The 72,089-nt window shown below is 45.6% G+C and overlaps 1 protein-coding gene across 1 annotated transcript; it reads left to right on the top strand.

Moving 5' to 3' along the window:
• The first annotated feature begins 17,578 nt into the window (after positions 1 to 17,578).
• Positions 17,579 to 67,121, top strand: LOC119949882. The gene is made up of 5 exons (XM_038771721.1): positions 17,579 to 17,668; positions 19,565 to 19,737; positions 23,800 to 23,918; positions 59,441 to 59,628; positions 66,840 to 67,121. Exons 1-5 carry the CDS (start codon positions 17,579 to 17,581, stop codon positions 66,942 to 66,944), a joined length of 675 nt encoding a protein of 224 aa, XP_038627649.1. The 3' UTR covers positions 66,945 to 67,121.
• The last annotated feature ends 4,968 nt before the right edge of the window (positions 67,122 to 72,089 follow it).

Here is a 72,089-nt window from a genome sequence, read left to right as displayed (position 1 = left end):
TCCATCCAAACTGCTATCACTGTGATTCAAGCACTTATGATTTCCTGCCTCCTTGCTGACCTCCCTGCCTCTTGTTTCTTCCCTCTCCAATCCATACTTCACTCTGTGGCCCAGATGACTTTTCTGAAAAACTGTTCAGTCCATATCTCCAATGATCACCCACCCACCACCACATCAAACAGAAACTCCTTACCACAGGTTTTAAGGCAATCAATCAGTTCTCCCCCTCCTATCTTACCTCACTCATCTCCTTCTACAACACAGCCAGCACACACTGCTCCTCTGATGCCAACCTACTCTCTGAATCTTGATCTCGTCTGTCTCACTGCTGACCCCTTGCCCACATCTTCCTTCTGAGAGAAAGGTGGCAGAGCCAGGATTAGAACCCATGGCCTCTGACTCACAAATCCATGCTCTTGCCAGTAGGGCATGTAGCTTCTCTAAATATCATTATTATTTTGATGTGGTTTTATACAAGTTATTGCCGCAGCTCTTCAGGGAGAAGATGGTTCCAGCTAGGTCCCAGATCAAGCATCCATCCAACAAGATGGCAGCAACACTTTGGCAATTTGTTGAACACACCCATTACAAAACGAAGATGAGATTCTATGTAGCACAGAGGAGCTCCAAACATGTGAAACATGGCACTCATCACAACTAATGAAAAGTCACAACCGAAATCCTCAGAGCCATGAAATAGGGCCAAGCACCTAGACCCACTGACGTACCTGCCGACATCTGCAAGCATGGAGGGGACATCCTGCTTCAGCACTTACACTAGCTCTTCCTTAACACATGTAACACCGAGGAGATGTCATGGGATCTCAGAGATGCCACCATCATCACCACCTTGAAGAAGAAAGGTGAAAGATCAAATGGCAACAATGACCAAGGCATCTTATTACTCTCTACTGCCTGCAAGAGCCAAGCCAGAGTAAGATCATGTGGCAGGACCATGGTATCAAGCTTCAGAACCAATTGAAGGTCAGTAGAAGTATTGTCCAACCTTTTCTACAACAGTGAGACTTGCACTGTCCCTGAGAAACGGCATGGACTAATTGAAAGATCCCAGGCCTGAGAGTCGACCTTCGCAACATCGCTAAACTCTGCCCTTTCCTCTCCATCCATACTGCTCCTACACTAATCCAAGCCCTTATTCTTTCCTGCCTTGACTACTGCACCTGCCTCCTTGCTGGCCTCCCTGTTTCCTGTTTCTCCCCACTCCAGTCCATATTTCACTCCTCTGCCCAGATCGTTTTTCTACAAAACTGTTTGGTTCTTGTTTCCCCATTCCTCAAGAACCTCTAGTGGTTGCCCACCCACATTGATGGCATTTATTAAGCGCTTACTATGTGCAAAGCACTGTTCTAAGCACTGGGGAAGTTACAAGGTGATCAGGTTGTCCCACAGGGGACTCACAGTCTTAATCCCCATTTTACAGATGAGGTAACTGAGGCCCAGAGAAGTTAAGTGACTTGCCCAAAGTTACACAGCTGACAGTTGGCAGAGCAGGGATTTGAACCCATGACCTCTGATTCCAAAGCCCGGGCTTTTTCCACTGAGCTACGCTGCTTCTCCGCATCTACATCAAACAGAAACTCCTTAGCCTTGGCTTGAAAGCACTCAATCAACTATCCTGCTCCTATCTTACCTAACTGATCTCCCACTACTGCCCATCCCACACACTTCACTCCTTTACCACCAACTTGCTCCCTATGCCCTGATTCCATCTATCTCACAGCTGACCAATTTCCTATGTCCTCCCTCTAGCCTGGAACTCTCTCCCGCTCCATATATGCCAGACCACCACTCCCTGCACCTTATTAAGATTACATCTCCTCCAGGAGGCCTTCCCTGATTAAGCCCTCTTTTCCCCACTCCATTTCCTTTCTGCTTCATCTCTGCACTTGGATTTGTGACCTTCAAGCATTTGGTATTTGCTCCACCCTCAACCCCATGGCACTTATGTACATATCTATCAATTATATATAATAAATGATTTATTTATATTAATGTCTGTCTCCCCCTCTAGACTGCATGCTCATTGTGGGCAGGGAATGTGTCTACCAACTCTGCTGTATTGTACTCTCCCAAGCACTTAGGACAGTGTCTGCACATGGTAAGCGCTCAATAAATACCATTGATAAGATGATGAGGGAGTCAGAGGACCTGGGTTCTAATCTCAGATCCACCACTTGCCTGCTGTGGGACCTTGGGCATGTCACCTAACTTCTCTGTGCCTCAGTTCCCTCATCTGTAAAATGGGGATTCAATACCTGTTCTCCCTACCTCCTCGGACTGTGAGGTTCCATGTGGGACTGTGACTGTGTCCTTTTTGATTATCTTGTATCTACCTCAGCGCTTAATATAGTGCTTGACATAAAGTACGTGCTTGACAAATACACAGTAATTATTATTATAAAAGCCATGACCAGCTTCTTGAGCAGTTCTGTTAGCATCCTGTGAACTTGCATTTGAATCTGTGACCTTTGAGCATTTCATATTCACTCCACAGCACTTATGTACACAGCTATAATTTATATATAATTTATGTAATTACATAAATTATTTATACTCTTAACAGGCAGGGAACATGCCTGTTAATTGTTATATTGTACTCTCCCAAGTGCTTAGTACAGTACTCTGCACAACGCCTGTCTTGCCCTCTAGACTGTAGGCTCATTGTGAGCAATCAATCAATCAACCGTATTTATTGAGCGCTTACTGTGTGCAGAGCACTGTACTAAGCACTTGGGAAGTACAAGTTGGCAACATATAGAGACAGTCCCTACCCAACAGTGGGCTCACAGTCTAGAAGGGGGAGACAGAGAACAAAACCAAACATATTAACAAAATAAAATAGAATAGATATGTACAAGTAAAATAAATAAATAAATAGAGTAATAAATATGTACAAACATATATACAGGTGCTGTGGGGAAGGGAAGGAGGTAAGACGGGGGGATGGAGAGAGGGACGAGGGGGAGAGGAAGGAGGGGGCTCAGTCTGGGAAGGCCTCCTGGAGGAGATGAGCTCTCAGTAGGGCCTTGAAGGGAGGAAGAGAGCTAGCTTGGCAGATGTTGGGAGGGAGGGCATTCCAGGCCAGGGGGATGACGTGGGCCGGGGGTCGATGGCAGGACAGGCGAGAACGAGGCATGGTGAGGAGATTAGCGGCAGAAGAGCGGAGGGTGCGGGCTGGGCTGTAGAAGGAGAGAAAGGAGGTGAGGTAGGAGGGGGCGAGGTGATGGTCAGCATTGAAACCGAGGGTGAGGAGTTTCTGCCTGATGCGCAGATTGACTGGTAGCCACTGGAGATTTTTGAGGAGGGGAGTAACATGCCCAGAGCGTTTCTGGACAAAGACAATCTGGGCAGCGGCGTGAAGTATGGATTGAAGTGGGGAGAGACACGAGGATGGGAGTTCAGAGAGGAGGCTGATGCAGTAGTCCAGACGGGATAGGATGAGAGCTTGAATGAGCAGGGTAGCGGTTTGGATGGAGAGGAAAGGGCGGATCTTGGCAATGTTGTGGAGCTGAGACCAGCAGGTTTTGGTGATGGCTTGGATGTGAGGGGTGAATGAGAGAGCGGAGTCGAGGATGACACCAAGGTTGCGGGCTTGAGAGATGGGAAGGATGGTAGTGCCGTCCACAGTGATGAGCAGGGAATATGTCTCCCAACATTGTTGAATTGTACTCTCCGAGATCTTAGTACAGTGCTCTTGCACACAATAAGCACTCAATATATACCACTGATGGTGATGATGATGATAATAATAGTATTAATAATCATATTTATTGAGTGTTTATTGTGTGCAAAGCACTATACTAAGCACTTGACATAGAGCATGATACTCCATGTTAGACAATTACTCTCCTGCCTTCAAAGCCTTATTGAAGGCATATCTCCTCCAAGAGGTCTTTCCTGACTAAACCTTTTCTCTTCTCCAACTCCTTTTGTGTCACCCCCGCCCAACCCCAAAGCACTTATGTACATATCTGTAATTTATTTACTTATATTAATGTCTGTTTCCCCATCTAGAATGTACTGTGTATTGTGGAGCATCCCCTTCTTTAAATATTATCCAACCTTGGCTTCACTGACTCTGTCCTCTCCTGGTTCTCCTCATCTCTCTGGCCATTCATTCTCAGTCTCCTTTGCGGGCTCCTCCTCTGTCTCCCACCCCTTAACTGTGGGGGTCCCTCAAGGTTCAGCTCTGGGTCCCCTTCTATTCTCCATCTACATCCACTCCCTTGGACAACTCATTTGCTCCCATGGCTTCAATTACCACCTCTGTGTGGATGATACCCAAATCTACGTCTCCTCCCCTGATCTCTCTCCCTCTCTCCAGGCTCGCATTTCCTCCTGCCTTCAAGACATCTCTACTTGGATGTCCTCCCATTACCTCAAACTTAACATGTCCACAACAGAGCTCCTTATCCCAGCCCTGTCCTCCCTGTGACTTTCCCTTCCCTGTAAATGGCATCACCATCCTTCCTGTCTCACAAGCCCATAACCTTAGCATTATGACTCCTCTCTCTCACACATGTTCAATCCATCATTAAATCCTGCCAGTCTCACCTTCACAACATTGCTAAAATCCACCCTTTCCTCTCCATCCAAACTGTTAGAATATTAATCCAATCACTCATCCTATCCCGCCTGGGTTACTGCATCAGCCTCCTTGCTGACCTCCCAGCCTCCCATCTCTTCCCGCTCCAGTCCATACTTCACCCTGCTGCCTGGATCACTTTTCTACAAAAACATTCAGGACATGTCACCCCACTCCTCAAAAAACTGCAGTGATTGCCCATCTGTTTACAAGTCAAAATAAAACTACTTACCATTGGCTTTAAAGCACTCCACCACCTTGCCCCCCTCCTACCTCACATCACTTCTATCCTTCTACAACACACTTTATTCCTCTAGTGCTAGCCCTCTCACTGTGCCTAGATCTCACCTATCTCACCACCGACCCCTAGCCCACATCCTGCCTCTGGCCTGGAATACCCTCCCTCCTCAACCCTAACAAACAATTACTCTCCCCCACCTTCAAAGCCTTATTGAAGGCATATCTCCTCCAAGAGGCTTTCTTAGACTTAGCCCCCCCACCAATTTTCTCATCTCCCACTCCCTTCTGCCTCACCCTGATTTGCTCCCTTTACTCTCCCCCCTACAGACCCACAGCCCTTATGTACATATCTGTAATTTATTTATTTGAATTGATGTCTGTCTCCCCCCTCTAGACTGTAAGGTTACTGTGGACAGGGAATGTGTCTATTGTTTTATGGTACTCTCCCAAGTGCTTAGTACAGTGCTCTGCACACAGTAAGTGTTCAATAAACACGACTGATTATGTCAAGAAGCAAGACAGGATAAAGACAAAGTCCTGGTGCAAGGTCAGACTCCTAGTACTGAAGTTATATAAGTAACAGTGGAGAGCATGGAGGGCAGTAGGTTATATAAACAGCCAGTATATGGGGAGTGCTCAATAAATGTGATGGATTGATTGATTGCCTCACAGCTGAAAGCACAGAGACAGCTGAGGCCAACCGGCCAGCCTGGTGGGACAAAATCGAGGAAAGAGAGCTCTTTTCTTTGCAGAAGCTTTGAGGGAATTGTCAAATTGAAGCAAAACCGAAGCAATGTCAGGCACAGCAAACAACAAAATACATCAGCACAACAGGGGACTGCCTTGGAATATGAAGAACCAGTCCAGAGTTTTCCGTTGTTAACTCCAGTAGCAGTGTTCTCCAATTTTCTCCTGATTCCCTCATGATCTTTTCCCTTAACTGTGGCCTTAAAGCAAAAAGTGGCAAGGGGGCAATTTGTGAACAGGGACAGGAAAGTGAACTTATTTATTAGTCCATTTTACATTCACCTCCCCCATTCATTCAGTCAATCATATTTATTGAGTGCTTACTGTGTGCAGAGCATTGTACTAAGCGCTTGGGAAGTACAAATAGGCAACATATAGAGACGGTCCCTACCCAACAACAGGCTCACAGTCTAGAAATGGGAGACAGACAACAAAACAAAACAACTAGATGGTTGACAAAACAAGTAGTCTCCCACTTTTAGCTCCATCTCCCCTACTCAGCCCCAGCCACGAGGGACAGGGACAGCCTAGGGAAGGATGGGAGCAACAGCCAGGGCCGCTCCCCTTCTTGGTGTTGGATCTGGGGCAGAGAGGTGGGGCTAGAAGAGAGGGGCATTTGTGATTGTGTAGAACAGCCACAATATGGTAACAGCTGCTGCTATGATTGAAGGTCAGACAAAGAAAAAAGATACTGGGGCATAATACTAATTATGGTATTTGTTAAGCGCTTACTACATGCCAGGCACTGTTCAAAGGCTGGGGTGGATACAGACACAATCCCTGTCCCACGTCGGGCTCACAGTCTCAATCCCCATTTTACAGATGAGGTAATTGAGGCACAGAGAACTGAAGTATCTTGTCCAAGGTCACACAGTAGACCAGTGGTGGAGCAGAGAGTAGAACCCATGACCTTCTGACTCCCGTGCCCGTGCCCAATCCGCTATGCCATGCTGCTTCTTATGGGGCATGGGGATTGGTGGGGGATTGGAGAGGCAGGGAAGGAGGGAGCCAAGTTTGGGATTTGGTGAACAGGAAAGCAGCCAGGAATAGTGGAAGTGAGAGAGAGGAAGAGGGCAGGGAAGGGTTTACAGTGTAATTTTCAGTTACTGTACAGCTGCATTGTTGAGGTTGGCTCTGGAGCAGGAACTAGTTAACTGCATGTAGAGTTATGAGCCATGATAGAGCCACCTTTCTGAGGAACATAACCCAACTGAATCATGGGGCATGAAAGTACATTGCATGTTCCTATATCATTCATATTCATTCAATCGTATTTATTGAGCACTTACTGTATGCAGAGCACTGTACTAAGCGCTTGGGAGGTACAAATCAGCAACATATAGAGACGGTCCTTACCCAACAACGGGCTCACAGTCTATTTACCATATTTATTTACCAGCTTTAGTGCAGATTTAAAATGCTTAGTTTTAACAATCACATACCTCCTGGACAGTCAAAAAGTCACCAGTGTACCTGAAGCCATGGATTCTTTTTTTGATGATATTTGTTAAGTGCTTACTATGTGCCAAGTGCTGAGATGGGTACTAGCTAATCAGAGTGTACACAGTCACTGCCCCACAAGGGGCTCACACCCTTAATCCCCATTTTACAGATGAGGTAACTGAGGCTCAGGGAAGTTAAGTGACCTGCCTGAAGTCACACAGCAGACAAATGGCAAAGGAAGGATTAGAACCCATGTCCTTCTGACTCCTAGGCCCAAGCTATTCCCTAACAACATTTGCCCCATAAATCTTGAGTCTTGCCAACCATGATTATATCAAACACAGAGACCTTGAAGGAAAACTGTACATTCAAAATGGCAGAAAAATACATAGAAAAATACACTCCACAAATGATTTAGTTTTTCTTTACCATGTGGGCCATATTCTGGACAAACTCCGAGTTGAGGAAAACTTACATCTTGACTGATGTCGCACAACCATTTCTTCCAACATCACAATTGCTCTCTATCCAGATAAATGTGTGTTGTCGGAAAAAAATGTTCTTTAATCCCCCTACGGCATCCTATCCAAATCCCATAGTGAAAACATCCATTATGGAAGACCTGGGGATATCCATTTTGTATTGTCAACAGGAGCAACATTCATTGAATGTGCACAGAGCTTTTTACTAAGTGTTTGGGGAGTATACCTCAAAAGGGATACTCCCCTTCCTGCCCTTCAGGAGTTTACAATCTTCCTCTTAGCCTGTGAGCCCCATGTGGGACAGGAGCTGCAATAATAACTATGGCATTTCTTAAGCATTTACTCTGTGCTAAGCACCAGGGTAGATACAAGATAATCAGGTTGGACACGGTCCCTATCCCACATGGGGCTCACAGTGTAAATAGGAGGGAGGACATGTATTTCATCCCTGTTTTACAGATGAGGAAACTGAGGCACCGAGCAGTGAAGTGACTTTCCTAAGATGACACTGTAGGGCAGATGATGGAGCTGAAATGAGAACCCACGTACTCTGACTCCAAGTCCGGGCTCTTTCCACTAGGTGATGCTACTTTTCTAAGTCTGATCTAATTACATTGTATCTTTCCCAGGGCTTAGCACAGTGTGTGGCATAGAGTAAACATTTATAACACTGTTATTATTACAGTCTACTGTGAGGGGGGAACAGAGGGACATAAATTGACAAATATACAATACTTAGAGTAAGAACAAGATACAATTAAAAGGTAACCAAATATATAAACTCAAAGAGCTAGTGTGAGGGATGTAGTGGGAAGATGGGAAATTAGTCTTGTTGGAGAGATATTCACAAATGTGGAGGGTTACCTCTTTCGTCATTTCTGCAGATAATGCTTCAGTAGTTGAATATCACAGCGACTGATTCCATTGATGATGGATGAGACAGGGTAGGGTCAAGCCTGCCAAACTATTGGCTTGTGATAAATATCAATGGATGCATTAATGAGGTTTGTCTTCTCACAGCCGACCCATCTCCCTAATCCCCAGATGGGTGAATGGAAGAAAACAATCTTCATTCCTGTAAAATATGATGAAGGGATAAGGATTTGTCTCTGCTGCATCTTTCTAGCTGTGTGGCCTAGAGGAAAGAGCACAGGCCTGGGAGTCAAAGAACCAGGTTCTAACTCCGGCTTCATTATTTATCAATCAATGATATTTACTGAATGCTTACTATGTGCAGAGCACTGTACTACACCCTTGGGAGAGTACCATACAACAGAATTAGCAGACACATTCCCTGCCCATAATGAGGTTACACTCATCTGGTCTGTGACCTTGCACAAGTCATTTAACTTCTCTGTGCCTCAGTTACCTCATCTGTAAAATGGGGATTAAGATGGTGAGCCCTTTGTGGGCCGGAGACAGTGTTCAACCTGATTATCTGTATCTACCATAGTGTTTAGTACAGTGCCGGGCACATAGTAAGTGCTTGACAAATACCATTTTTTTTAAAGTCTGGAATTCCAAAATGTAACCAAAGGAATACTTTTTAATCTCAACCAAAGAGATGAGAATGTGGATGCTAACAGCAACAGCCTGAACAATACCAGTTGCTAGGGTAACAAGCCTCTGAGTAGGATCTGATTGACAGGGGTGCCCTGATTTCTGGGGTGCCCCCACCTCCTAGATTGTGAGTTCCCTAGTTTGATCTGTTTATCTGAATCTACACCAGTGCTTTGGAACACTGGAAGAGATTAATAAATTAATAATTTGTTAATAAATTAATAAATATCATGACAGTTCCCCATTTTTGTGTTGCATTTTAACTTTTTTGTACTAACTATGATTTTTATGCTAGAATGTATTTTTCTTTGTTGGGTTTCCTTTAATTGTTTGAAAACATTTTCTTGAAAAAGTCAACTTCAATAAGCATTGTTAGAAAACCTAAATGTAAAAATGCTTAATCTAAAAAAATGGCATTCTTAAATGGCCCCTGTTTCTTCCTAATGATAATAATTGTGGTATTTGTTAAGTGCTTACTAAGGGCCAGGCAAATTGGGGCCAGAGTCCCTGTCCCATGCGGGGCTCACAGTCTCAGTCCCCATTTTACAGATGAGGTAACTGAGGCACAGAGAAGGGAAGTGACTTGCCCAAGGGCACACAGCAGACAAGTGGTGGACCTGGGATTAGAACCCATGACCTTCTGAATCCCAGGCTTGTGTTCTATCCACTACACTATACTGTTTCCTAGCTGAGAGTCCCCCAGAGTTTCAATCTGGTCCTGCATCTAAGAAATGGATGCTCCAGGGAGGTTCTGGGAATGTCCAGGGAGATTTCATCAAGGAATTAATTTCTGTCCTGGAACCAAAGACTTGGATTTTCCGTCTGCCCCAGCCATTTCCCAACTGGCTCCATGGAAATCCGAGAATGAATAGAACCAAGATATCCACATACCTTAATTGGGATGACAGCGGGTGTCCAGGGAGTCAGGGCCAGAGAGAGGAAGAGGTGTAGAGGGAAAGCAGAGAGCAAGGAGAAATTAGAGGGGGGAAAGGGACAAAGGCAGAAAGGAGAGGATGAAAGGAGAGGGAAGAGGGTATGAGGGAAAAAGGACTAGAGAGGGATGACATTGGAAAAGATGGTGGGGAACTTACCTCCTCTTCTTCTGCTGCCATTGGTACTGTGGCCACCAGCCACTATCCGCCACCAGCTGTGGCTACTCAACCCCTGGGCTGGAGGGCTGCATGGCTGCTGTTGCTGTCACTGTCACCACCCAAGATGATTGGCTGCAAGGAGAAATAGGTGGCAATAAAAGGTGGTAGTGGGTAGCAGGGGGCAGCCAGACTTGCAAGCTGACTCTGCAGGGCTGTGGACTGGCTTCTTGCAACTGTACCAGAAACTTCCATCCATCCATGGACTAGAAGAACCACTTAGTGTCATTTGATGCTGAAGCAGCAGCTGCCCCACTGTACTGCTGTGTGACTTTGGACAAGTCCCTCAACTTCTTGGTGCCTCAGTTTCCTCATCTGCAAAATAAGGATTTAATATCTGTTCTTGTTCCCCCTTAGATCGTGTACCCCATCTGGGACAAAGACCATGTCCGACCTGATCAACTTTTACCTACCCCAGCACTTAGGATAATGCCTGGCACATAGTAAGTGATTAACAAATACCATTATTTTATTTACTATTATTATAATTAATAAAAACATCTAAAATGACTGGAATTCAATTCTGGTATATGAATCAGCGCTTAGAACAGTGCTTTGCACATAGTAAGCACTTAATAAATGCCATCATTAATTGAGAAGCAGCGTAGCCTATTGGATAGAGCACGGGCCTGCGAATCAGAAGGACCTGGGTTCTAAAACTGGCTCTGCCACTTGGCTGCTGTGTGACCTTGGGCAAGTCACTTCACTTCTCTGGCCTCAGTTACCTCATCAGTAAAATGGGGATTAAGACCATGAGCCCTATGTGGGACAGGGACTGTGTCCAACCTGATTAACTTGTATCGACTCCAGTGCTTAGTACAGTGTCTGGCGCACAGTAAGCACTTAACAAATACCATGAAAAATAAAAAAGAATTGGGATAGGAGGGGTAAGTGGATGGTGTCCCCACCCTTGAAGTCTGGTCCTACCCTAGCTCTTGCAGTCTACAGTCTCTGCTCAGTGAAACATAAAATCATAGAATCCCAGGGCTTCTCTCAAGAGGTCATTAAGTCCAGCCTCTTGCCTCCAACTAGGTAATAATAATAATAATGGCATTTATTAAGCACTTACTATGTGCAAAGCACTCTTCTAAGGTAAAGCCTAAACCCTCTAACTGAAAAGGTTTCAAACCACTCAGGGGGAAAGAACCACAACTGCAATCATACTACCTTAGCTCTCTGCTGAGAAGAGCGCAAAGCATTTTCAATCAATCAATGGTATTGAGCATTTACTGTGTGCAGAACATTGTACTAAGCACTTGGGAGAGTATAACATATAATAGAGCTGGTAGATGTGTTCCCTGCCCACAAGGAGCTCACAGTCTATTTTTCCGTTTTTTGGGGGGAAGAGAGGAGGTTTATTGTATTTTTTTTGGAGCGGCAGGACTAATGTGGACTCCTTCAGAGAAGATTTGCTTACCACAAAGAGGTGTTCAGATACTCACAGGCATCTTCTATGTTTTTTTCCCAATCTCCAAAAGCTTGGAACTTTTGTGATGTTCTCAGCCAAACTGCTGTCAGAGATTAGCTTTTCCCTGCCTTTTGTCTTGATAAAAATAATGTGTTTCATCAGCTCCCCAGGCTTCCTCATTTTATGCAACTCCAAGACCCTGGGCCTCGTCTTCAACAGCTGGTTGCTGGGCTAGTCTCCCCCGACAATCCCTGGAAAGCTGGTTCGCGCATCACCGTGGCCATTGCTCCCCAAAAGTCTACTCCCCTCCAGGGTGGCTGGGGCAGTGGGGCCCACTGGAATCCCGGTTGGAAATTTTTTTACTGTCAGCACTGACCATAGTGATGATGGTGATGTTTGCAGCAGCTCCACCTCCTCCTCCTCCTCCTCTTTCAACTCTTCTCCTTCAGGTGTGGCAGCAGGATCCACCATTTTAAGCTGGAGTGGAGTGACCTGATCCCCCAAGTATGATGGCCTCACCTAAAGTGAGCCATCTGATCATTTTACTCAAACTCAAGCAGTTCCAGGAGGATGATACCTTAGGTTTGGGTTTCCCAAAATGACAGTCTCAGTCCTGAATAGCTAGGAAAAGGGTGGACAGGAAGTCTGGATCTTTGACTCCATGGGAAGCAGAGAGTAAATAGAAACCTAGGTCAGAGAACAGGCAAAACTGGCCAGGCATATTGTGGCTCAGTGGAAAGAGCAGGGGCTTTGGAGTCAGAAGTCATAGGTTCAAATCCCGGCTCTGCCAACTGTCAGCTGTGTGACTTTGGGCAAGTCACAACTTCTCTGTGCCTCAGTTACCTCATCTGTAAAATGGGGATTAAAACTGTGAGCCCCCCGTGGGACATCCTGATCACCTTGTAACCTCCCCAGTGCTTTGCACATAGTAAGCACTTAACAAATATTATTATTATGAGAAGCAGCGTGGCTGAGTGGAAAGAGCATGGGCTTTGGAGTCAGAGATCATGGGTTCAAATCCCGGCTCCGCCAATTGTCAGCTGTGTGACTTTGGGCAAGTCACTTAACTTTTCTGGGCCTCAGTTACATCATCTGCAAAAATGGGGATTAAGACTGTGACCCCACTGTGGGACAACCTAATCACCTTGTAACCTCCCCAGTGCTTAGAACAGTGCTTGGCACATAGTATGTGCTTAATAAATGCCATTATTATTATTATACATTGAATTGGAATGTGTTGAGTACCTTTCCGGGAATTCTAAGACAATTTAATATTTGTTAGGATTGGATTCATTGTATTCTACTCTTCTAAGCACTTAGCACAGTGCTCCTCACATAGTAAGCACTCAATAAATACCATTGATTGATTGCTTGAATAAAAAGGAAGAGATTGCTTATCTTACCGGATTTCATTCTGTGTTTTTGTTCTTCGATCAATCATATTCATTGAGCACTTACTATGTGCAGAGCACCGTACTAAGTGCTTGGGAGAGTACAATCTAGTAGAATTGGTAGACACATCTCTTGCCCACAACAAACTTAGATTCTTGAGCTAATGTTGAGTGGAATGGCATGTAAGCCAAATTTGTTCAATGTCAGATTCTTTCTATGATTCCTCCCACTGTCTCACTCTTTCCACGCTCTCAGCCACCTCAGCACCCAGACTGTGTTCATTGACCTTACACAAGCAATTGACACCATCGACAGGCCAGGGCTCTGGAAAGTGCTAAGTAAATTCAGCTGTCCCAAAAAATTCACCAAGCTCCTCAGGCTGCTGCATGACAGAAAGATTGATTGAGTCAGAGTTGAAGGTGCCCTGCCTGACCTTTTCCTCATCACTGTCGGAGTGCAGCAGTGCTTGGGGGTAGGTCCGGTCCTATTCTGTGCTGCCAGATTTGAAGATACAATGAGGGATCTGCAAGCTGGGGTCCGAAGATTGATCCCCTGACCTGGAACTCCTGTCCCCACAACACACACCAAATCCACTGGACCGCAGCATTTTCCATCTGCAAAAACCTCCTTAAAAATAAAAACCATCTCCAGGAAGCCTTCCCTGATTAATTCACAACACTCTAATTACATCAACAGCCACTTAATACATTTCTTCCTATTCTCCACATTTATGCACATATGCATCCTCTAGATCGTAAACTCCCTCTAGACTGTAAGCTGTCTGTGGGCAGGGAATGTGTCCGTTTATTGTTATATTGTAGTCTCCCAAGTTCTTAGTACAGAGCCCTGCATGGAGTAAGTGCTCAATAAATACAATTGAATGAATAGGTATATTTATTGGTATATCCATTAATTCAATTTTTTCATCCTGGTATGTTTGTACAACTACCTGCTTTATACTTGTTCTTCCTCCTGCTTCCACTACTTATCAGTACTTTCTGTCTCCCTGGAAATGGATGTCTTCCTTCTGTTGTATTTTCTCAAGCACTTAGTACATTGCTCTGTACTCAGTAGGGGCTTAATAAATGTCACTGATTGACTGATTTAGCTTTCAAACCACAGTTTGGCCACTAAAGCCTATTTAAGAAGGAAGTTTCAATCTCCCTGCTCTGACTTACTTGGAGAGCTAAATACCTGAGAAATATGAGCATTTTAATCAGTCCTTCCCTAACCATCTTCCTCAGGTTCCCTGTTTCTCTCAAAGGAGTATTTTTGACTCACCTTCCATTGTTGAAAATTTCTGAGATTCAACATCTGGCACCATAAGGCCACTGAAAATAATCACAGGGCTCTCTACCTTAGGATATATTCTGTCTGTTCTTTCTCTTCCTCCCTCAATCAATCAATTAATCAATCATTTATTGAGTGCATACTGTCTGTACAGAGCACTGTACTAAGCACTTGGGAGAGTACGATGTATCAGAGTTAGTAGACATGTTCCCTGCCCACAAGGAGCTTAGAGGCTAGAAGAGGAGACAGACATTGAAATAAATTAAGGATATGTATATAAGTGTTGTGGGGTTGAAGGTGGGATGAATTTCTAGTGCTTAGAGATAGTAGAGGGTAAAGATCCAAGTACATAGATGATGCAGAATAGAGAGGGAGAAGGGGAAAGGGGGTCCTAGTTTGGGAAGGCCTCTTGGAGGAAATGTGATTTTAATAAGGCTTTGAAGGTGGGGAGAGAGGTGGTCTTTTGGATATGAAGGGGGAAGGAGTTCCAAGCCAGAGGCAGGAGGTGGGTGAGGGTCAGTGGCTGAATAGACTGAATCAAGGAATGGTGAATAGGTTGGCATTAGAGGACAGAAGTGAGCGTGCTAGGTTGTCGTAAGAAACCAGGGAGGTAAAATAGGAGCAGCAAGGTGATTGAGTGCTTTGAAGCTGATGGTAAGGAGTTCCTGTTTGATGTGAAGGTGGATGGGAAACCACTGGAGATTCTTGAAGAGTGGGGAAACATAGACTGAATGTTTTTTAGAAAAATGATCTGGGCAGCAGAGTGAAGTATGTACTGGAGCTGGGAGAGACAGGAGGCAAGGAGGTCAACTGCAATAATCAAGGTGGGCTAGGATAAGTGCTCGGAGTAACATGGTAGCAGTTTGAATGAAGAGGAAATGGTGGATTTTAGCAATGTTGTGAGGGTAGAACCAACAGAATTTGGTGACACTGAATATAATAATGATGGTATTTGTTAAGTGCTTACTATGTGCCAAGCACTGTTCTAAGCGTTGAGATAGATACAAGGTTATCAGGTTGTCCCCCTTGGGGCTCACAGTCTTGATCCCCATTTTACATATGAGGTAACTGAGGCACAGAGAAGTTAAGTGACTTGCCCAAAGTCACACAGCTGACAAGTGGCTGAGTTGGGATTAGAACCCACAACCTCTGAGTCCCAAGACCATGCTCTTTCCACTAAGCCATGCTGTGTGGGTCGAATGAGAGATATGAGCTGAGGACAGTGCCGAGACTGTGGGCTTGCGAAACAGGGAGGATGGTGGGTTTTTCTACAGTGATGGGAAAAAAAGCTAAGCTCCTCCTTAGCTTTTCCCCTCATTGTCCCTTCGGGGAGGGCTAGTAGCATTGCATTATGAGGAATTTTCCATCCATGTGAGACGAGTACATGTCACATCACAACAGCCAACTTTAGGAGATTGGAAAAGTAGCTATACTGAAGAAACAAATCATCATGTCCTAGGCTGATCCATCATTCAAACCACCATGGCCGGTTCCATTTGAGAGGCACAGCTGTCCAGTGGTTAGAGTGCAATTTATATATGCTCTTGGGAACTGCAGCAAAGAGTGTCCAACTGGTCCAGCATGAGAAAGGCATAGACTCTGTAAACAAGTGATTTATTTCTCCTCTGCTTGCTTTTCCTTTCTTATTATTTCATAAATCTTAATATCTAAAGCGAGGCCTGGTGTGTGGGTAAGGGTGACTCTGCTGCCTATGCCGCTGGGCCATTAATACGTTGTGTGTTCTTTGGCTAGGAAAGAATTCCCTGTTGTATGTTTAATATTCAGCTTGTGTCGGTTTAGCCCATTGAAAGTTCTATTGTTTAGTTTTGTTGGATTCTCCTGTCGCAAGGAAATGCCTGGCTAATAACCTGCTTCCCTACTGCCACCCATTTCAGTGGTTTTCTATCAACAGTATTGATTGGGCAGAGCACTATACTGGGCACTTGGGGGAGAGAGAAGTAGAACATACAATCTCTCTCATTTCCTGCACCGCCCCTCTCTTCATCAGACGACTGAGCAAATCTTCCAGGAAACTGCCACCCCCTCATTGTGGTTTCCAGGGTCCTGTTCCCGGCATGCCCTGTCCACCACAGGCCACAAGGACTTAAGCTGCTACAGATGGCTCCCTGGGCCTTTCTCTCTACCAGACAGCCAAGAGTATCCTTTGGGTCTACCACCTTTCCACAGTGACATCCAGGGCCCTCAGTGCCCTCCTCTTCTTGACCACCACGTTGCCTCCCTGGAAATCCAGATCGGGTCTCTGCTGCATCACTAAGGAACCACCATCCCCACTAGCCGTCCACCACCTCTCTGGGATGGAGGAAAGCAGCTGCAGTCTGGCACCACCTACACAAATTCTTGGGAAGACTATGGAGGCAGTGTGACCTTGGGTAAGTCACTTCACTTCTCTGTGCCTCAGTTACCTCATCTGTAAAATGGGGATTAGGACTGAGCCCCATGTGGGACAGGGACTGTGTCCAACCTGATCACTTTGTACCTACACCAGTGCTTAGAACAGTGCTTGGCACATAGTAAGAACCTAACAAATACCATAATTATCATTATTATTCGTCACTGTGGCCGCAGTTGTAACTGTGGACACTGAGCTGCAGAAACCTGAAATTCTGCTCCCCTGGCCACAGTACCCTACCGAGCTTTCTTTTTGTCTTTCAGTGCTTTGTTTCAACTCTCCTTATGTGGCTGTCACTAGTCCCCTCTCCCTAACTTTGAGAAGCTCCTCGAGCATTGCTTAATGGTTAGAGCATGGGCCTGGGGATCAAAAGGACCTGGGTTCTAACCCTAGCTCCACCACTTGTCTGCTGTGTGATCTTGGGCAAGTCACTTAACTTCTTTGGGCCTCAGTTACCTCATCTGTAAAATGGGAATTAAGATTGTGAGCCCCACCTGGGACATGGACTGTGTCCAACCTGATTATCTGTATCTATCCCAGGGCTTAGAACAGTGCCTGGAACTTAGCGCTTACCAAATACCATAAAAACCCTTTTAATTTTAGATTGTGAGCCCCCTGAGAGCCAGAGACTGTGTCCAATTCCCACACAAGTATTCTTTCCCAGCATTTAGTACAGTGCTCTGTAGAGAGGAAGCGATTAATAATCGGAATTATTACTACTACTACTATTACCATCTCATCTCAGACTCCAGGTTTCTGAACACTAGTTCTAGTCTTGCCCATCTGGACAGGAGCTGGAGTCACGACCTAGAGCCACTGCAGAAGTGCCATCAGTTTGTCATCTCAACTAGAATGAGGATGGCCTTAAAGTGGCTTTTCAGCTCCTTTAAGACTTTCCTCACTCTAGTTGCCTTGACCATAGGCTGGAACATAGGGGTTATGGTACAGAATGATGATGATGGTATTTGTTGAGCACTTACTATGTGCCAAACACTGTTCTAAGGGCTGAATGTGTGGGGGTTCCATCACTCTGGGGAGATATGGTTTTCACTCTTCCCACCCCTCAGCACAGAGGCCTAGTCAGATCACCACAGGGTTTGTGGGCAGAGATGGGATTCCACTCAGAGTGTAGTGTGGAGCTGGGGTCCTTTGAGTGCCCATGGAGCTGCCTTGAAGCAGCAAAACATCTCTATTGTGCCTCTATTCCTGAGCCTCAAGAATTCTCAGCCTATGCTGAGAAGAAGAGAGAAGCAGTGTGGTGCAGTGGAAAGAGCATGGGCTTTGGAGTCAGAGATCATGGGTTCAAATCCTGGCTCTGCCAATTGTCAGCTGTGTGACTCTGGGCAAGTCACTTAACTTCTCTGTGCCTGTTACCTCATCTGTAAAATGGGGATTAAGACTGTGAGCCCCCGTGGGACAACCTGATCACCTTGTAACCTCCCCAGCTTTTAGAACAGTGCTTTGCACATAGAAAGCGCTTAATAAATGCCATTATTATTATTATTATTATTATTATTATTATGCTAAAGTGCATATCTAGAATGAGATAATATTGGAAGACTCAAGAGGATCCTAACATCACACAGGACCTACAGTTGGTCCCCCCACTTAGGGTCTTCTAGGCCTTCAGGGCCATCCCAATCTACATAAGACATCCCAGCCAGCCATAGCGTGGAATAACTCCAAAGGCGATTGTCCAGGGTGTTTGAGGGTGTGTGGACTGGTGGGGGGAGGTGAGGTGAAGGGGGCGGCTCTCACCTTGTGATGACATATGGAGTGGGTCCTGGAGGGATTCTTTGTGCCCTACTGGGCTCTAGCTTTCCTGTTCCCCACTAGGCCTTAGGGAAAACTGAAAGATCTTGGAGTACTCACTGGAGGCCAGAGGGTGGGTGCTGGACCTGGAAGCCGCACCCTCTCTAAATTCCACCCAAGTTCACTCCTGGGGACAAAATAATAATAATAATAGTGGTATTTGTTAAGCGCTTACTATGTGCCAAGCACTGTTCTAAGTGCTGGGGTGGATACAGGGTAATCAGCTTGTCCCACGTGGGGCTCACACTTTTAATCCCCATTTTACAGATGAAGGAACTGGGGCACGGAGAAGTGAAGTGACTTGCCCGAGGTCACACAGCAGACAAGTGTCAGAGGCGGGATTAGAAACACGACCTCTGACTCCCACACCCGGGCTCTTGCCACTAAGCCACGCTAAGAATGGGCACCGCTGTCCTTGGCTCAGCTGAAATATCTGGCGGAGAGACAGGTGCAATGTTGAAAATGGGAAAGAGGTGCCGGGGCAGGGATAAAGTGCATTTGGCAATAGATTTCCAGCTAGAGACGTGTCTGTATAAATGTATCAATCTGCTCTGGGAATGACGGAAGGAGAGAATGGTGGCAGGGAGCAGGTTTCCCCACCTCTAGACTTTAAGTTCGTTGTCGACAGGGAATGTATTTGTTCATTGTTGTACTGCAATTTCCCAAGTGCTTAGTACAGTGCTCTGCAAACAGCAAGTGCTCAATAAATCCCATTGAATGAATGAATGAATGAACGAAGGCCTGAGAGAAGTTGTGAGTGTCAAGAGAGTTGCTTCTCTGGGACTAAGGGGGCGGTAGGAGGGGTGGTGGTGAGGTAATGCAACCAGATGGCTTGCATTAAGTGGGGTTAGTCATGAATATTTTGCCCTTTTATACTGCCACCTGAAAAACCTGGGCCACAGTGACAAGAGGAGATCTACAGCTATAGTAGCAGCTGTGCGGCAGCAGGAACAACAGGGAAGTGGAGGAGTGGAGGTAGAGGCTGCTTCCAATGCCAGTATCATGGCTAAAATGGTTGCTTTCTAGCTGTCAAATGGAAGCTTCTGGGATAGCTACCGTGATTTGGCAGGGCAGACCACAAACCTTCAGGAGGAATCTGGAGGTGACAGATGCAGCAGGAGCCCTATTGCTGCACTCCAGGGGGTAATACCAATTGGCCTGTTGCAGTGGTCCAGGCAGCAGTGGCCAGAGAGGTGGAGGTGAGTAGAGTCTGTACTTGTCCATCTGTGGATGGGGTCCTGAATATCTCTACATATGCCTGTGTGCATATGTGTTTTGTGTGTGCGTGTATGTGAGTGACTGCATGTATCTGGTTGTGCTTGAGTATGAATGTTTATGCATGGGTCTGTGCCTCTCCTGTCCACCATTCCTCTCTTTGTCCCATCCCCTTCTTGTCCCCATCCTCTTTTGTCTCTTTCTTTCTCTGCTTCTTTGATCCTCCCTTTCTCTGTCCCCACTCTCTCAGTCCCTTTGTTTCTTCCTTCTCTGCATTCTCTATATGCGGCTGCCTCTCTGTGGCTTCTCTGGTTTTCTCATTCCTGCCTTCACCCCCTGGGTGGGGTGAACGATAAGGATGAAGCTACAGATGAAGGTTGGGGGTGGGGGTATGCAAATCTCACAAGCCACCAAAAGTGTTTGCAAGTCTATAGCTGAATCAATCTGTCCTTTTGGGAACCTGAATACCCAACTCTCCCAGGCAGAGGTCAATCCTGACCTGGATCAGAACCACCAGAGTCCTTGCTTTATTAATAACAAACATAATAATAATTGTATTCATTAAACACATACTATGTGCCAAGCACTGTGCCAAGTCCTGGGAGAAATACTCTAGCCCCATCTCCATAGAGGATTAAACCAGCCAACTGGGCAGGCACCACAACCTGTGTCGGGATAGGTGGAGCTTAGGGAAAGGAAGGAAGAATTCTTCGTCAGCACTCATGTACATAGCTCACCTCCCTAGGGAAGCAGTGTTGCCTCGTGGAAAGAGCATGAGCCAGGGAATCAGAGGACCTGTTTTCTAATCCCGGCTCTGCCACTTGCCCGCTGTGTGACCTGGGCAAGTCACTTCACTTGTCTGTTCCTCAGTTTCCTCAGCTGTAAAATGGGGATTAAATATCTGTTCTCCTTCCCCTTAGACTGTGAGCCCCACTGAGGACAGGAACTGTCTAACTTGATTAACTTCTATGTACCCCAGTGCTTAGTACAGTGCGTGGCACATAAAAAGAGTGAAATACCATAATTATTACCCTATGATTTAAGCCCTAAAACTCATGTACCTAGTTTTGTGGGGTTTTTCTAATGGTATTTGTTAAGCACTATGTACCAGACTATGTACAAGCTAATCAGGTTGGAAGCAGTCCATGTCCCACGTGGGGTTTACAGTATTAATCCCCATTTTACAGATGAGTAACTGAGGCACAGAGAAGTGACTTGACCAGGTCCTTCTGAAATTTCTGCAAAAGATTTCAATTCTTCGACTCTGGACAGAAGGGATTGCTTGAACATGAGAAAACAAAAGAGGAGAGAGAAAGGCAAGGAAATAACTCCCCAGCAAGGTGTGAGCTGTTGAAAGACACCCATGAAATGAAACCACTTGGGTGTTAATTGTATTCTCTTTGCCAGGATTCAGTTTTAGCCTCTCCATCCTGATTCTGGATCAATGGAGGAGGCTGGTGAGCAGGATTAAGGAAGGCAACCTTTGATTACAGACAATCTGAGGGGTAAAATGGTATTGAACAGAGACCTCGTTGACTTGTCACTGGATATAACAATTAGAAGGTGAAAGTTTCTCTCTCTCCCTCCTTTCCTCCCTCTTTTTAAATTAAAGAAAGGACTTTTCATTTTATGGAGTTTGTCCTGAAGCACAATCTTATATGGCTTGATTCGTTTCCCCTATCTGTTCTTCACCCACTGCGACCCTAGCTCATGCTTTTCACTCCTCCCACGCAAACATTCTAACTGTTCTTTGCTAGTGATAATTGTGGTATTTGTTAAGTGCTTAATATGTGCCAAACACTGTATTAATAATAGTAATAATGATGGTATTTGTTAAGCGCTTACTATGTGCAAAGCAAAAGTGCTAGGCGCTGGGGGGATACAAGGTGATCAGGTTGTCCCACGTGGGGCTCACAGTCTTAATCCCCACTTTTACAGATGAGGGAACTGAGGCACAGAGAAGTTAAGTGACTTTCCCAAAGCCACACAGCTGATAAGCGGATTTGAACCAATGACTTCTGACTCCAAAACCCGGGCTCTTTCCACTGAGCCATGCTACTAAGTAAGCATTGAGGTAGATACAAAATAATCAGATTAAACAATCTGATTGACAATCCTTGACCCACATGGGGCTCACAGTATAATTAGGAGGAAAAGCAGAGACTGAATCCCCATTTTACTGATGAGAAAACTGAGGCACAGTGAAGTTAAGTGACTTACCCATGGTCACACAGCAATCAAGTGGCAGAGTTGAAATTAGAATCCCGATCTGTGGATTCCCAGGCCTGTGCTTGTTCCACTAAACCACTCTCACTCTCAATTCTCTGGCCTCTGATCCATGGCTCTCACTCCCCCACCCCCAAACTGGCTTGTCCCTGCCACCCCCAACTCTATTAAAACATGTTCATCCCTTCTAAGCCCTTTTCCAAAATTACCTTTCCTGGAGACCTTCCCTGACAATTCCTCCACCATCTTGCTCATGCTACCCCCATCAGGCAAATTAGTACTCAGATGTGTAGTTCTGTTTATTTCTGTGCCTATTTCATTCTGTAAGGCTCTAATTGCTTATTTGTGTTACTTGTTTTTTTTCCCCATCAACTCTCTTCTCCAACTATACCTCAGTCTGTGTTCTTCAATCTCTCCAAGCAAAACACCTAATCATTCCTCACTCTCAACTCTCCTACATCCTACCCATTGCTCACATCTTTCCGCTGCTTGGAAATTCTCTTCCCAACAGTTTTTTTTTTTAATGGTATTTGTTAAGCGCTTACTATGTGCCATGCACTATACTAAGCACTGGGGTAGATACAAGCTAATCAGTTTGGACACAATCCATGTCCCACGTGTACTCACAGTCTTAATCCCCGTTTTACAGATGAGGGAACTGAGGCGCAGAAAATTTAAGTCACTCACCGAAGAAGACAAGTGGCAGAACTGGGATTGGAACTCAGGTCCTTCAGACACCCAGGTCTGTGCTCTATTCACTAGACCATGCTGAAGCAAGGGTTAATCAGGGAATGTCTTCTGGTGGTCAGGGGGGAGGTTGAGGTGACATTTTAGGAGAGTGGTCGAGGAATAGTCAGGGAAGGTCTCTTCTCCTGCTACCCCACCGTAGCTCACACTCTCAAGCAAACTTCACTCTCAACTCATTGTGGGTAGGGAAAATGTCTATTGCCTGGTATAATGGATAGAGCCCGGGCCTGGGAGTCAGAAGGTCATGGGTTCAAATCCCAGCTCTGTCACTTGTCTACTGTGTGACCTTGGGCAAGTTACTTTATTCATTCATTCAATCGTATTTATCGAGCGCTTACTGTGTGCAGAGCACTGTACTAAGTGCTTGGGGAGTACAAGTTGGCAATATATAGAGATGGTCCCTACCCAACAATGGGCTCACAGTCTTCACTTCTCTGGGCCTCAGTTGCCTCATCTGTAAAATGGGGATTAAGATTGGGAGACCCATGTGGGACATGGACTCTGACCTGATTAGCTTGTAACCCCAGTGCTTAGTACAGTGCCTGGCACATAGTAAGCTCTTAAATACCATCACCTTCATCATCATCAACTCCATTATATTGTACTCTCCCAAGTATTTAATACAGTGCTCTGTGCACAGTAAGTGCTCAATAAATACAATTGATTGATTGACTCTGAGTGCACAGTGCCTGAACCCAAGAGGAACTCAAAAAACACAATGGATGATGATGATGACGACAATGATGTAATTTTGCCCCATGAATCAACTCTGAATTGTACAGTAAGTATAGTAAGGCATGTAGTTGTGGGTCTAGGATCAGTACATGGCGTTTGTCAAAAAGTCAGAACGCAGCCTGTTTTTCCATAACATGCACAAATAACTCAATCTGTAGACCTGGTTTTTTAAATTAAAATAGAACCTTCCCAGTAGGATTCATCACTACTGTGAAGTGAGATAAGAGAGACAAAGTTGATTGGGTGTGAAAAAAGCCAGTTCAGTTTTGCTATCCCAAGGTAAAGTCCAAAGTCTAAACCCACAGTTCCAACAGTGAAAACAATGAATTTTGTGCCAGGCTTCAAACAAGGGAGCAGAAGAGCAATTTTTCAAAAAGAAAAGAAGCTGAGCTGATCCCCACCAACCTGCGGCTTAACCATCACTGTGGCTCCATCTTCTGCCTTGAACCAGGAAAAGGTGGGTTGGTCAGTGGTCCTACTTTCTCTCTGGAAGACCACATCAAAATGGCAGACAAGTGCCAGTTTTAGGCGATAGGCAGTGCAGAGTTTTTAAGAAGGTAGAGCAGTACACAGAAATTGTTTCTTTCTGTGAGATTGCACTGTTTTATTTAGGTAATCTACTGTAGTGTACTCATATTGTTAAATGTGCTATTGTTGGCTTGGCACTAAGGAAGCCAATTACCTGTGATTGGCCATTCACTGAGGCACTGGCACCCCAGAGTGCAGCAGGACGTGTCTTCACCCTGTGTCTTGCTGGAATTATCTACTGGCTTCCCGATGTGCTAGCTCTGTCTTGGTTCTGTCTGACGACATAGGTGGGAGTAGTAATTGTATTTATTAAATGCTTACTGTGCATAGAGCACTACACTAAGTGCTGGGAATGCAGGTGGGAATTAGTCACAGACCCTGTCCCTCAAGGGGCTCACAAGGGACACCCAGGCAGAGGCCCAACCCCTCCAAGGGAGGCCTGACAGCAGGAGAGACAAAGCAAGCAAATAGAGGCAAGTACTTCAGTAGCTTTCATAATAATAATAGTGATAATCCCCTGTCCTCCCAGCAGGACTGCATTGCTGCCTCCCATTTCTACATCATCCTCAGCAATAGCACCAACTGAACTCTTCCCACATTCAGAGAACTCTATTAAGACCCCTGGGGGCTACAGAGAAGAAGTAAAAAAATGCTTGATCCCCATTCTGTTGCAAATTGCCTGATGCAGCCTGATGCAAATTGCTATAACAATAAATTATAATGTGAAAGTAGGTATAAGTAATAAGCATAGGAGGGTGAATAAATCAATAACAAACAAACCGATAAGGGTGCTGAGATGGCTGAGGGGGATGGTTTGACAGAGAAGTCTCACACATCCCCCAAGAGGCCTTCTCTGATTAACCCCTCAATTCCCCTCACTATTCTCCCTCCCCTCTGCCTCACCTATGCACTTGAGTCTGTATCCCGGAGTCAGAGAGTCACGGGTTCTAATTCCGACTTCATCACATGTCGGCTGTATGACCTTGGGCAAGTCACTTCACTTCTCAATGCCTCAGTTACCTCATTTGTAAAATGGGGATTGAGACTGTGAGCCCCACATGGAACTTGGACTCTGTCCAACCTGATTTGCTTGTATACACCCCAGTGCTTAGTACAGTGCCTGACACATAGTAATCACTTAACAAATACCATCATTATTATGATGATTAATAAACACTTTGATACTCACTCCAACCCAACTGCACTTATTTAGTTATCTTTATACTCTGCTGTTTCCCTTACCTGTAATTTTTTTCTACTGTCAGTCTTCCCCACTAGTCTGTGAGCTCCTTGAGGGCAGGGATTGTGTTTACCAATTCTATTGTATTGTACTCTCCCAAGCATTCAGTACATCATTCTGCACAAAGGACGTGCTTAAAAATTACCAATGATTGACCAAGTAGGTGGGAAAAGGTGGGCAGAAATTGAGACTTATGAGGCCTGTCACCCCTAAGAAATTGGGCATCTCAAGATTTCAGAGTCCCCCGGGCCTCCTGATGCTAGACCAGAAACCCTGTCAATGCTGCCCTCGGAACTGTTAGAACACTGGGAGGCTACAGTGATTTATAATCAAGAACCATTGCCTGAAGGGGTGAGGAGCCTAAGGACCGGCCCCTCAGAGTACTGTTATAGCTATTCATTTTAATATTGTGGTTTTGGATGGTTTCATTGGCAATTTATCGTTGTCTGTAATTCACTCATTGTTCTATGTATCTCACTCCCCCAACTTAGATTGTGAGGCCCTTGGGTCAGGGACTGCATCGGAACTATTCATTTTGTGCTTAGTCCAGTGCCTGGCACATAATAAACCCTTGATAAATACCACAACAACCATTAGAAGGGTTTTACCTCAGTTTCAACCCTCTTATTTTCTCACACGTTTCTCGCTTCTCCCAGCCACTTTTTTTCTCAATCTTCCCACCTCTCTCTCTTAGATTCCCCTTTACCATTGCTCAGTTTTCCTCCTTGGTGAAATGAGAGGGCTTTCGCTTATTTATTTCAATTTTATTACAGCACCTAGCACAGGATTCAGGCTCTGGGGGTACTTAATAAATACTATTTGATGATAGATTGATATAGTATAAGAGATTTACACAGTATCTTTCCTCCACAGACCTCCAGGGGCTGTACATTTCAAATGGGACTATGCCCATCGTAGATCAGAGCTCTCCATGGCAGATGCTGTAAAAGCTGTTTCAGGAACGAATAGATTTTACATTTTCCGGGATTAACTATGTGTACAGCTTTCCAAAGGACACATTTTTAAACATATGAGGAACTCTATTGGATTGGGATGGTCATGGAATGGGGTTGAGTAACAACTGTAAAAACTGTGGACAATTTGGAGATTTCTCCCCCAAAAAGCTCTGGGAACTAGAAGCTGCATAACCTAGTGGAAAGAGTACAGGACTGGAAGTCAGAGGCCCGGGATTCTAATCCCGGCTCCACCACTTGACTGCTGTGTGACCTTGGACAAGTCACTTAACATCTCGGGGCCTTGGTGATTTTATCTGTAAAATAGGGATTAAGAGTGTGGCCTCTATGTGGGACAACCCAATTATTTTGTATCTACCATAGCGCTTAGTACAGTGCCTGGCACATAGTAAGTGCTTAAATACTTTCTGACAGAATTCATACAATTTGCCTTAAGGCAAACTGAGTCTCTAGCAAGGCTTCAAAAGCCATGCCAATCTCAATAGCTTTCCTGGTGGTGATGGGATGATCTATTCTTTGTTGTAGTCCCATTGTCCATTCTCCAAGGGGTTGGTAACTGCCATGATCCCATCCTCCTTTTGTGTTCTATTTACTATTCCTATTCCCTGCCTTTTGTGTTCCTGCCAGGAACTGCCTTCTCCATTCTCCTGATCCTTCCAGTAATAGTAATAATAATAATAATAATAATAATTTTATTTGTTAAGCGCTATGTATCAAGCACTGTACTAAGTGCTGGGGTGGATACAAGCAAATCGAGTTGGACACAGTCCCTGTCCCATGTGGGGATTCACAGTCTCAACCCTCATTTTACAGATGAGATAACTGAGGCACAGAGAAGTGAAGTGACTTGCCCAAGGTCACACAGAAGACAAGTGGCAGAGCCAGGATGTAGTTTGGCTACCCCAACATCAGCCAGAGTACCCCTCAACCTCAATGCCTAGCCTCTGTAACATTAACAGTAGCTGTCTTTGAGTTTTGGAGGGCAGGATGGGTAGGATGCTGACAAGCTGTCCTCCATGTTTACTAAGGCCTGAACAAAAAGACAGATTTCACTTGGCCACAAGGAAAGACATCTTGACCGTCGTTGTGATAGTGCATTGGAATAGACTATCAAGAGAGGACCTTTGAGTCTCTATCCTGGGAGATCTTGAGGGAATCAGAAGACCAATTAGCTGTGACAGTTTAGTTTTTCCACTTCATGGAGAGAGGGGGTGCACCAGAATCAATCCATCAGTGATACTTATTAGGTGCTCATTGAACTAAGCGTTTGGAGAGTAAATAGCGATGCAAGATTTGAAGTTTGCCCTCAAGGAGTTTTCAACATAGCCTGGGAGACAGAAAAAAAATAATTTACAGTTAGGAGAAAAGGAAAATGGGAAGGGGGATAGGTGAAGAAAGACGTGCTTAAATAGTACAGTATGGCAATCAATACATTCAAAATTGTTACAAGTAGCTGTAAGGGCCTGAGTGCTGAGGTGGAACCAGGAGGGATGGATGCTGATAATAATAATGATGGCATTTATTAAGCGCTTACTATGTGTAAAGCACTGTTCTAAGTGCTGGGGAGGTTACAAGGTGATCCGGTTGCCCCACGGGGGGCTCACAGTCTTAATCCCCATTTTACAGATGAGGGAACTGAGGCCCAGAGAAATGAAGTGACTTGCCCAAAGTCACACAGCTGACAAGTGGCAGAGCCAGGATTTGAACCTCTGACTCCAAAGCCCACTCTTTCCACTGAGCCACACTGCTTCAATGATGATGACCACCACTGGCTTGCTGAGGGAACAGATTGATGGCCACAGAGAACGTGTGCCAGCATTACAGTCTGGAGGAATTATGGGAATGAACAAAAGTGATTAAAGGCCAGTTTTGTAGGCAACACATGCTCAGCACCTGGACCCATGGACTAGTGCTGGGATTTCCTGGGAAGGAGTGGGAATAAAGGCGCTTGGACTGAAACGAGCTGCTATTCAGGTGCTTTCTGCTCAACTCTTCCCAGGAGCAGGAGCAGCAGACAGGAACATGTAGGCAAGGGGCTAGAGGTAGGAGAGTCAAGAACAAGGCACAGCGAATAGGTTAGCTAGAGAGAAATGAAGCAGGTAAACTGGGGTGCAGTGGGAGAAGAGAACACACAAAGTAAATGATCAATAAATAATATTAATTGGAAAGAGCTGACAGAGTAAGGGAGCTGATGGATCTTAAAGCAGGTAGGTGGTCAGGAGATTCTGCTTGACACTGAGAAGAAGGGGTAACTGTTGAAGATTTTGGGGGAGAGGAGAGTAGCAAGATGGGTTGGAGGGGGTCATACGCTCAAGAGAGGGATTTTTCAGTAAGGAAATACGTGAGTGTGCTTGAAGTCAAGAGTATTGGAGCCGTCACTGTCTGAGAGGTTGGAGATAGCAGTAAGGGAGGAAAGGAGAGTGGGAGCAAATGCTTTTAGGAGGTGAGAGGGGATAGGGTCAGACACCCAGGTGAAGGGAATGGAGTTAGAGAGCAGACAGGGGAGCAGGCAAGAGACGCATTTCAGCGTTGGTGAAGAGAAGCGGTGATTGGGTCAGGATCAGATCTAGGATGAAAGGGGAGTTTTCCCATGATAGAGCAGGGATTCCACGGTCTACAGTAAAATGGTAATTCAGAATGGAGGGGAGGATGGTGGGAGAATGGTGAATAGGGATACAAGGGACAAGGGTGAGGTGCCAGGTGGTGTTTTGGTTGGGAGGGAAATACAGGGATGTTTGAGGAGGCAGGGGAAGGAGGGAGAGAACATGAGGGAAGGGACCAGATTGACTGATATGATAGTTCATCCGCTAACTGCCGTAGCCTCCCCTACATTCTCAAATGAGGTTAGGCAGCTCTTTATTTCCTCCGTTCCTTTACAGGACAGTGCGATTACCACTCAGTAGGTGCTCAGTAAGTAACATGGATGGATTGAGTGTGAGTTAAAAGAAAGTGAGGTGTCTAAGTATACTACTAAGATTGCAGGCTTTGGACACAAGAAGGGTGGTGCTGGTATCAACAGTGATGGAGAAGATGTGGAGAGGAGAGACTTTGGGAGGGAAGATGAGGAGTTCAGTTTTGGACATATTAATCTTGAAGGGAAGGCAGGAAATCCCAGGAGAGTTATCCTGGAGGCAGCAGGAAATGCGAGATTGCGGAGAAGGAAAGAGGTCAGGGCTGGAGAGGTAGATTTGGTAATCATCCACATAGAAATAGCACTCGTGAAGCCACAAGAGTGGGTGAGCTCCCCAAAGGAGTTGGAGAAAAGAAGGGAACCCAGAACTGAGTCTTGAGGGGACCCCACAGTGAGGGGGTTGGAGGCAGAAGAAGAGCCAGCAAAACTAGATGTACTGGCTGAAGAAGTGAGTTGTAGGGGAGGAAGTGGAAGCAAAAGGTATAACCATCCTGTTTGAGGACCCCGAACAGGAACAGGAGCAGAGAAAAGGGACAATAACTAAAGTGTGCAGTGGGATCCTGAAATTAATTTTGTGAGTTGAGTGGAAACTTGAGCGGGGGAAGCAGCATGGCCTAGTGAAAAGAGCACAGGCCTGGGAATCAGAGGATCTGGGTTCTAGTCCCGGCTCTGCCACTTGTCTGCTGGCTGAGCTTGGGCAAGTCATTTAAATTCTCTGTGCAACAGTTTCCTCAATTGTTTTTCCTCCTACTTAGACTGTGAGTCCCATGTGGGACAGACCTGATTGATTTCTATCTTCCCCAGAGCTTAGAACAGTGTTTGACACATACTAAGTGCCTAACAAATACTATTAAAAAAAAGGCAGAGAGGAAGGAGCCACGAGAGAGTGAGTGCTCCAACAGATGTAGAAGACACAGACCCCACTTTTGAGGAGCTTACTGGGCCAGATGACCTTCCAGATTCAGGATTTTAAGATTCTTTAAACTTCTTCCTGCCTGTCTTCTCCATTTCTCTGGATCTAGACCTTCTCATTTCCCCTTCATTTATTAGCCCATTTGCTCTTCAGATGGAGAACCAAACCTTTCCTGGAACTTTTGAGACTTTTCTCCCACATATTTAGATTTGATAAACTGCATTGTTTTGTCTATAGAAAAGTATTAACTGCTTACATCTATTCTCTTGGACTGTGCATGAATATGAAAAAAGATTTATCCCCACTATGGCCCAAGGCATCGGAGTAATCCAGCATCGGAGTAATCCATTATTTGCTGTCACATCGCACTCTGGTAATGTGAAATGCTGGGAGTTCCTTTGATAATATTTATTGGCAAGACAGGGATACTTCCACTTTAAATAGTAATTTGGGTCTGGCACTGGATAGGCCACAGGCTCACCAATGCCTTCTAGCACCTGAGCACTGTGCTAAATACCGGGAAATATACAAAGGAGAAATTCAGAGACAGTCCCAGTCTCACAAGGGACTCACAGTGTTCCCCTCCACCACTTGGTAGTGATTCCCTTTCTTCCCCTCTGCCACTGCCTTCCATTCTGCTCCCAGATGAAGGTGGTGGTCTTGATGGGACTGGATGGGAAAGGGTAGCTCTGTTCCCCCTCTCACTTTTCTTCACTGTTGCTTACCAACTGGGTTGTGAGCGGGGCAACCAGAGAGCAGGACTACTGGTGTTAGGGTGTGTTGTGCTTACCCACCTTTGGCCAAGGAGTGGGGATGATTGGGAGCAAACCATCACTACTACTGGGAAGGAAAAAAAAGCCCTCAAGTGCATGTCTTGCTGATGAAAACCCCCTTTACTTTGCCTAAGCAAACTTCGGTATAAGTAGTAGCTCAGAATATTGGTTGTTTTATTTCTGAAGAAGCAGCGGTGTCACTCTGTGACAGTGAGGTATCTACCCACCCTACTTAAGGACAGATGTGCCATTCATTCCAAACAAGGAAGGGGTGAGAAATAGTGCTCTAAGCATTGCCTGTTTCACCAAACTCAAAACTGGTTCACCAGAGGGTCATGCTTGGCGAACTTAATTTTTTAAGCACAATAACAAATAGAAAACCGAAGAATAGACAGAAAATAACCATCACATCTTGGAATGTAAGGATGCTACTGGATAATAATAACAGTGAGTAAACCAAGAACAGTATTTTTTTTTAACTGGCCTTATAAAGAGTTGATAACAAGTCTAAGAGTATAACCAATATATCGAAAGCAGAATCTAAACCATCAAGAAAACCAAATATCAGGCTCTGGGAAAATTAAAAAACACACAAAGTGCTTGATGACAACATCCTGCACTTCAGTTGGTACAAGCCAGCTACAAGTAGCAACATGAATAGCAAATGGGCTCTTCTAAGAGACACCATCTAAGGAGCAGTTTTGAAGACTGTGGGTGTGGTGAGAAACCTCCCCTAAGGGCTGGCTTCAAACATTGGGCCACCCTGCTGCAAGCAGCCCTGCCACCCTCCCTGTGACCCGGTGACATTAGTATGACATGACATGCAATGTCATCACATGGATCTATCCACGTGGCTAGCAAGAAGCAGTCTCTGGGGCTCCTGATAGTAAACCCAGGCCACTTGCTCTGTCCTGGGCAGCACCTGAGCAGACTCTAGACCCTGAGGGGATGGTGAAGGTGCCTTATCTGTGGAGACAGGGAGCTGGGTCGGTGCCCTCTCCCCACAACCCAGTGCAACCCAGTTCCTGGCTCAGCAGCCACTACACGCCCAGAAAACATCCATGGTGGGGGGCCAGTTTTCAAGCCTCCCTGTTCCCCCTCAGTGTCATTGAATACACCCACTCTTGGAGGCTCTGTATCCTACAGACCCTTCCCCAACTTCCCCGCCACCATCTCGACTCTGGGAACCACACATTAGCAGTGTATTCCGTGCCATGTCATGTTCTTCTCCCAGCCACATTGCTCTGTATCCTCCTCAGCCCGGGCCCAAGCTTCACTCCAGGGAGGTGGGCAGTTACAGGTTCCTGGGCTGCAGGGCTGAGTCACCTTGGCTGCCGGCTCCCCTCAGGAACGTTCCCTGGCCCCCGGCGCAGGGTGGCAGCTGCAGACACTCAGGAATCAGACTCTGGGGGCCTCCAGATGGGCCTCCATTGTGTCCCGCTCCATGAGCGGCTCCCAAGGCTGAAGCCCAAGCCAGGCTCTTGCTCTTCAACACCCTCCCACTTCACCCTGCCCAACCCAGGTCTTTCCTCCAGATTGCCTGCCCCTGTAGCTCCTTGTCCTCCCCGTCCAGCCTGGGGCACCTAGTCCTCTGCCCCCTGCCCAAGCCAGGTTGTCTAAACAACCAAAAAAAAATCAATACAGATCAAAATTATGGCATTTCAGGAAATGTGGGGAGGGAGAAATATGAAGTAAATATGGCCACCATGAATGTATAATACCAGAGAGGGGGTGGCAGGGATTCTGTGTAGGAGCAACAGCCACCTTGAGTGGGCCAGGAGTCATGCCACTGCCCTTGCCACACGTTGCCCTAAAGGCCCTGATTTGGTCTGGTACTATCCAAACCCAGGCATGCTTCCCTCCAACCCCCACTACACCTCCCTTGGTGGGAATGACTGCTCCTTCCCCGATGGAATGTCTCGCTCCCCACGACCACCCAGGGGCACCAATCCTGGCTAGGCAGGATCAAGGCAGTGCTTTAAAGGAACATTTGTAAGGTTAGGAAAGTTGTGCCTCATAAGGAGCTTGATGAGGAACTCCCTAGCAGAACTTGCATTAGCTCTTTTTTTTTCTTGTTGTCTTTGTCTTTTTATGTTATTCTGCTGTTTTCATCATTTCTGTCACTCCTTGTGTGCTGTCATCTTTAATCATCTTCTAGACTGTGAGCCCACTGTTGGGTAGGGACTGTCTCTATATGTTGCCAACTTGTACTTCCCAAGCACTTAGTACAGTGCTCTGCACACAGTAAGCACTCAATAAATATGATTGATTGATTGATTGATTAAATATGATTGATTGATTGATCTTCCCTATTTTGGGATTGCGAGCCTCCTAGGGGCCAGGGACTCTGTTTAATTCCCCAGTTGGAACAGGGACTGTGCCCAACCTGAATATTTTGTAACTACCCCAGCACTGAGCACACAGTAAATGATTGACAAATACCACAATTATTGTTATTACAAGTGTTCTGCACGAAATAGACGCTCAATAAATACTCTTAATGAATGAATGAAGTGGCAAAGGGCTGACCTGAGTCTGAATCCCAGCTCCACCACTTGCCTGCTATGTGATTTGGGCAACTCACTTAACTTCTCTGGGCCTCAGTTTTCTTACCTGCAAAATGGAGATAAAATTCCTATTCTCCTTCACACTTAGAATGTGAGCCCCTGTCCCAAGGTGACCCTGGGGTACTGACCATCTCAGGGTCAAAAGCTATCTCGTGACCACCTGAGCCAGCAGGCGGAACTTGGAAGTGAGGGTGGGATACTGCCCCCACAACCAAATCTGCTGGATTGACAGCCCAAGCCAGGAATACAGAAGGTGTCCCTCACCCCTGTGCCAATCAAATTAGGTATGGAGGAGGGGGGTGGGCAGAGATTGGATAGACTGAGGCCAGAAGCTGGAATGGCCTAGGGGCACAGGTGATAAATACCTGTCACCTCTGACCTCCGGGGCCAGAACACTGAGACACGCAGCAGCAGGAGGAGCTGCAGCAGCAGCAGCGGCAGTGGCCCACGTGTCTTTCTCTACCCAGAAGGCCAGATGCCCACTCTGCAAGCAGAACTAACACACTGAGGTAAGGGCCGCGGGACAGGTGGGTGTCTCGTGGGTGGGACCCAGATGCCCTGCTGCAGATGGGGATCATGAGTGGATTCCTCCCATGTAGGGAGAGCACATGGTGAGAGCTAGCCACCCACCACATGCACGGGTAATGGAATGAATTCCTCCCATGTGGGAAAGTAAGTGGATTCTTCCCGAGTGGGAAATGCACATGGGTGAGAGCTAGCCGCTTCACCCATGCGTGATTAATGTATGATTGTGTTCCTCCTATTAGGGAAGCTCAAATATTTCTAATTGATTACATTCCTCCCGAAAGGGAAGTTCAATCCATTGCACCTAAACAACTAAATAATTCAATTCGGCTAGCGGAATAAATTTTATATAAAACTCAGGCTTTCCATCCCGGGCCTCTCTCTCTCTCTCACCTCACTCATTACTGAATGAACCCATCCCCGGACGACGGGTGACAGCCCCACACACGTCAGAGACTTTATCAATCAATCAATCAATCAATCAATCGTATTTATTGAGCGCTTACTATGTGCAGAGCACTGTACTAAGCGCTTGGGAAGTACAAATTGGCATCACATAGAGACAGTCCCTACCCAACAGTGGGCTCACAGTCTAAAAGGGGGAGACAGAGAACAGAACCAAACATACCAACAAAATAAAATAAGTAGGATAGAAATGTACAAGTAAAATAAATAAATAAATAAATAAATAGAGTAATAAATATGTACAACCATATATACATATATACAGGTGCTGTGGGGAAGGGAAGGAGGTAAGACGGGGGGATGGAGAGGGGGACGAGGGGAGAGGAAAGAAGGGGCTCAGTCTGGGAAGGCCTCCTGGAGGAGGTGAGCTCTCAGCAGGGCCTTGAAGGGAGGAAGAGAGCTAGCTTGGCGGATGGGCAGAGGGAGGGCATTCCAGGCCCGGGGGATGACGTGGGCCGGGGGTCGATGGCGGGACAGGCGAGAGCGAGGTACAGTGAGGAGATTAGTGGTGGAGGAGCGGAGGGTGCGGGCTGGGCAGTAGAAGGAGAGAAGGGAGGTGAGGTAGGAGGGGGCGAGGTGATGGAGAGCCTTGAAGCCCAGGGTGAGGAGTTTCTGCTTGATGCGCAGATTGATCGGTAGCCATTGGAGGTTTTTGAGGAGGGGAGTAATATGTCCAGAGCGTTTCTGGACAAAGATAATCCGGGCAGCAGCATGAAGTATGGATTGAAGTGGAGAGAGACACGAGGATGGGAGATCAGAGAGAAGGCTAGTGCAGTAGTCCAGACGGGATAGGATGAGAGCTTGAATGAGCAGGGTAGCAGTTTGGATGGAGAGGAAAGGGCGGATCTTGGCAATGTTGCGGAGCTGAGACCGGCAGGTTTTGGTGACGGCTTGGATGTGAGGGGTGAATGAGAGAGCGGAGTCGAGGATGACACCGAGGTTGCGGGCTTGTGAGACGGGAAGGATGGTAGTGCCGTCAACAGAGATGGGAAAGTTAGGGAGAGGACAAGGTTTGGGAGGGAAGACAAGGAGCTCAGTCTTCGACATGTTGAGCTTTAGGTGGCGGGCGGACATCCAGATGGAGATGTCCTGAAGGCAGGAGGAGATGCGAGCCTGGAGGGAGGGGGAGAGAGCAGGGGCAGAGATGTAGATCTGGGGTCATCAGCGTAGAGATGATAGTTGAAGCCGTGGGAGCGAATGAGGTCACCAAGGGAGTGAGTGTAGATTGAGAACAGAAGGGGACCAAGCACTGAACCTTGGGGAACCCCCACAGTAAGAGGATGGGAGGGGGAGGAGGAGCCTGCAAAAGAGACTGAGAAAGAACGACCGGAGAGATAAGAGGAGAACCAGGAGAGGACGGAGTCAGTGAAGCCAAGGTCAGATAACGTGTTGAGGAGAAGGGGGTGGTCCACAGTGTCAAAGGCAGCTGAGAGGTCGAGGAGGATTAGGACAGAGTATGAGCCGTTGGATTTGGCAAGCAGGAGGTCATTGGTGACCTTTGAGAGCGCAGTTTCCGTGGAATGAAGGGGATCTGTCCCCATTATCTTATATCTACCCAGCACTTAGTTCAGTGTTTGGCACATAGTAAGCCCTTAACACCTAGTGTACTTATCATCATCATCATCAACAAGGCTAGTGTGAAAAAAACCTACTTGCAGGAAAATCGGACAAACATCAAGAACAACATCTTTCAGCTTCTTCTAACTCAAGACTAAACTCACTGTGGTCAGGGAGCATGTCTAAATATTTTGTTGTATTTTACTCTCCCAAGTGCTTAGTATAGTGCTCTGCATGCAATAAGTGCCTCAATAAATACCATTGATTGATTGATTGACTGGTATATATAACAAAACAGAGGCCAGCAGAAATCTGCCTTGAGACATACAGCTAAGTAATGTGTGTGACCAGTGCTTGGAGGCCAGACCAACTCCAAAGTGAATGTTCAAACAGGAGAGGAAATGTGGCCCATAGTCTCATCTTGTCTTATGCTGTTGAGTCGTCGCCAACCCATAGCGACATCAAGGACACAGCTCTCCCAAAACACCCATCACCTCCATCTGCAATTGTTCTGGTAGTGTATCCATAGAGTTTCCTTGGTAAAAATAGGAAGTGGTTTACCATTGCCTCCTTCCATTCAATAAACCTGAGTCTCTGCCCACGACTCTCTCCCAAGCTGCTGCTGCCCAGCACAGGTGAGTTTTGGCTTGTAGCAGATTGCCTTCCACTCATTAGCCACTGCCCAAGCTAGGAATGTAGCGTAACCAAAATAGTCAGAAGGATGGAGTAGCATCCTTATAAATTCAGGCTGAACAGATTAGGACTCTTCAGTCTGGAAATAGGAAGGCTGAGAGGGAACATGGTTGAAATTTCTATCTGATCAAATTGTGGCAATTATCAAGGCAACTCATTAATTTCTATTGCCAGCAAGATCCTAGCCAGAAACCTCCTGGACTGGCTACTTAAGAATATCATTGTTAAACATCATGGAGTCACAATGTGGCTTCAGACCCCAGCACGGCACCGTAGACGTAATCTTCGTTGCACATCAGATGATGATGGTTATGGTATTTGTTAAGCACACACTGTGTGCCATGCTCTATTCTAAGCGCTGGGGTAGATACAAGGGTATCAGGTTGGATGCAGTCCCTGACCCATATGGGGTTCACAGTCTAGATAGGAGGGAGTAGAGTTTAATCCCTGTTCTACAGATGAGGAAATGGAAGCACAGAGAACTTAAGTGACTTGCCCAAGGTTACACAGTAGACAAGTGAAAGAGCCAGGATTGGAACCCAGTTCCTCTGACTCCCAGACCTGTGCTCTTTCCACTAGGCCATACTGCTTCTCATCAGGTAGGGGAGAATTGCTAGGAACAGTCCCAAGACCTCTACACAGTCTTCACTTGCCTCGCAAAAGCATTTGATACTAACAGTGGATCTGGGCTCTGGAAATCATTTAGCAGATTTCCTTGCCCTGAAACGTCCACCTCGGTTTTAAGACCACTTCATGATTGCAAAGGATTAAAACAAGGATATGTAGTGGGCCCTGCCCCGTTCAATTGATTCTACACAATCAGGCTTTTAGATGTAACAAGAGACCAAGATGCAGGTGTTGAAGTGCACTTCCACACCTCTAAGAAACTCTTGCAACTCGATATCAATCCATTAATCTGTGGCACTTATTGAATGCTTACTGCCTGCAGGAAACTGTACTAAGTGCTTGGGAGGGTACAACAAAGTTGATAGAAATGGTCCGTTTTGTCAAGAGGGTTACAGTCTAGTTGGGAAGACATACATTAAAATAATAATAATTATGGTATTTGTTCAGTGCTTACTATGTGCCAGGCACTGTATTAAGCGCTGAAGTGGATACAAGCAAATTGGAATAAATAAAATCAATTACAGGTAAGGGAAGCAGCAACGTATGAGGATATGTACATAAGTGCTGTGGGGGTGGAGCGAGTATCGAAGTGCTTAGTGGATAGAGACTCAAGTGCATAGGTGATGCAGAGAGGAGAGTGGATAGGGTGGGGAAATGAAGACTAAGTCAGGAAAGTTTTCCAGAAGGAGATATCATTTTAGTAGGGCTTGAAAGATGGGTAGAATGGAGGTCTGTCAGATAAGAAGGGGGAGTGACTTCCAGACAGAAAGGAGAACATGAGCAAGGGGTCAAGGGTGACAGAGATGATATCGAGGCACAGTGAGTAATTGGTGTTAGAGGAGTGAAGTGTGTGCATTGGGTTGTAGAAGGAGATTAGTGAGGGTAGCTAAGAGGGAGAGAGGTGATCAAGTGCTTTAAAGTTGACAGTGAGGAGTTTGATGCGGAGATGGATGGGCTACCATTGGAAGTTTTTCAGGAGTGGGGAGACATATCCAAAACAATTATTTGAGAGAAATGATCTGGGCATCAGAGTACAATATGGACTGTAAAGGGGAAAAGGCCGGAGGCAGGGAGGTTAGTGAGGAGGCTGATGCAGGAGTTGAAGTAAGATATGACAAGGGCTTGGTAGCAGTTTGGATAGAGAGGAGGGAATGGATTTTCCTCTAGACCATAAGCTCAATTGTGGGCAGGGACTGTGTCTACCAACTCTGTTATATTGTAGTTTCCCAAGTGCTTAGTACAGTGCTCTGCACACAGTAAGTGCTCAATAAATAGCATTGATTGATGTTAAGACAGCTGACAGGATTTGGTGACAGATTGAATATGCAGATTGAAGAGACAGCAAGCAAAGTCCTAAAGACAGTCACTGAAGAACAGATAAATGTTGAAGACAGGGATCATGTCTTCAAATGCCATTGTACTCTTCCAAATGCTCTGTAAATACTAGTGATTGATTCTTTGATTTATGCAGATGATTGTGCCTAGAGACACTCAAGCAAAGCTTGTAAATGATTACAGTAATCTTCACCAAGTCAGAAGGTTGCAGGCTAATAATCAATCAGTGGTATTTATTGAGTGCTTCCTGCATGCAGAGCACTGTACTAAATGGTTTCTAAAGAAATCCAAGATAGCCTACCAGGGAACTCATACACACAACCAAAAATTTATATAGCCAAAACAGAGCTAAACATTATCGCAGAATTGTTACCCAGACAGCACACTCACTACCCAACAATAGACAAGGAAGTAGAAAACCAAATCAAGAAGGCCAGCACATCCTTTGGGAGACTGTCAAACAGTGTTACGGCAGCATATCAAGTTCCAAACAGAACTAAAAGTTGTCAGAACTGAAATGATGGCTGGCCTTCTCTACTGCTGGGAGACCTGGACCCCTCACAAATGTCACTTTTGACTTCTTCAGAAGTTCCATTGGTATCATTTATAGACTATCCCCCACATCAACTGGCATGGCGATCACAAACAATGCAGCTTTGGAATGAAGCTATGCTCACCTCGACACGGTTACATTGGGTGGGCCACAGGAGGAGAATGAATAATGGCAGGATGCCCCATCAGCCATTTGGAGAGTTGAAATTGAGAAACCTAAAACAAGGAGGACAGTGGAAATGTTTTAAGGGCACAATAAAACAAGGCCTCGGACAATGCATCCCTCAGACGGTGCTGAAAACTGGGACTCAGTTGCTGAGAATAGACCAGCATGGCTTACTGCCAACAAGAAGGAATCACCAATCAATTGTATTTATTGAGGGCTTATTTTGTGCAGGGAACTGTACTAAGCACTTGGAGAGACTAAGATCGATGTGGGCAGAGAATTGTCTGTTCATTATTGTATTGTAATAATAATAATGATAGCATTTATTAAGCATGTACTATGTGCAAAGCACTGTTCTAAGTGCTGGGGAGGTTACAAGGTGATCAGGTTGTCCCACGGAGGGGCTCACAGTCTTAATCCCCATTTTACAGATGAGGTAACTGAGGCACAGAGAAGTTAAGTGACTTGCCCAAAGTCACACAGCTGGCAATTGGTGGGGTAGGGATTTGAACCCATGACCTCTGACTCCAAAGCCCGTGATCTTTCCACTGAGCCACGCTGCTTCTCTACTGTTAGTACAGTGCTCTGTCCTCTGTAAGTGCTCAGTAAATATGATTGAATGAATGAATATAACAGACACATTCCTGGCCCACAATGAGTCTAGAGAGGAAGCAGACACATCATAAGAATCAAAAGGCAAGGAGGCAAAAGAGAAAACAGCACAGCAGCACCAGGCACTGCAAGCATCATACATGACAGCACAATAAGGGACAGTCTTTTTGTGTGCATATAGGGGTACAGGCCTAACTAAAGGTGCCCATTCAGTCACCCATGCACTCACCACTAAGGGAAAATGTCAGCGGTGTCTTCCTCATGACAACTATAAGGAGTTTACAGAATCATACAGCATGTGGAAAGGTTGAACAAAGAATTGTTGTGCACCAAATCCCATACCACCAGGATGATGAAGCATCCAGTAAAGTTTGAAGCTGGTAGGTTCAGAACAGACTAAAGAAAAAACTCCACATAGTAGGTGATAAACATGGAATTCATTACCCCAGGAAGTTGTGCAGGTTAAAAAATATCAGTATGTTCAAGAGGAGTTTGGATCAATTCATGCAGAAGAGGTTCATAATGTGTTAGTAGTGGGACCAGAGAAGAGAAATGGTTAGTGATCCCCAGCCATCTCTGGCCAAAAGTCCATTCCTAGCCATGAGTATGGATATCCAGGAGGACAACCATCACAGTTTCTCCCAGTATTCCTTTGTCACTGTCCAAGATAGAATCCTGGGCTGAAAAGACACAAGAATGCTTTTGCTTGCAATCTTACATTCTTTGGTATAGGGATATAGGTCACCATTTTGTAGGTAGGTTGTGAACAAATGGCAGAAGATGGATTGGAAGGGAGGAGCTTATGAGAGTGGACTGCAGTGCAGGTGGATAGACTGCAGGGTGCTTTGCCTGGGAAAAGGTTTCATGGACTTGGTGCTGTTCCCTGTATTCGCATTCCTAGATTCTTGCCAAGGAGCTGGTGTGAGAACATAGACAACAGCAGGTCACACCTCTGCAGTCCTTTCCCTCTCTGCACCAGGAGGGCCCTAGTTCTCTGCTTGTGACAATATGATCATCACCATAGCAACCGATTATGATGATATAAATATCCCCCCACAACAACACTACATCCCAGAAAAGAGGGAAAAAACAAAGACTCAGTAATCACTGTTTTTCACCAACCATTTCAGAACACCTCCCACCCCACCATCCCTTCTCAGGAAATCTCCCCTGAAGAGATTCAAACCCCAACACACTCAGGCCAAACTCTCCTTGGGAGTTAACAATGAAACTGTGCCCAACAAAGTGGGAAAGAATAAAAGTAATCTATTTTAAGGCTTTGGATTCCATCCCATGATATTTTTGCCAAGAAGATAGGAAGAGTCACTCCCAAAGAGAAGGGATTTTTCTTGTTTTGTTTTGTGTGTGTGTGTGTGTGTGTGTGTGTGTGTGTGTGTGTGTGTATAGGGGACTGGGAAGACTGGAGAGGTATTGAGTGGTTGTTACAGAGTCTAGTCCAGGGCTGGTAGTCTTCATTTTCTATTTTCACTCCCATCCCCCTCTCCCCTTTCCCTCTCTTCTCTTTCTCCCTCTTTCTTTGCCCTTTGGCCCTTTCTCACTTTTTACCCATCTCTGTCTTAACCCAGCAGGTAATGTGGCTCTATTCAATCCCTGCTGGAGTTGTAGTGGTCTTGGCACTTAGTCCCCACTTCAGGGGTGCTCCCTGCTCCCCCTTCCTGGGGTTGTATCAGACTTACCCTGTATCTGCCTAGGAATCGTGTTTACTGACTCTATTGTACTCTCCTAAGTGCTTAGTACAATGCTCTGCACAGAGATAGCACTCAGTATATATGATGAATAGACTATTTAAGTCTTAGCTCCCAACTACAGGTACAAAGTGGTGGAACTGCACTCATGGCTAGAAGAGTATTGGTCACCCAGGACAGTTGAGCAGGGAAAAATGGGGAACTGATGGTTATCAAGGATAACCATCTGTGTTCCAAGACCTGAAGAAAAAGAAGACCAATAGGCAGGGTCTGGGTTAAGACGAAATGGGAAATGAGGATGGATGTCCAGAAGAGCAAATAACACACAGTTTCTCCCAACATCCGTTTGTCACTGTCAGAGTTAGAGTCCAGGGCTCGAAAGACCCAGAAATGGTTTTGCCTGAGGTCTTTTATTCTAATGTATATTAATACGAGTCACCGTTTTGTGGGTAGGATGTGAATGAAAGGCAGAAGATGGATTGGAAGGGAGCAGCTTATGAGAGTGGACTGTAGGGCAGGTGGTTAGCCTGCAGGGTGCCTTGCTTGGGGAAGGGTTTCATGGAGTTGGTGCCATTCCCTTACAGTCACATCCCTAGCTTCTGTCAAGGAGCTGGTGTGAGAATACAGGCAACAGCAGGTCCCACCTCTACAGTCGTTTCCCTCTCTGAACCAGAAGCACCCTCATCGTTCAAATCAGGATGAGAAAGTGGCCAAGGTCTTAGTCACAGTCACAGTTCCCAGCTTTCGGGATGAGTCTGGGGTGACATGGCACTTGACCCAGAAATCTCCTGGATGACAATTTGCAGACCACAGATCAACAAACGCATCTTTAGATTACAGTGAGGGCAATTTCCGATCCCTTCAAAGCCCTACTGAGAGCTCACCTCCTCCAGAAGGCCTTCCCAGACTGAGCCCCCTCCTCCCCCTCCCCATCCCCCCACCTTACCTCCTTCCCATCTCCACAGCACCTGTATATATGTATATATGTTTGTACGTATTTATTACTTTATTTATTTTATTTGTACATATTTATTCTATTTATTTTATTTTGTTAATATGTTTTGTTGCCTGTCTCCCCCTTCTAAACTGTGAGCCAGCTGTTGGGTGGGGACCGTCTCTATATGTTGCCAACTTGTACTTCCCAAGCGCTTAGTACAGTGCTCTGCACACAGTAAGCGCTCAATAAATACAATTGAATGAATGAATGCATGAATGAATTTCCTGGTGCAAAATATAATCTACTTAGGTAAATGCTTTCCTTGATTTGATTTTTACCAATAGGAAAGAACTAGTGAAGGGGTGGCCTTGAAAAGAGAGCAAAATAGAAAACTGAAAGCCAAGTAGGAGATGGGGTTTAGCATGACACCCAAAATATAGCCGCTCCAAAATAATTCCGTTTTACTGGGCCAAAGAGGAGGAGGATCTGTGAAAGTGTGACTCTCCACACTGAGAGCCAGTCATTCAATAGTATTTACTGAGCACTTACTGTGTGCAGAGCACTGTATTGAGCACTTGGGAGAGAACAATATAACTGAGTTGGTAGACACGTTCCCTCAAGATACCCAAGTAGATGAGTGTTTTTCCTTTCGTCTTTATGATTAACCAACTGGAATTGGGTCAGAGTCAGTCCCACAATTGGCATCAGGTTGGAAAATAGTGATAAAATAATAATTGTGGTATTTGTTAAGTGCCTACTATGTGTCAAGCACCATACTAAGTTCTGGGGTAGATACAAAATAATCAGGTCAAACACCATCCCTGGCCCACATGGGGTTCGCAGCCCAAGTAGGAGGGAGAACAGGTATTGAATTCCCATTTTACAGATGAGGGAACTGAGGCCCAGAGAAGTGAAGTGACTTGCCCAAGGCACACATCAGACACATGGCGGAGCCAGGGTGAGAACACAGCTCCTCTGACTCCCAGGCCTGGGCACTCTCCACTAGGTCATTCTGCTTCCCAAGAAGAATCTTGAGATAATTTTCAAAAAAAGAAATGTGGTCAAACCAACAGGGCCAGGTGGCACGTATCCCTGGAGTTCTGTAAACTCTTCAAGCCCAGAGATTGCATCTCACACTTCTTCAGTAATGGAGTTGTCCTTCACCCAGTATTATGCTCAGCACAACGATGCTCAATCCTTATTGAAGATGCTGATGAATTGGCAGGTGTTTTACAGTAAAACTCATTACTCTTTTGGAGATCTTGTGGACAGTAAATGTCTCTGAAGATTGGAAAAGGACAAAGGTTGCCTCCATTTTAAAGAGGGAGACAATGGATGACTCTGGTAATTACAGACCAATCACCTAACTTGCAAATCTGGGAAGATTCTAGATGAAATCAGATTCTAGATCTAGAATCAGCATGGCCTTGTGGACAGAGCGTGGGCCTGGGAGTCTGAGGACCAGAGTTCTAACCTCATCCTTGCCTCTTGCCTGCTGTGTGACCTTGGGCAAGTGACTTAACTGCTCTGGGCCTCAGTTCCCTAATCTGAAAAATGGGGATGGAGTGCCCGTTCTCCCTCCTACTTAAAAGGTGAGCCCCATATGGCACCTGATGATCTTGCATCTACCCCTGTGCTTGGCACATAGTAAGCCCTTACCAAATAATAATGATAATAATAATAATAATGGTATTGATAAGGGCTTACTATGTGCCAGGCACCTTGTTAAGCACTGGGATGAATATAAACAAATAGGGTTGGACACAGTCCCTGCCCCATGTGGGACTCACAGACTAGATCCCCATTTTACAGATGAGGTAAACTGAGGAACAGAGAAGTTCAGTGATTTGCCCAAGGTCACAAAGCAGACAACTGGTAGAGTGGGGATTAGAACCCATGACCTTCTGACTCCCAGGACTGGATTATCATATCATTATTATTATTACTATTATTAAAATTAAGAGCTAAAGATACTAGAAATCATGAAGAGCATTTATGAAGAGCATGTTTGGCCAAGACTCATTTCATTTCCCTCTGAAAAAGTGATGGAGCAAGGAGAAGCAATGCTTGCAATGTCTTTAGACTTCAGTGAAACTTTTCATTCCATCCCACTGTGCACAGTAGGTATTCTGTCATACTAATGATTGAATGAAGGACGATCCCTTTCGGGTTGTGTTTGGGACCGTTAACCCACTCTCCCCAGCCGGGATCCTCAGATCGGTAATAATAATAATAATAACAATAATTTTGGTATTTGTTAAGCAGTTACTATGTGCCAAGCACTGTTCTAAGCACTGGGGGAGATGCAAGGCAATCAGGTTGACCCACAGGAGACTCGCAGTCTTCATCCCCATTTTCCAGATGAGGTAACTGAGGCACAGAGAAGTTAAGTAACTTGCCCAAAGTCACACAGCTGGTGAGCTGGGATTAGAACCCACTACTTTTCACTATGATTATTGAGGATCTGCACAAGGTCATTGACCTGTTTGGAGGCAAGTCACTGGGCCAGAGGATCTTTCTAGGCCCCTTCTAGATCTAGGCTTCTAGCATGCAACGTTCCCTGTTCAAGATTTCTGCTCCTTTTCTGCAAATCTTAAGATCCAAAAAGCCCTCAAAGAGGAAACCTTATTTCACATTTGACACACAGGAAAACCATGTGCAATGATATCCTTCATAATAATAATTATGGTATTTGTTAAGTGCTTACTATGTGCTAAGCATTCTACTACACACTGGGGTAAGAGCCAAGATATTCAGGTTGGACAAAGTCCCTGTCCCACATGGGGCTCACATCTAAGTAGAGGAAGTAGGATTTAATCCCCATGTTAAGGATAAGGAAACTGAGGCACAGAGAAGTTAAGTGACTTACCCAAAATCACACAGCAGACAAGTAGAGGGGTCAGAATTAGAACCCTCGTCCTCTGACTCCCAGGCCCAGACTCTTTCCACTGGGCCATGCTGCTTCCCAACTAAAATATTAAACAACTAAAATATTTACACCACCTTCAAAGTAGAAGCAATGGGAGGGGCATTTTATGCTGGTTAAAATGAAATGGCCCCTGAGACCTAGCACAGGAGACCAACAGGAGTGGATCAAGTCTGATCTCCAAACCATCTTTGTTTGGACTCAGCTTTAGAATTACCTTCCCAGAGCCCTTAATTTTCTGCACTCTGAATTCCTCTGCATTCAGCTGGCTCCCAATCTCTGTGAATTAGGAGGCAGAACAGCTTCTTGACCACTTGCAAGGGTCGATTGGTGTAGGCTACAAGGAATCCTCAACAGCTGCCCCAAAATGAAAGAGAAAAGCCAATTGCATTTACCCCTCTCTCAAAGGGCTACTCAAAAGTCACCTCTGCCAGGAGCCCCCAACCTTCCCAGTCATGCCACTTCTCAACCACCCCAGTACTCCAATGCCCTATCACGGCTGTTCTCCTGGGCTTCCCCAGAGGTGCTCCTTGGGCCGTCTGCCAAGCCAGAGATGAGAGAGTTCATTTTACTGCATCTCTCCCACCTGGATTTATTATGTTTGCAGCTGAGGCACTTTTTTAGGCTTCCTGATGTCATAATATTCTGAACCCAGAGACAGCCTATAAAACACTGCTAGGGCCCAGGAGATGTAAGTGTGATAAAGGAATTATAGCCTCCTATATAAATACCACTTTGTTATTAGAATGCTCAAGGCAGACCTACCCACTGGTGTTTTGCAACAATAAATATGTGCATTTAACAATGGGCCTGCAGTTAAAATGATCTATGCATGTCGGATTAATGAAATAATTCTAGTAACACACTTTTAAATCTATTAAATCCTGAAAATAAAGACACTATGTACATACAAGGTATCATTAACCCGGTAGAAGTAAAGTATGCCAATTGAAAGTCCTCTTTGGTATCAGTATCAGTAGCATTTATAGAGCAACTACCAAGTGCAGAGCACTGTATTACACTCCTGGGGACCATACCAGAGAAACAGACCCATGTGGCTAGACCCTCTTCGCCACTTGGGCCTGCATAGTCTGGGAAGATGGGGAATGTGATGACTTCAGCTGCTTCCCTCTTTCTGGAGAACATCCCGTGACACAAACCTGCCTCCACAACTTTTGTAAGGCTGGGGAAGCTGTGACAGTTTCTTACCCAAGGCTGTTGCCTGGAGCAGTGAAGTGTCCAAGGACTGCCCCCTCCATGTATTGTTCAATTTACACATTGTATCATTGACTTGTTGAATTTTAACTTGCTCTAATTCTTCTTTGCCCTACGTTGTTATTGTTCTATTGGTCTGTCCACCCCAAGTTGGATTGTGAGGACCTGGTGGGAAAGGGCTCCCATGTTAGTCGATCATCGTGAATGGAATCTGGTGGTGAGCATAGTGCTCTGCACATTTTGAACACTTGATATAGAATAATAATTGTATTTATTAATCACTTCCTATGTTCCAAAAAGTGTTGTGGTAGATATAGTACACTCAGATTGGAAACTATCCCTGTCCCACATGGGTTGAATGAGAGAGATGAGTCACAGATAATGCCAAGGTTTATGGGCGTATGAGGCAGGGAGGATGGTGGTATTGTCTACAGTGATTGGTAAGTAATAGGGTGGACAGAGTTTGGGTGGGAAGATAAAGAATTCTGACATGTTAAGTTTAAAGTGTCAATGGGATGTTAAAGTAGAGATGGCCTGCATACAGGAGGCCAAATGGCAGAGAAGGAGAGAGCTCAGGGCTAGAGATGTAAATTTGGGAATCATCCGTACAGGAATGGTAGTTGAAGCCATGGGGGCGAATGAGTTCTCCAAGGGAGAGGCTTTAGATGGAGAAGAGAAGGGGACCCAGAATTGAGCCTTGAGGTACTGAGAAGGAGTGGCCAGAGAGAAAGGAGAACCATGAAAGAACAGTATCAGTGAAGTCAAGGTTGGATAATGTTTCCAGGAGAAAGGGGTGGTTGACCGTGTCAAAGGCATCTGAGAGGTTGAAGAGGATTAGGTTGGAATACAGGCTGTTGGATTTGGCAAGAAGGAGATAACAATAATAATGATAGTATTTGTCAAGTGCCTACTGTGTGCCAAGCACTGTTCTAAGCACTGGGGTAGATACAAGATAATCAGGTTGTCCCATGTGGGGCTCACAGTCTTAATCCTCATTTTACAGATGAGGTAACTGAGGCACAGATAAGTTAAGTGACTTTCCCAAAGTCACACAGCTAAGTTGCAGAGTCAAAATTAGAACCCATGTCCTCTGACTCCCAAGTCCGTGCTCTTTCCACTAAGCATTGGTGACCTTTGAGAAAGCAGTTTCTGTGGAGTGAAAGTGATGGAAGCCAGGTTGGAGGGGGTGAAGGAGAGAATTGGAGGAGAAGTGGAAACAGCAGGTATAGACAACTCACTCAAGGAGTTTGTAGAGGAATGGTAGGAGGAGATTGGAGCAATAACTGGAGGGAGTTGTGGGATCAAGGGAGGGTTTTTCTAGGATTGGGGAGAAATGAGCATGTCAGAAAGCAATGGGGAAGAAGCCACTGGAGAGTGAACAGTTGAAGATGGAGGTCAGAGACGGACGAAGAGAGGGGGAAAGTGCCTTTATACAATGCGATGGGATTGGGCTGGGGGTGCAGATGGAGGGGGTGGATTTTGAGAGAAGGCAGGAGATCCCCTATTGAGATACTGCTGTGATATACAGAAGGGTTGAAGACGGGGCAGGAAGAGGAAGGGATCGGAGAGGAGCAGGGGAGATTTTAGGGAGCTTGCCCTGATGATTTCACCTGTCTCAATAAAGTATATGGCCAGGTCATTAGGGAAAAGAGATTGGGGGAGGGGGATGGGGACAGGGGGCTTAAGGGTAGAGTTAAAACTCCATACTTCACTCTGTTGCCCAGATCATTTTTTCTGAAAAAACAGTTCAGTCCACATATTCTCATTCCTCAAAAACTTCCAGTGGTTACCCAACCGCCTTCCCACCAAACAGAAACTCCTTACCATCAGCTTTAAAGTACTCTATCAGCTTTCTCCCTCCTACAATGACCCAAACCAGACAATGCACTCCTCTAACATCAACCTACTCACTGTACCTCAATCTCATCTATCTCTCCACCTCCCCTTGCCCACATCCTTCCTTTGGCCTGGAACTCTTTTCCTCTAAATATCCTTCAGTCCACCACTCTCCCCATCTTCAAAACCCTTCTAAAATCACATCTCTTCCAAAAGACCTTCCTTAACTAAGTCCTCATTTACCCAACTGCCTTCCCTGCAGCTTCACCTAAGCGCTTGGCTGTGTATCCCTTAAACACTTTGATATGCACCCTAGCCCCACAGGACTCATGTAAGTACCTTTATACTCTGTTAGTCCCCCTATCCCTAATCTATTTTACTGTCTGTCTCCCCCCTGCAGACTGTAAACTCCTTGTGGGCAGGGCTCATGCCTACCGACTCTATTTTATTGTACATTCACAAGCGCTCAGTACAGAACTCTGGACACAGTAAGCATTTAATAATTACCATTGATCAAAAAATGTAATAGACACAAGTAAAGTAATCAATAATGAATAAATGAACAAATAAGACATATGTGCTGAGGTGGATAAGGCAGGGTTGGGGGCGGGGGTTGGCATGACCATGAAAGTGGGGTGGAGGGATTTATCGGGAAACGTCTCCTGGAGGAGGTGGCTCTTTACAAGAGTTGCAGAGGAGAGAAATGGTTTGGCAAAGCAGAAGGGTAGGAACTTCCAGACTGCCCTATCATCTGCAGGATTAGGGCCAATTCCACATCTTCCTCTCTCAACCTATCTGTAGCCATAATCACAGGGAAGCGATCACCATCTCCATGAAAGTCCCAGGCCTCTCCGCTACAGGGGGGTGGATGTGGGAAGCACAGCCTCCATGCCATCTGAAAAACATCATGCCAGAAAGAAGAGTTGGATTGCATGTGGCATGCTTGGGGTTCCTTCTGGTAAGGTTGCTTTAAATTCCTGGATGGAATGTTCACTGTTGCAGGGTTGCTTCTGTGCCCCGGGAAGGTGCAAACAGCTTTACTGCCGGCTGGGGTTTCTGCCACAGATTTGTTGTTTCAAGACAACACAGCATCAAAGCATTTGTTTGGGGAAAATTAAATCATCACCTCCACTTTAATGAAACCAGACTATGCAAACAGAGAAGGATAAAAAAAAAGGCAGGATTTGTTTCTGGGCAGGGAGTTTTATCAGGCTGACTCCCTGCACACAATCAGCTGTTTGGAAAATATGTGACATATCCAGGTATCTGTACTAATAATAATAATAGTTTTGGTATTTGTTAAGCGCTATGTGCAAAGCACTGTCCTAAGCGCTGGGGAGGATACAAGGTGATCAGGTTGTCCCATGTGGGGCTCACCATCTTAATCCCCATTTTACAGATGAGGTAACTGAGGCCCAGAGAAGTTAAGTGACTTGCCCAAAGTCACACAGCTGACAATCGGTGGAGCCAGAATTTGAACCCATGACCACGTAGACCATGACAGACCCATGTCTGTAGGTAATAGCCACCTGCATCTCACAACCTTTCAGACCAAGGACTCGGGAATCATATTGGGTCTTCTGGTTCCCATCCAATGAGCAATCAATCACACTTACTGAGCACCTTCCGTGTGCAGAGCACTGTTAGAGCTTGGGAGAGTACAATAGAGTTAGAAGACAAGATCTCTGCCCTTGAGAGGTTTACAATCTAGGTGGGGATACAGGCCAGACAAAATGACCGATAGGAGGAAGAGGAGAATGGAAAGATGGCTATGCGGAAGAGCATGTGCTTAAATAGATCAGTATGAAAGTCAGTAAGTATTGAAGCGCTGTGGGTGGAACTTCTTCATCCTCCAAACTCAGGAAAAGTTAGGACAGTTGGCTGGTCCATCCTGAACCATGAGGACGACTGTCCAGTGGCATCGTTGGAAACAAAATCTGGGGCTGAATGGATCCATTGGTCCAGTCATGGGTTTATGTTCTTATGCTTTGTGGCCCGGACAGAAAAGGAAGGGACTGGAGAAGTCCCTGCTCACAGTAAGCACTTAATACTGTGATTACTGCTCCAACCTGCTTACTTTGCCTACTGGTTCTCATAAGGCTGTATAGCCACCTTGCATTCCCTGGCTACAAAGACCTGCCTTCAATCCAGGAGCAGAATAACTGAAGTTTTCAGTTCTCTGCCTCAAGGCCCTAAGAGAGTCAACTCCCAAGAGTCAGGGAGACGATCTCTTCAGCGTATGGAACTGAACCATTAGTTGCTTTTCAGAAGTTTTGCACCTTCCCTTGATTCCATCCATATCTAGGCTCTTCTTCAACTTGTCTGGTCATTCCACTGTTGTGAGAGACTGTAAAACTCATTTTGGGGGTGAGGAAAGGGCAAACCTGAGTTCTATCCACTCTGAGTGAAGACCTTATATTGATGGTGAGCACGGGGGTCCACTTTAGAAGCCTGGAACAAGAGCGTTGACAAAACGGGTTCAGTGGTCCTTTCTAATAGCCCCACCGACACAAAGCACCAAGTTGAATTCTCTCACCCCTCAGTCAGAACACAGAACAGATTCAGCAGAATCACTCTGTCCTCAAGATTAGGGCTTTATTTCTTATTTTTGGCTTGTTCTTTGAAAAGAATACAAACCCTTTGCTTGAGAAAATGAGAAGTTCCAAACAAAATGAAAACAGAAAGAATCACCAGACAACCCCAACCTTTTTCTGACCTGTTCCCTTGGTAACTGCCAACTCTCTATTGCAGGATTCAAAGGGATCTTCAAAAAACATTCAGAGAAAATAACACAAATTTATCTAGGTTCTATGTTCAGTATTTGTGTGTTGGGGGGCAAGGAGCAACTGAGGCATGTGTATGCTTTGTGTGTGGGGCGGGGGTGGGTTTGGAGGGGGAGTGAAGGAGAAGCAGAGAAAACATTCACCTTCAACAAATCATTGGTTTAATGACTGGTGACATCCAAAAAGGCCAACCAAATGGTAATCACTGTTAGAAAAATAGAAATCAAGTAAACAAAAGAGAGTTTCACCCTCATATAAAACCACAATTCTCTTGCAACATGAATAGCGTGTGCAATTCCGGTCACTTTAGCTGAGAAAGGATAGAATAGTTGGAGAAGGAGCAGAGAAAGGCAACCAGAATGGTCCTGGAGATGGAGCAGCTTCCAGATAAGGAAAAACTGGAGAAGATCTGGGGCTCTCCAGTCCGGAAAGGCAAGGCCAGAAGCAGCAAAGGGTAGTGGATAAAGCACATGCCTGGGAGCCAGAAGTTCATGGGTTCTAATCCTGGCTCCACCACTTGTCTGTTGTGTGACCTTGGTCAAGTCACTTAACTTCTCCGCTTCAGTTACCTCATCTGTAAAATAGGGATCAAGACTGTAAGCCGCATGTGGGACAGGTAATGTGTCCAACATGATTTGCTTGTATCCACCCCAGGGCTTAGTACAGTGCTGGCACATAGTAAGCACTTAACAAATACTATAATAATTATTATTATTATTATTATGTGATTAACATTTACAAAATCAAGAAGGTTGTGACAGGGAGAACATGAAAATATTGTTCACCAAATTGCACAACACCAGGCTCAGCCATTGAAGCCTGAAGATGGTGGATTCAAATTAATCAATAGCATTTATTGAGTGATTACTGTGTACAGAGCACTATACTAAGTGCCTGGGAGAATACAGTATAACAGAGTTGGTAGACATGTTCCCAGACCATAAGGAGCTGGCATTCTAGAGGGGGAAACAGACATTAATATAAATTACAGATGTGCACATCAGTACTGAGAAGCAGCGTGGCTCAGAGAAGCAGCATGACTCAGTGGAAAGAGAACGGGCTTGAGAGGCAGAAGTCATGGGTTCGCATCCCGGCTCCACAACTTGTCAGCTGTGTGACTTTTGGCAAGCCACTTAACTTCTCTGTGCCTCAGTTACCTCATCTGTAAAATGGGGATTAAGACTGTGAACCCCATGTGGGACAACCTGATCACCTTGTATCCCCCCAGCACTTAGAACAGTGCTTCGCACATAGTAAGCGCTTAACAAATACCATCATTATTATTATTATTACTGTGGAGCTGAGGATCGGGTGAATAAATGGTACAAATCCAAGTGCAAGGGTGACGCAGAAGGGAGTGGGAGAAGAGGAAGTGAGGGCTTAGTCAGGGAAGGCCTCTTGGAGGAGCTGTGCTTTTAAGACTTTGAAGGTGGGAACAATGACTGGCTGTTGGATATGAAGGAGGAGTACATTCCAAGCGTGAAGTAGGATGTTGCCTTTCATTCTTGGAGAGAGGGACAAATATTTATTCTATTGAGTCAGGCTCAGGAATTTGATTTGGTGCGTCGGAGACTGGGTGTTGTGCTGGTTTGAGCTATTGAGTCAATAAAATGAGACTGGAGAGTTCACAGCCTTGCTGGAGACTTGAACATACCTGATGGAAAATCAAAAATGAAAAGAAAAATAAATGAGCTTCTCTAAGCAGAGTAGGGTTGAGTTTTGCTGGACTAATGACACCCACGTATCCTTCCTGGTGACTCCAACTTTCAGTGACAGACACTTATAACGGAAATATCATGGCTTAGTGGAAAGAGCATGAGCCTGTGAGTCAGAGGACCTGGTTTCTAAACCTGGTTCTATAACTTGCTTGCTGTGTGACCTTGGGCAACTCACTTAAATTTTCTGTACCTCAGTTCGGTAAAATGGCAATTTAATACCTATTCTCCCTCCTATTTAGATTGCGAGCCCCATGTGGGACCTAGTGATCTTGTGTCTGTCCCAGCACTTAATACAGTGCTTAGCACATAGTAAGTGCTTAAAAACCACAATGACTCCTGGGGCCACATTGTGAGGAGGTGACTTTCCCCATACCTCACTCCACTTTACATATTCAGTTGGATTTTCTGGGTCTCTTGCTTCTTTTCCTCCTCCCTTCTGTTGTCACCTCCAAAGGTGAGTGAGTGGGTCAGTCAATTGTATTTATTGAGCGTTTACTGTGTGTAGAGCACTGTACAAAGCACTGGAGAGAATACAATACAACAGAAGGGTCAGGGTGAGGGTTGGGACCCTCATATTGGGACTTGTCAAATCAGTAGTACTTACTATGCATCTGTGTGCAGGGCACTCAACTAAGCACTTGGGAGAGTTCAAGAGAGTTAGAAGACATGATTCCGTCCCTCAAGGAGCTTACAGTCTAGTAGGGGAGTCAGATACCCTGATTTACACATAGAAGAAGAGAAAAATAAAATAGGTACATATATGATTATGTGCTTAAATAGTAGGGTGAATCTATATTTACAGAAATACTACAGCTGGACTTGAGTGTATAAGTGCATAGTTGGTGTAGAAGTATTGAAGGAACCACAGTCTGGGGAGAAGAAAATTAACTAAGAAAAGCCCCCTGGAGGAGATATGATTTTAGAAGGACTTTAAAGATGGGAAAAACTGTGGCCTGGTGGATTTGAAGTGGGCGAGCCAAGGCAGAAATTGGTGGGTTGGAGGTTGAAATAAATGATTAAAATGAGGCTTGGAGACTGTCATTGTGTTTCAGTTATTCATTCATTCCATCGTATTTATTGAGAGCTTACTGTGTGCAGGGCACTGTACCAAGCGGTTGGGAAGTACAAGAGAAGTAGTGTGGCTCAGTGGAAAGAGCACAGGCTTGGGAGCTAGAGGTCATGGGTTCTAATCCCAGCTCCACCACTTGTCTGCTGTGTGACCTTGGGCAAGCCACTTAACTTCTCTGTGCCTCGGTTACCTTATATGTAAAATGGGGATTGACTGTGAGCCCCATGTGGCTCCCCTTGTATCCCCCCACCAGTGCTTAGAAGAGTGCTTCACATATAGTAAGCACTTAAAAAATGCCATTATTATTATTATTATTATTGCAATACAGCAAATAAAGAGAGATGAACCCTGCCCACGCCAGGCTCACAGTCTAGATGGGGGCGGGGGCGGGGTGGGGGGGAGACAGACATCAAAACAAGTAAACAGGCAATAGAAACAGAATTATTAATACAGATATATTGTATAGATACAGTAAACAGAATTATAGATATATACATATATGCAAAAGTGCTGTAGGTCAGGGAAGGCGGGGAGAGCAAAGGGAGCAAGTCAGGGTGCCACTCCCTCAGCTTTCCAAAACTTAACAACATCCAAATCTTGGTTGTGAGGGGAGAGCATGAAATGGAAGTGAGAAGGAAGACACTCTCACAAGAGATAAGCAAAACCCAAACAATCAATAAATCAATGGTATTAGGGTTAGCACTACACTAAGCACTCAGGAGAGTACAATATAGTAGAGAAGCAGGGTGGCCTAGTGGAAAGAGCATGGGTCTGGGAGTCAGAAGACCTGGGTTCTAAATGACAGATCTACTAGGTACCTGCTGTGTGACCTTGGGTAAGTCACTTAACTTCTCTGTGCCTCAGTTCCCTCATCTGTAAAATGGGGATTAAACTGTACTTAGATCATGAGCACCATGTGGAGAGAGGACTGTGTCTAACCTATCTTGTATCTACTCCTGTACTTAGCCTGGCACCTAGTAAATGTTTACCAAGTACCATAAAAAATAGAATTAGTAGACACTATCCCTGCCCACCAGAGCTTATAGTCTAGAGATCCCTGTTACCCAAGGCTATTCCAGATTTTTGCAAAGTAGAGAAAAGGAAAATGCCCCAGAAAAAAAAAGTTTTAAAAGGTCTAACCTTACAGACATCACATTCCAAAATGCAAGCTACCTGTTGAAAAAGAGTGGAGATAGACAACTTATTACAAAAGTGTGCTCAGTTCACTTGTACAAGCAGTCTTTAGGAGATTTAAATCAACCCCGGTAGGATTTGAATGAATTTCTCCACTCTCCATTTGACTCATCTCTGCTTCAAAGTCACTCCTTCCAGGAGGCTTTCCCTGTTCAATAACTCCACTTTTCCAGTTATATCATCCCATTTGTCCCAACAGCACTCATGCATTGATTTATTTGCTTTATGTCTATAACTTCCCTTGGTGAACTCATTCGCTCCCACGGCTTCAACTATCATCTCTAGGCAGATGACACCTAAATCTATATCTCCTCCCATGTTCTCTCTCCCTCCCTCCAGGCTCACATCTCCTCCTGCCTTCAGGACATCTCTACCTGGATGTCCGCCTTCTACCTAAAACTCAACATGTTCAAGACAGAGCTCCTTTATCTTTCCTCCCAAACCCTGTCCTCTCCCTGACTTTCCCCTCAATGTGGACGGCACAACCATCCTTCCCATCCCACAAGCCTGCAACCCTGGTGTCATTCTTTATTCTGCTCTCTCATTCAGCCCACATATCCATTCCGTCACCAAAGCCTGCTGGTCTCACCTTCACAACGTCGCCAAGATCCACACTTTCCTCTCCGTCCAAGCCGCTACCACGTTAGTACAGTCACTCATTCTATCCTGACTGGATTACTGCATCAGCCTCCTTTCTGACCTCCCAACCTCCTGCCTCTCCCCACTTCAGTCCATACTTCACTCTACTGCCCAAATTATCTTTCTAAATAAACATTCTGGGCATGTCACCCCCCTCCTCAAAAATCTCCAGTGGTTGCTTATCAACCTCTGTATCAAGCAAAAACTCCTCGCTATTGGCTCCAAAGCTCTCCATCACCTTGGCCCCATTTACCTCACCTCCCTTCTCTTCTTCTACATCCCAGCTCACACACTCTGCTCCTCTGGTGCTAATCTTCTCACTGTGCCTCATTCTCACCTGTCCCGCCATCAACCCCTGGCCCACCTCTGGCCTGGAACGCCCTCCCTCCTTAAATCCACCAATCACACTTCCTCCTTTCAAAGCCCTACTGAAGGCTCACCTCTTCCAAGAGGCCTTCCTGGACTAAGCCCCCTTTTACCTCAGCTCCCCTTCCCCTCCGTGTCACCCTGACTCGCTCCCTTTGCTCTCCCCCCTCTCCCCCACCCACCCACAGCACTTGGGTATATGTACATATTTATAATTCTATTTATTTATATTAATGCCTGTTTACTTGCTTTGATGTGCGTATATCTATAATTCTATTTATATTGATGCCTGTTTACTTGTTTTGATGTCTGTCTCCCCCCTTCTAGACTGTAAGCCCAGTGTGGACAGGAATTGTCTCTCTTTATTGCTGAACTGTACTTTTCAAGCACTTAGTACAGTGCTCTGCACACAGTAAGTGCTCAATAAAAACGATTGAATGAATGAATGAATATAAGTTTTCTATTCTCTCACACTTAACCATGATATATTCCTAAGTTCAATCATATTTATTGAGCACTTACTGTGTGCAGAGCACTGTACTAAGCACTTGGGAAGTACAAGTCGGCACCACAGAGACGGTCCCTACCCAACAACGGGCTCACATGAATGTATACCTGTCTGCCTCCATTATATTTGTAAGTTCCTCACATCTACTATCTGTTTGGTATATTTCCCCAAAGCCTAGTTTTCAATCAGTCAGTGGTATTGAGCGCTTACTGTGTGTAGAGTACTGTATTAAGTGCTTGGGAAACTGTAATACAATAGAACTGGTAGATGCAATCCCTGATAATGAGGGGTTCTTGAGGGGCCAGCCCTACTTCCCCATCACCTCACTGGCCAAGCCCGGCAACTCTGTTTGAGCTCAGTTCTCAAGTATCAGCTTTAAAGACCAAAGGAACAGAGTCTTCCGGAGTGGGCAAGCAGGGCTGAAGGGGATTTCGACAGCAGCGGTGAGTATACTTGAGCTTAGGAGTTTGTGTAGTTCATCCCTTCTCAATCCATTAATGAGCTAATAACTTATCAGAGATTAACTTAACACCTTGAGGCACATAAGACACTGTGTTGCTCTTACATTAGTTTGACTCTATTGTAATACCTTTATCTTAACTCCTTTCCCCCCTCTCAGTCATACAATCACCTGGGGGTATAGTAATATAAATGCATAAGATTCAATTACAAAAGACTACAGTGGAAGAACAAAACTCTCTTTCTTGCATACTTAATAAGGCATCATCTCACTAATTATTGGAAATGCCTGGGAGGTTGGGGATGGGGAGGGGTCTGCACATAGTAATTGGTCAATAAATCCCATTGATTGACTGATTTGTGGTCCCGGGTGTAAAAGGGACAATTGTAGCACCGCCTCAGGTTTTGCAAACCCTGGCTCCTGGCACAGGATAGCCTGCTCCAAGCCCAAGCCTAGCCCTCCAAATAAGGCATTAGACAGCATGACCTGGTGGAAAGAAAACCAGACAGAGAGTCAGGAGACTAGGATTCTAGTCCCAACTCCACCACTGGCGTTTGCTCTGATTTTGGCAAGTTACTTAACCTCTATGAGTCTCAGTTGCCTTGTCTGTAAAATGGGGACAAGATAGTTTTTTATGATATTTGTTAAGCACTTACTATGTGCCAGGCACTGTACTAAGCACTGGGGTACATACAAGCTAATCAGGTTGGACACAGTCCCTGTTCCACATGGGACTCACAGTCTTAATCCGCATTTACAGATGAGGTAACTGAGGCACAGAGAAGTGAAATGATTTGCTCGAAGTCATACAACAGACAAGTGACAGAGCCAGGATTAGAACCTGGGTCCTTTAGACTCCCAGGCCCGTGCTCTATACACTAGACCACACTGCTTCTCAGTGTGACCAGCAGACCACACTTCATACTGCCCATACTTCATGCTGCTGCCTGGATTATCTTTGGCCAGAAATGCTCTGGGCATGTTACTCCCCTCCTCAAAAATCTCCAGTGGCTACCAATCAATCTGCACATCAGGCAGAAACTCCTTACCCTGGGCTTCAAGGCTCTCCATCACCTCGCCCCCTCCTACCTCACCTCCCTTCTCTCCTTCTACAGCCCACCCTGCACCCTCCGCTCCTCTGCCGCTAATCTCCTCACCGTACCTCGTTCTCGCCTGTCCCGCCATCGACCCCCGGCCCATGTCATCCCCCTGGCCTGGAATGCCCTTCCTCCCAACATCCACCAAGCTAGCTCTCTTCTTCCCTTCAAGGCCCTACTGAGAGCTCACCTCCTCCAGGAGGCCTTCCCTGACTGAGCCCCTTCCTTCCTCTACCCCTCGTCCCCCTCTCCATCCCCCCATCTTACCGCCTTCTCTTCCCCACAGCACCTGTATATATGTATATATGTTTGTACATATTTATTACTCTATTTATTTATTTATTCATTTTACTTGTACATATCTATTCTATTTTATTTTGTTAGTATGTTTGGTTTTGTTCTCTGTCTCCCCCTTTTAGACTGTGAGCCCAATGTTGGGTAGGGACTGTCTCTATATGTTGCCAGCTTGTACTTCCCAAGCGCTTAGTACAGTGTTCTGCACACAGTAAGCGCTCAATAAATACGATTGATTGATTGATTGATTGATTCTCAGCAGACCATACTGCTTCCCACACCCATCCTTGTGGGACAAGGATGATGTCTGATCTCAGATCTACCCCAATGCTTAATAAACACCATTATTATTATTATTATCATTGGGACATCAAGCTGGTGTAACCTAGCTTAAATTCAGTCCTGGAGTTACTTTACTGGGAGCCAGAGAAAGCTGCATGACAATGATCATATTTGGATTTGAAACACTCCAAACCACAATCTAGCCTAAGACCACAGCAGGTTCAGAAATGTAAGGAGGGAAATAAGCCACCCGCTTCCCCACTCTCACTACCAAACAGCCCCACAGAACAAATGGTAACTGCTGCCTCTCCTCCAAGACTTCCAGGGCTCCTGCTCCCAACATGCCCTTTGTAAATAGGGCCATGGGGATTTAAGCTGCATCAGCATGTCCACACCATCCTCTCTTTCCCGCCTAGCCCACTGAATCCACCAGATGCTATGCTGCCGTCTCCTCACAATATCCAGGGTACTCAAAGCCTTTCTCTTCCTGACCACCGTGTTGCCTCCCTAGGATTCTGCTCAGACTCTCCCCCTTGTCACGGAAGAGCCTCCATCCTGGATTGTCTTGCATCACCCTGGTGGAGCAGACAAAAGCAGTGGCAGCCTGGAACTACCTCCACAAAACTTCGGAAAGACTGTGGCGGCTACCACTGTAGTATTCATTGTGACAGTGGTTGTGACTGTGGACCCGGAGCTATGGTAAGCTTGAAATTCTATTCCTCTAGCCACAGTACCCTACTGATCTTTCTTTTCATTTTGTTCATTTGTCTATGTTTTTATGTTGTCTTAGCGTTTTGTTTCATCTCTTCTTAGGGTCTGTCGCCAGTCTCCTCTGCCCACTTATATTTATAGAAGGAGTACCCTTAGGGCCAAGGACTGAGTCTTATTCCTGCCTGTGTGTTCTTTCCCCATGCTTAATTGAATACTATTATTACTACTACTACTCCATCAGCTGGCAATGACAAAGAGCACTGCAAAAATATGATTGTGATATTCTACAACGTGTCTCTACACCCCTCACATTGAAAACTCCTCACCCTCAGCTTCAAGGCTCTCCATCACCTTGCCCCCTCCTACCTCACCTCCCTTCTCTCCTTCTACAGCCCAGCCCGCACCCTCCGCTCTTCTGCCACTAATCTCCTCACCGTGCCTCGTTCTCGCCTGTCCCGCCATTGACCCCCCAGTCCACATCATCCCCCTGGCCTGGAATGCCCTCCCTCCGCATATCCGCCAAGCTAGCTCTCTTCCTCCCTTCAAAACCCTACTGAGAACTCACCTCCTCCAGGAGGCCTTCCCAGACTGAGCCCCCTCCTTTCTCTCCCCCTCCTCCCCCTCCCCATCCCCCCTGCCTTACTTCCTTCCCCTCCCCACAGCACCTGTAGATATGTATATATGTTTGTACGTATTTATTGCTCTATTTATTTATTTTATTTGTACATATTTATTCTATTTATTTTATTTTGTTAATATGTTTTGTTTTGTTCTCTGTCTCCCCCTTCTAGATTGTGAGCCCACTGTTGAGTAGGGACCATCTCTATATGTTGCCAATTTGTACTTCCCAAGCGCTTAGTACAGTGCTCTGCACACAGTAAGCGCTCAATATATACGATTGAATGAATGAATGAAATACTCATTTTTTTCCCTTGCAAAATGCATGTAATGATAATAATATTGATGATATTTGTTAAGCGTTTACTATGTGCCAAGCACTGTTCTAAGTGCTAGGGTAGACGCAAGGTTATTAGGTTGTCCCACGTGGGACTCACAGTCTTAATCCCCATTTTCCAAATGAGGGAACAGGCACAGATAAGTTAAGTGACTTGTCCAGGGTCACACAGCAGACAAGTGGTGGAGGTGGGATTAGAATCCACATCCTCTGACTCCCAAGCCCATGCTCTTGCCACTAAGGTAAGGTAAGGTCTTGCCACTTGCCGCCTTCTATCTCTCCTTGATGCTGCCAACCTCTAGCTCCACCCCACCTCACCCACTCACCAACTTGGTCATACCCTCGACCTCATCATCTCCTACCGCTGCACTGTGTCCACCCTCACCAACTCTGAGATCCCTCTCTCTGATCATAATCGTCTCACCTGCCTCCTCACTTACACTCCTTTCCCCTGTAAATCCATATTACTCCCTCACAGAGATCTCTGCTCCCTTGACCCCATCCATCTTTCTGAGCACCTCACACCCCACCTCGCCTCCCTCTCCTCTCTACCCAATCTTGATGATCAGATTACTGCGCTCAACTCTACCCTTTCTACTCAGCTAGACTCACTCGCTCCCCTTTCCCTTCGCCACTCTCGTACCACTAACCCACAGCCCTGGATCACTGCACTGTCTGCCTCCTTCGCTCTTATGCTCGAGCTGCCAAATGCTGCTGGCGAAAGTCTAAACACCATGCCAACCTCATTCACATCAAGTTTATCCTTTCCTGACTTAACTCAGCCCTCTCCTCTGCCAGACAAAACTATTTCTCCTCCCTTATTGACACCCATGCCCATCATCCCCGTCAGCTCTACCATACATTCAACTCCCTTCTCAGGCCCCCGGTTCCTCCCCCTCCTCCTTCCTTCACCCCCAACGATCTGGCCTCCTACTTCATTAATAAAATTAAATCCATCAGGACCAACCTCCCCAAAGGCACTCCCCCCCCCTTCTCCAACCCCCCGGCTCTCAACACTCTCTGCTACTCTCCCATCCTTCCCAGCAGTATCCTCAGAGGAGCTCTCCTCCCTCCTCTCAAGTGCTACTCCGGCCACTTGTACTTCTGACCCCATTCCCTCTCATCTCATGAAATCTCTCGCTCTGTCCCTTCTCCCCTCTTTAATTTCCATCTTCAACCGTTCACTCACCACTGGTTTCTTCCCCTCTGCCTTTAAACATGCCCATGTCTCTCCCATCCTAAAAAAAACCCTCTCTTGACCCCACCTCACCTTCTAGTTATCGCCCCATCTCCCTCCTACCATTCCTTTCCAAACTCCTTGAATGAGTTGTCTACGTGCGCTACCTCGAATTCCTCAACACCAACTCTCTCCTTGACCCTCTCCAGTCTGGCTTCCGTCCCCTACATTCCACGGAAACTGCCCTCTCAAAGGTCACCAATGACCTCCTTCTTGCCAAATCCAACGGCTCATACTATATCCTAATCCTCCTCGACCTCTCAGCTGCCTTCGACACTGTGGACCACCCCCTTCTCCTCAACACGCTATCCAACCTTGGCTTCACAGACTCCGTCCTCTCCTGGTTCTCCTTTTATCTCTCTGGTCTTCATTCTCAGTCTCTTTTGCAGGCTCCTCCTCCCCCTCCCATCCCCTTACTGTGGGGGTTCCCCAAGGTTCAGTTCTCGGTCCCCTTCTGTTCTCGATCTACACTCACTCCCTTGGTGACCTCATTCGCTCCCACGGCTTCAACTATCATCTCTACGCTGATGACACCCAAATCTACATCTCTGTCTCTGCTCTCTCCCCCTCCCTCCAGGCTCGCATCTCCTCCTGCCTTCAGGACATCTCCATCTGGATGTCTGCCCACCACCTAAAACTCAACATGTCCAAGACTGAACTACTTGTCTTCCCTCCCAAACCCTGCCCTCTCCCTGACTTTCCCATCACTGTTGATGGCACTACCATCCTTCCCAACTCACAAGCCCGCAACTTTGGTTTCATCCTCGACTCCGCTCTCTCATTCACCCCTCACATCCAAGCCGTCACCAAAACCTACCGGTCTCAGCTCCGCAACATTGCCAAGATCCGCCCTTTCCTCTCCATCCAAACCGCTACCCTGCTCGTTCAAGCTCTCATCCTATCCCGTCTGGACTACTGCATCAGCCTCCTCTCTGATCTCCCATCCTCATGTCTCTCCCCACTTCAATCCATACTTCATGCCGCTGCCCGGATTGTCTTTGTCCAGAAACGCTCTGGGCACGTTACTCCCCTCCTCAAAAATCTCCAGTGGCTACCAATCAATCTGCGCATCAGGCAGAAACTCCTCACCCTCGGCTTCAAGGCTGTCCATCACCTCGCCCCCTCCTACCTCACCTCCCTTCTCTCCTTCTACAGCCCAGCCCGCACCCTCCACTCCTCTGCTGCTAATCTCCTCACCATGCCTCGTTCTCACCTGTCCCGCCATTGACCCCTGGCCCATGTCATCCCCCTGGCCTGGAATGCCCTCCCTCCCAACATCCGCCAAGCTAGCTCTCTTCCTCCCTTCAATGCCCTACTGAGAGCTCACCTCCTCCAGGAGGCCTTCCCAGACTGAGCCCCCTCCTTCCTCTCTCCCTCCCCCCTCCATCCCCCCATCTTATCTCCTTCCCTTCCCCACAACACCTGTATATATGTATATATGTTTGTACATATTTATTACTCTATTTATTTATATATTTATTTTACTTGTACATATCTATTCTATTTATTTTATTTTGTTAATATGTTTGGCTTTGTTCTCTGTCTCCCCCTTCTAGACTGTGAGCCCACTGTTGGGTAGGGACTGTCTCTATATGTTGCCAACTTGTACTTCCCAAGCGCTTAGTACAGAGCTCTGCACACAGTAAGCACTCAATAAATATGATTGATTGAAAGGCAGGTATCATTGTCCCCATTTTACAGATGAGGAAATCAAGGCAGAGAGGTTACGTGACTTGTCCACTATCACATGGTGGCAAAGCTGGGACTTAGAACTCATGTCCTCCAACTCCCAGGCCTGTAGTCTTTTTGTGGTGGGTGAGGGCATAGGTGGTTTCAGAGTGGTTAGTGGTAAGAGGGCAGAGGTGTGTGAGCAGGGTGGCTAACCTAGTTGAAATCCAAATAGCTGCAATACAAACTTGAGGAGATTTAGAGGGGGGAGTCAGTAGATGGAACTATGCAGCAAAATATACATAGTGACCATCCCTCGAGAGTGTGTGTTAAACCAAAAACATCAGGGGAAAAGCACTCAACAGAAGCCAATGGTCCTCCAGTGGCTTGAAATTCCCAAAGGCGTCAGTCCCTTCATTTCAAAAGCAAAGAGCTGACAATTTCTGTTAAAGGGATCAGAGCAGGATTCACCTCATATCACCTGTGAGTCACCTCTCTTCCTGGAATTTTGGCTCTTAGCTCATCTGACCACAATCATGTGTGGGAAAATTATAGGACTGGCATAGTTGTTCTAAGCAAGAAATAATAATAACAATATCTTGAATTTGTTTACTGCTTTTCTTTTTTTTATATTTGTCCAAGAACTCTTCATCACTTATTTCATTTTTGTCCTTACAACATCCCAGTGAGGTAGGGAGAGACGGACGGTCCTCTGACTCAGGACACAATTCCTGCTTCCTGAAAACTGCACCTTAAGTCAAAACATAAGTCAAAGCCAATTTTCTCTTAGGGACAATGTTATTAATGCGAGGGGGGGCGGGAATTGATTCCTGAACCAAGACTCGACATCTAACTTTTACCAGAATTTCTCAGAATCGTGAACCCTATCAATCATGGATGGATAACATAGCTACGGTAATTAATTTCTTTTGAGTCGGAGCGGTTCCGCGAGAGGGTCACTGTGGCTCTGGTGGTCTGTGGTTACAAGCAGTGGAATGTTCCTTCCAGGCCTTCTCCTCTGCCCAGATGGTCTGGTTTAGCCATGGCTTTGGTGGTCCTGATGTGGAGTTGGAGCAAGAGGGGATGAAGCTTATTTCAAGTATATACTGTAAATATAATAACTCAAAATGTGGCACCAAGTGGAGGAAGGGGGTAATGGTTAATGATGATGGGACCATGGAAATGGGGGAGACAGATTCTAGGGGAGTGAACTGGAACTGTGTAGAACTGGGGAAACAATCTGGGAGGGTGGAGGGAGGGTAGAATGAGAGATGCCTATGCGGGGGGGTGGTAGAGTGAGGGGAGAGAGGACAGGGAGGATACAGGGCTACCAGATAGGCAGAATCACCAGGGAGGACAAGTACTTCCACTTTACTTCCAGTGAAGCACTATAGTGTCCATGGTAAACCAAGCTGGTGCCCAAAAGGACCATGACTTACACCTAAGCCATCATTTCCTCTTCTCCTACTCCCTTCTGTGTCACTTTTGCACTTGAATTTTCACCCTTTATCACACCCACAGCACTTATGGATATAGCCATAATTTATTTACATTAATGTCTCCCCCCCCCCCCACCCACCCAATCCTCTACACAGAAAGCTTTTTGTGGGCAGGGAACATGTCTACCAACTCTACTATACTGTACTCTCCCAAGAACCTAGTAAGCATTCAGTAGATATGACTGATTGATTGGCCACCTGTTTCTCTATTTAGCAGAAATTAGGAAATTGAGACCCAGGGGTAAATGACTGGCCTGAAGTCACCCAGCAAGCTCTTTATACTTAGACTAAGATTTGGGCTGGGTTTGGATAGCCACCATCCTTCTGCTGGGGACCTATTGTTTGGTTAATCCAAGGGTGCACTCCCTCCCCACAATGCACATATATGCCATGGTTTTGATTATACCCTATTAGCCTCTTTGGGACCACGGGCTCCATTTTTTGCCCACATACACTCTTCTCCCTCCCCCTCCCCCCTGACGCTCCCTAGATCTAATATTATGGAGATAGCTTACCTCTCTCTACATGTGTCACAGACACAATCAATGATATTTATTGAGTGCTTACTGTGTGCAGAGCATTGCATTAAGTACTTGGGAAAGTACAGTGTAACAGACACACTCCCTGCCAATAAGGAGTTTATGGCCTAGAGGGAGAGATGAACATAAGTGCTGGTGGTTAAATAGACAGTTACGGAATAAGCATGTGTATACCTCAATTTACATATTTACCTTGTTAACCAATACCATCCACATTCTCCCAGGTATCTTGACCTCAATTAGTTGCTTTCTCTATCAAAAGGGCCTGGTGTTTATCAGAGAAACCTTCAACCAGCTGTGGGGGAGATTTTTATACCTCTCTTTCCATTACCCAGGGGCCTTCAAAGAAACACTCAAAGAAACACCTTAGTCATCTGATTACTCTTGCCTGCAGCTTTTTACTTCTCAGCCTTCAGCTAATGGAGGACCATGCTCCCAGTAGCATAGCAACCGGCACCATTTTTCTTTCTCAAAACAAAGAAATAAAAATTGTAATATCAACAGCAGGAGTAAAAATTGTACATTATCTCAATTATCATAGAGTTTATTGCATGTCTACATCCTTATTTTCTTAAAATAAGCTTCGTTTCTCCTGAGGAAAGTGTCTACACTGCCCTAAAACAGCAGGTTATACTGCTCTAAAAAGTGAATGGCTTAGTTTCAAGGAGATTGAATTGCCTTCTTGCTCATGTATTTATTTATTTGGTTTTATTCTATAGCCCCCAAAGCAGGATCCAAACCCTCCACAGCAGGTTATGTACTCCTGGGAGAAAGATAACCCTAAACATTGACTTAGAAAATGATTTAAAATATACAATTTTAATTTTCTATTTGAAATTACAATCAATTTTAGTTGTTATTTAGACTTTCACACATCCCAAATTTAAATTTTCTTTTTGGAATTACAGTCAATTGTTGTTATTTATAATTTCACACATTCCAAACTTGGGAGGGTATAATGGGAAAAATTAGGGATAATAGAAAGCTGATGAAGGATTTTAATAGATTCACGGACAAGAGGTCCCATCACAGGTTACAGCAGAGAAGCTAGAGATGGAGAGAGGAAATGTTAGGGATGTTATATGGTCCATCACTGACAATTAAGATGGGTTTCAAGAAGGGTAACGTCAACTGGTTGCCCCACTAACTGATTCAGAATCCAAGATCTGACCCAGGATAACCTTGAATTTTTATGCGCTTACCAAGAAGGATCATCAGTCAAATCACCCCAAACAGTGCTGAAAATAAAATTTAGGAGGCTTTGGTTCCAAAGTCTAACACCATCCTGTGCTCTGTTTAAGGACCTCAAGGATGTCCAGCTCAGAACAGCCACACATGGAGCAGAGTGCTGGACAGACCATCATCTAATACAATTCAACTCAGACTGTGCAACCATTGTACACTAAACCACTAAGACAGCTAATGGGTCATCGAGGAAGCTGTGAAATGAACACGAGAAGGGGAAAGGAAATGAACTCAGAATGTAATCCAGTAGAGAACTCCATCCTTTAAGTCCTCTAAAACAACTTCTGGAACAGAGCCCCTCACTGGTAGAAACTGGAAAACAACTGCTCCAGGTAGATTGTAAGCTCACTGTGGGCAGAGAATGTATCTGTTCATTGTTATTTTGTTCTCTCCCAAGCACTTAGTTCAGGGCTCTGCACACAGTAAGCTACTCAATAAATACAATTGAATGAATGAATAGACCAGCATGACCCACTGCAATCAGCAGAAGCTTGGAAAGAATCATGAGATCAGGAGCAAAGGCCAAAGAAGTGCAAAAATCAGCAAACAATCAATATGTCAGCACAAGTAGTTGTAGTTTTAGTGTTTACCGAGTGCCCGCTTAGTACAATGTACTGTCCAAAGCGCTGGGGAAAAACAAAATGAGGATGAGACATATTCTCTGCCCACAAGGAGATTACACTCCAATAGAGGAGCTTGTTCTCTAACCCCACAGTCCTCTTTGTAGCATACAGAACTCTTTGTGTAGGCACAGTCTAATCTCAACTGTGGCTCCCACGTTGGCCTTGTCAGCCGCTCATGCACCCATGGGTGAATTTCACCATCTGCAGCATCTTCTTTGAGCACAGAGGACACCAACATATACATAAGGAGTGGAGCTGAAGGAGTGAAATGCCAACTTGCCTGGGACATGGAGATCCTCTCAAGGTCTCCACCCTTGGGGGTTCTGCTGCTGGGGAAGGGAGGAGTGGGGCGGTGCATGGAGCAACAGCCACTTCAAATTGGCGGCAGTCCCAGGCAACCATCTGCTTTGCCCACCCTAAAACCGGCTGGCCCTGGTTGTGTGTTCAAAGCCCAATAATGTCTTCCAAACATTGATTAAATGACGTGATCACAGGAATAATGAAAATTTTGTTCTGTGTGGGAAAGAAAAAGATCATCAGTGCTTTATGACCAATTCCAATTGCCTGTTAAGCTTCCGTGCCACCTCAATGACGCTTTGAAAATGAAACCATCCCTTCTGATTTCTTCCTCAGAGAAACAAACCTACATTTGATCATAGAGGTAATTACATTTTCAAATTAACCTTTAAGTCATTTTTCTAATCCAACGCTTAACAATATCTTTACTAGCAATCGTTTCCCCCCACAAGAAGTACATAACCTGGCAGTTTGAAGGCTAAGAGGACAAGCTGCTGCCTTCAGTAATGCACTCAGCATTCCTCCACAGACTCAGGTTACCATGGAAAACAAAGAGAACAAGAATGAAGGAGAGAGATGGAATATACGGGACCTAATTCCCACTTTCCAGGCTTGGGGCTGAACAACTAACACACTCCCCCAGGGTGTGGAAGGGCAAAGTATTTCCTTCCAGCCTCCACCCATCATCATCATCATCTGTTGAGTATCTTCTCTGGGCAGAATGCTGTAGTAAGTGCTTGGGTGACCTATAATTGAAGGGTCCCTGCCCTTAAGGCCCTTAGAGTCTAAGTGTCAGCAGACATAAATGAGCAATTGACTAATCAAACAAGCAGTAGTGTTTGTTGAGTGCTTACTCTGGGCAAAGCACTTCAAGAGAATAGATGTAAATGATCCAAACAAGAAATATGGAAATCAATAAATTAACAGATAACAATAATCATAATGATGATAATAATAATAATGGTATTTGTTAAGCACTTACTATGTGCCAAGCACTGTACTAAATGCTAGGGTAGATACAAGACAATCAGCTCCTACATGGGGCTCATAGTATAACTAGGTGGGAGAATGGGCGTTGAAACCTCATTTTGCAGTTGAGGGAACTGAGGCACAGTGAAGTGACTTGTCCAAGATTACTCAGCAGGTAAGTGGTGGATGCAGATTAGAATTCAGGTCCTCTGACTCCCAGGCCTGAGGTCTTTCCACTAGGCCAAGCCACACGGGTGTGAAGGTGGTTTAAGGAGGGGGCATATGATGGAGAGGGTGGATGGATTACTCAGGATAGGCCTCCTGGAAGAAGTAGCATTTAAAAAGGGCTTGGGCAGAGGGTAGGAACATGATGGAAGATTTCAGTATAAAAAAATGAGTTCAAGTAAAAAGCTCTAGAGAAAGATGTGTTATCCTGGAATTATTGCCATTGATCTACTACATCATCAATTCCTTTGCTGAAAGGAAGGTGAGACATTATGCTTGGTACAATTAAAGAAAATTCAACTATAATAACAAGATTTTTATAATTATTTCAAACTGTATTATTAAAATATCCAGGGAAAGTAATAAGCTTAGTGCCTTTGGGTGACAAAACAAGAAATCCGCTCCTGGAGAGGACTGCATTTTCCTTTATTTGCTGAATCTTCTCAGTGTGTACTTAAAATGTCTCTTTACATGACGCTAAAGTAACAGTTTCTTTCTTCCAGGGTATGTTTAATTACCTCACCCTTTAGTTAGTATTTTTAAATGTGCTTTCGGTCGAAAGGAGGCTTATAAAATCATCCTGTTTCCTACTCCTTGCCAGCTCATTGCCCGTTGTGGGCAGGGATTGTCTCTGTTGCTGAATTGTACTTCCCAAGCACTTTGTACAGTGTTCTGCACATAGTAGGCGCTCAATAAATACGATTGAATGAATGAATAAACACGATTGAATGAATGAATTGCCCAGATCATTTCATTTGGGTGCATCTGACCATGGAAATAGCCATGACTGGATTAGACCCATGGCCCATCCAATTCAGGATTCCATCTCCGACAGTGGCCACGGGATAGGTGTGTGTGATGGTTGTCCTCCTTGACACCCATCATTGCGGTTAGGGATGAACCATCCAATATCCCTAGCCTTCTCTCTAGCAAACCACTCTGTACCTCTGGTCCATGAATTTATTCAATCTCTACGTGAACTTACTGAATTTTTGGCTTACACAACTTCCTGTGGGAACAAATTCCACATGCCAGTTTCACAACATAGTGGTGCATTTTGTGCTACGCCACATTAATCAGGTGAAATCCTTCAAGACGATCCAATGCATGAGCTGTTTATACTGGCTCCAAATCGATTGCCTTCATAATTTAAATTACAAAGTCACCCTATCCTACAACCAGGGGGTGGCGCCAGGGAAGAGGGAGGCAGGACCTCACTCTTCCCCCGCTTCTCCTCCTCCCACAGGGGGATTTGTGAGCCCAGCTCCCACCCTCCTGGAGGAGGGACCTGGGCAGCCTCTTCCCACTCTCCCTGCCATGGGAGTCAGCTCCGGAGGAAGGGACACAGGTCTTCCTCCAAAGCTGACCCCTGCACTAGGGGCAGGGAGCAGAGGTCGCCTGGGCCTTTTCTGGATCTGCAGTGAGGGTCAGCTCGGGGTGGGGGGTGGGGTGAGGAGGATGCACGACACAGGCTTGGGAGGTGGAGTTTTTCAGTTTCCTCTGCAGGCACGCAATATGAATTGATGGTACGTGGAGTGGACCGATTATGTCATATGACTGGCAGATGTCAATCATAGGGGATGGGGACCCATGTTGGGTCATGATTCAACCCCTTCTAGGTAGGGATTAGTAAATCTGATAGAATGGCAAGACACATTCGTAATCCCAACAGACACCACTCACGCAAATCGCACCCCCATCACATAACCCACATGCCTACCACCTCTGCACACAGTAAGTACTCAATAATCATCATTGATTGATTGATCTACTTTGGGAAGAAAACAATTTCTTTTGCGTGTCCCTTCATAGTAGTGTTATGGTATTGGGTGAGTAGGAATTATTTGCTTCATGATTTTGTAAACTTGAATCATGTCCCTTCTCAGCCTTTGTCCTCCAGAGTAAAGAACCCTAACTTTTCTGCCTATTATCATAACCCCAGTCACTTTAGTTGCCTTCTGTACCTTCTCCAGTTCTAGCATATTTTTCCTAAGTTGCAGTGACAAGAATTGCACTCGGTGTTTTCCAGAGGTAGGCATATTTTGGGTTTATAGAATGGTAAAACTGTGTCTTCTATTTTGGCTTCTGCCCCCTTCCTGATCAGAGCCACTGTCAGCTGGAATGTGCATTCTGCCCCAAATGAGGAGAAACCAATTGGCATTTTAGAATGTGTTTTTTAGTTCCCTCTCCGGGGGTTCTCAACAAACTGCAGAAGGAGATTCTGTCTGAACAGCCCAGATGGAGATTCGAGAGGAGTGTCTCATTCAAAGTGGTTGGAGGGACGGTCTGGGAAAACTGGGCCAGGAAATAAACTCATTTATTGGCCAGACTAACACTGGAGAGTCTAAGTTGGGAGTGACTGCAGTTCAACTGTAGTCATATGGTGCTGTGCACTTTAGCTAAATGTAATGTGTCAAATTTATATTTTTCCAGTTTCACTTTAAGTGAATCTCATGCTAGGGAAAGTGGCTGGATTGAAAGCCAAATCCACAGTCCAGAGAGCCCAGATAATGGCAACTTTTCTCTGCCAGTGGCAAATCTTGCCACAAGATAGCAGTGGGGAGGGAGGAGTGTTTGGCCATATCTCTTCCCTCCAGCCCTGTTCCAGGAATTCTGGCACAGAAAGCCCTGCCTGTCCTGGAGGCCAAGCCTCTGTCTGGTGGCATCATTCATTCATTCAATCGTATTTATTGAGTGTTTACTGTGTGCACAGCACTGTACTCAGAGTGGGACAAATGACCTTACAGATTCATCCTGCAACCCCGGCTCATCCAACCCATTTTCTAAGCAGCAGAAGGCCTGTCCACTCAAAACCCGGGGATGGAACCAACTGTGGCTCAGGCAAGTCAGAGAGCGGAGCTGGCTCTGACACGGTCAATGGGGATTCTCCCAACAAGTCTCACTGAATTTAGCCACAGAACCCACACCCAGACACAGGGCCCCTCGGCCTCCCCACGCCCAGGGCCATTTGTCAGCAGCCACAATTTTTTTTTATTATTATGGTATTTGTTAAGCGCTTACTATGTGCCTGGCACTGTACTAAGCGCTGCGGTACATGCATACTAATCAGGTTGGACACAGTCTCTGTTCCACATGGGACAAAGTCTTAATCTCCATTTTACAGATGAGGTAACTGAAGAACAGAGAAGTCAAGGGACTTCCCAAGATCATACAGCAGACAAGATTTTGTGT

The sequence above is a fragment of the Tachyglossus aculeatus genome, chromosome X1, assembly GCF_015852505.1.
Source record: "Tachyglossus aculeatus isolate mTacAcu1 chromosome X1, mTacAcu1.pri, whole genome shotgun sequence".
Lineage (NCBI taxonomy): Eukaryota > Metazoa > Chordata > Mammalia > Monotremata > Tachyglossidae > Tachyglossus > Tachyglossus aculeatus.
This window is presented reverse-complemented; position numbering and strand designations above follow the sequence as displayed.

Coding starts and splice junctions, on each gene's coding strand:
- LOC119949882 (XM_038771721.1), top strand. CDS start 17,579: ATGAGGATGGCCTTAAAGTGGCTTTTCAGCTCCTTTAAGACTTTCCTC. Junction 17,669..19,564: donor GCTGGAACATAGGGGTTATG/GTACAGAATGAT, acceptor GTTGCTTTCTAG/CTGTCAAATGGAAGCTTCTG. Junction 23,919..59,440: donor CTGCCTTGAACCAGGAAAAG/GTGGGTTGGTCA, acceptor TTGCCTCCCTAG/GATTCTGCTCAGACTCTCCC.